General features: G+C 33.3%; 4 protein-coding genes, 1 long non-coding RNA gene and 2 pseudogenes across 9 annotated transcripts; 3 read left to right on the top strand and 4 right to left on the bottom strand.

Moving 5' to 3' along the window:
* Positions 1-12,395: 12,395 nt before the first annotated feature.
* On the bottom strand, positions 12,396-14,442 carry LOC123918016 (annotated as a pseudogene).
* Positions 14,443-23,395: 8,953 nt separating this feature from the next.
* On the top strand, positions 23,396-26,744 carry LOC123918015. 4 transcript variants are annotated; one of them, XR_006812669.1, is made up of 5 exons: positions 23,396-23,631; positions 23,738-23,822; positions 25,428-25,483; positions 26,099-26,185; positions 26,324-26,744. It is a non-coding gene; the product is annotated as an uncharacterized LOC123918015 (long non-coding RNA). The 4 variants fall into 4 exon arrangements; XR_006812665.1 differs by having other exon boundaries at positions 23,738-23,846; XR_006812668.1 differs by lacking the exon at positions 26,099-26,185 and having other exon boundaries at positions 23,738-23,846; positions 25,428-25,522; positions 26,326-26,744.
* Positions 26,745-34,823: 8,079 nt separating this feature from the next.
* LOC123918014 (heavy metal-associated isoprenylated plant protein 7-like) lies at positions 34,824-36,803 on the top strand. Its single transcript, XM_045969942.1, has 4 exons — positions 34,824-34,895; positions 35,017-35,415; positions 35,543-35,630; positions 36,198-36,803. The coding sequence occupies exons 1-4, from the start codon at positions 34,887-34,889 to the stop codon at positions 36,647-36,649; spliced, it is 948 nt and encodes a 315-aa protein (XP_045825898.1). The 5' UTR covers positions 34,824-34,886; the 3' UTR covers positions 36,650-36,803.
* Positions 36,804-39,394: 2,591 nt separating this feature from the next.
* Positions 39,395-42,191, bottom strand: LOC123918013 (palmitoyl-acyl carrier protein thioesterase, chloroplastic-like). Its single transcript, XM_045969941.1, has 6 exons — positions 41,472-42,191; positions 41,227-41,360; positions 41,020-41,133; positions 40,744-40,921; positions 39,947-40,015; positions 39,395-39,828 (listed from the first exon to the last, which is right to left on the bottom strand). The coding sequence occupies exons 1-6, from the start codon at positions 41,850-41,852 to the stop codon at positions 39,577-39,579; spliced, it is 1,128 nt and encodes a 375-aa protein (XP_045825897.1). The 5' UTR covers positions 41,853-42,191; the 3' UTR covers positions 39,395-39,576.
* A 2,408-nt stretch (positions 42,192-44,599) lies between these two features.
* LOC123918012 (HVA22-like protein e) lies at positions 44,600-46,067 on the top strand. Its single transcript, XM_045969940.1, has 5 exons — positions 44,600-44,858; positions 44,992-45,018; positions 45,121-45,243; positions 45,464-45,716; positions 45,838-46,067. The coding sequence occupies exons 1-5, from the start codon at positions 44,812-44,814 to the stop codon at positions 45,856-45,858; spliced, it is 471 nt and encodes a 156-aa protein (XP_045825896.1). The 5' UTR covers positions 44,600-44,811; the 3' UTR covers positions 45,859-46,067.
* Positions 46,068-46,473: 406 nt separating this feature from the next.
* On the bottom strand, positions 46,474-56,540 carry LOC123918011 (SWI/SNF complex subunit SWI3A). Of its 2 annotated transcripts, none has more exons than XM_045969938.1 (7): positions 56,338-56,540; positions 55,716-56,254; positions 54,179-54,691; positions 53,677-53,837; positions 53,506-53,555; positions 46,966-47,126; positions 46,474-46,848 (listed from the first exon to the last, which is right to left on the bottom strand). In XM_045969938.1, exons 1-7 carry the CDS (start codon positions 56,420-56,422, stop codon positions 46,669-46,671), a joined length of 1,689 nt encoding a protein of 562 aa, XP_045825894.1. In that variant the 5' UTR covers positions 56,423-56,540; the 3' UTR covers positions 46,474-46,668. The 2 variants fall into 2 exon arrangements, with proteins under 2 accessions (XP_045825894.1, XP_045825895.1); XM_045969939.1 differs by having other exon boundaries at positions 54,179-54,688; positions 56,338-56,500.
* A 4,401-nt stretch (positions 56,541-60,941) lies between these two features.
* The window catches only part of LOC123918010, a 9,831-nt pseudogene continuing 6,631 nt past the window's right edge, over positions 60,942-64,141 (bottom strand).

The following is a 64,141-nucleotide window of genomic DNA, read 5'->3' as shown; positions in this document are numbered from 1 at the left end:
AAAAAATAATTTAAAATTGCTCAAATTATTTATTTTTTCTAGCTATATCTCTATAGTGCGTCATTATATCCTTTATAAACAAGGAAAACAAGTTTTCCCTCCCAAGCTTACATTATGGCGCCTAATCTTCTACCCTTTGTTTTTTGAAGCATTCTGCACATATTTTAATTAATTAATTGTCAATGTTAACACCTTGAAAAACGTTTCAAATTTCTATTCCAATACAATTAACTCCTGCTCATATATTTTTCTTCATATCCCATGCACATTCATATTCCCACTTTTGTAGTACTACTTATTCATTTTTCCAATTCCAACTAGGATTATTAAGACTAGGATAATTAAAAATGGACAGATTATACCTTAATTTTAGTCTAGTCTTCCAATGATTCAACCTTTTTGTACTTTATGTTTTTATTGAGTTACAATTCATTGCACGACCAAACAAAGACTAATTTAGGAAGAAAAAAATATTAATCACGAATGACCAAACAGATTAATAGTAGTTTTAGTAAAGAGATTGATAATTGAGTTAAAATAAAGGAATTCAAGTGAAACTATACACAGGGAATCAAATATTGTCAAATATTGCAAGTGAAACTATGACCCTATAGGACTCTCTATACTAAATTACTTTTACTTTTGTTCTTGTTCGTAATTATTTTACATTTGCTTATTTAGTTACCGTAAACAACTCAATTGTTTGTCGGTCTAAATAATAAACATAAATAATCTTAACCAAATTTGATATTTATTAATTAATTTCTGTGAATACAATAAATCTTTAATAATACTTCTGCGATAAAACACACATGCTCTAAGTGTCTTTTTAACACAACAACAAGACAACGTTTTGAAAAATACTGGCGGTCTTCATATTGTGCCTTGACTATGGGGTGAGAAAGTATCACCCTTCTAACTCCAGGGTGATCTAGATAACATTTGAAGGTTGAAGAAGAATAATTTTTGGATGAATTTTGGCTCCTTTCCATGTTAATCTTAGTAAATCCAGCGTTTTTAGTTAAATATATCTTCTTTTTTCTTTCTTTTTATTTGTTTCTAAAAAAAAGTTTATTATCTGTTCATAAATTTTAGCTCGACAGATAAAAATATCAAAATTGTTAGATCAAATGATATGACCGAAGTTAAAATTATGGTCCATTTACTTTCTGTATGTGAGAATGCCACATTTGTGCCCAAAAAATATCATATATATACCAAATCATCTCAAGTTACAAGGTCAACAATTGTCACATAAGCATAATCACCAATAAATTTAGACTAGGACTTTTTTATATCTTTACAATGTTGTCAATGAAAATCGAACCTAAGACCTTATGAATACTATTCAAACTCCTCACCACTAGATCAGACTATGACTTTTTAAAACTTTTGAAATTTTACATGGATATAAATTGATTTTTTTTTATAGTGGACCGTCTCATGATCATTTTTAGGCTTCATCTAAAGTTGTTCCAGCAAGGCTCAAGAACTGAAATACATATGAAACCAAGCATGACCCAATTTTGGAGATATAAGCGTAGGTAATGACTAACTATGTAGGTAACCACATGGCAAAGCATGACCTAATAAAGTGGATCTTCCCTCTAATCTCTATCTCTCAAATACTTTCCCAGCGCTCAAGATATAAATAGGGAGAGTGAATTGAAAAAATTAACTAAATCCTACGTACGTAGATTATAATTTTAATTTGTAATGATGAGTTAAATCTAATAACTCTTAAGTATGTGGTTATAGATTGGTTACATACGAAATTATATATAGTTGACTTGAGTCTACGCAAACCAAATTGTAAATGATCCATAATTGAGTGAGATTGAAATTAAACTGTTATCCTCTTTATTCCTTGATCATTGATTGTGTGTGTAAGAAATTTGTACGATTGATAGGATTAAAATGTTGAATTGGTAAGACATTAAGTTCAAGTAATTAATAAATTTTTCTTAGGACGAATTGTTTGGGAAGGCTTGAGTTCAAATTCTGGATTATTAACTTCCTTAAAAACCACATGGTTAATAAAAAAATGTTGAATTGGTAATCTCTTATTTGAATTTTAAAATTTTAATTTGCATGGTCTATGTTGTATGTATTGTTGTTGTGAATTTGGTTTTTATGGTTATTTATGCTAATCTTAAATTGTGGATCAATTTAATTATACCCACCATATCCTAATTTTAGAATTAATGAGGATTATAGTTGGGTTGAGTATCTGCATCAATGAGGTAATAGACACATCTCATTTACGTGTCAACGATAGCTGGATCTTGATTTGGACACTACAAGCCCCGCCTAAGGTCTGTCGACGGTGCGTTCCGACCCGAACTAGGCTGCGGGATAAAGGTGTTGACTGTCCACAAAGTTGTGCTTTATGCAACAATGCCGATGAGGATAACTTGCATATCTTTTTCAAATGTCCAAGTAACCAAAATGTGTGGAGCATGACTAGTTTTTCCAATGTTATTACTAATGTTGTCCATAATTTTGACATTTTCATCTAGCCACTTTCTACATTCGGCAGCAGCTATCTAAGGAGAATAAAGCGATCTTCGCTTGCATTCTTTGGAGTCTCTGGAAGCAACGAAATAATCAAATATGAAATAATGTGACTGATGCTCAAAACTTTGTTTTTTCCCATGCTATTAACATGTTGCAGGAATGGCAAGCTGTTCGTACTGCTACTGCAAAACCAAGTTCAAGTCAGCAAACTGTTGTGCGGAATTCATGGTGTAAACCGGCGGCTGGAAGATTTAAATGCAATACAGACGCATCCTTTCCACCCGGCTCTAATAGAGTAGGTATTGGTGTTTGTATTAGAGATGATCAAGGTGCATTTATCATAGCCAAGACTGAATGGTTCACTCCGCAATGTGAGGTGCAAATAGGCGAAGCACTTGGCCTTCTCTCGGCGCTCGATTGGGTCAATGAACTTAATTTAGGTCCGGTGGAGTTTGAGTTAGACTCTAAGAGAGTAGTTGATAGCTTCTATTCTTCGCATCGTAACTATACGGAGCTAGGTGCTATCTTGGATCGTTGTAGAGTTATTATGTTCTCAAATTATTATAGAAACTTTAGTGTTGAGTTTATGCGGAGACAAGCAAATGAGGTTGCCCATAATCTAGCTAAGACGGTCACATTGTCAGCTAATTTCGAGATTTTGATTGATATACCAAATTGTAGTGAACACATTTTAGTTAATGATCTAGCTAAGACGGTCACATTGTCAGCTAATTTCGAGATTTTGATTGATATACCAAATTGTAGTGAACACATTTTAGTTAATGAAATGCTATAAGCATCCTTTTGTAAAAAAAAAAATAGTTGGGTTGAGTTTGTGTACATATGTTCAAGCTTTTTTGTTATACAGCCCAATTCGACCAAACTAATTTATCATTATCCTATGTTTCTAGTTTGCTTCATCTAGAAAGTAGAAACTCGATTTCATTGAACCAAGAGGAAATTATACGTGTTTGTCATCACCATATATAACATTAAATATAATGAATAAATGGTCACACATGTATATGGGAGAAAAAGGAAATTCCGAAATATACACATTTAAAATTGTTGTTTTCGAGGTTTAAAAATCATTAAAAATAATTTTCAGTCACCGAAGAGATTACTGGATTGAGTCGCGGGTAAATACGCTTTCTTTAAGATGTTTCGCGGCACTGCCCAAAATTGTGCAAGGCAGACGATCAACCACGAAGTCTCCAGGATAAAACAGCCCAGTTCTCTACTGATACCGATAAATACTGCACTGTAAATATCGGGCAAGAATTACACCCTCAATTATGGTACTAAAACCATTGCGCAATGATTTTAAGTCCATTCTACTATGGTACCGAGACCATTCTTATATGGTAACTAAGACCATTCAAATCATAGGGAATATGGCGCTATGACCATTCTTAAATTTGAAGGAACTATGATACTAGATCATCCTTAGATAAATGATACTAATGTTAATATTAGTATCTCGCATCACATAATCATATGTACTTTAAAATTTAAACAGAGAGCTTAATATAAATCTTTACAATTTGAAAAACCAAGTAAAAAAATCAAGTAATGTGTCTAGTTTATTCATTCTAATTTTAATTGACACAATTCTATAACAAATCTGATTCAGTGTATTTTTTATTTAAATATGTTTTGTGTTAATCAAAACATCCCCACCACAACTATTTCTACTACTACAACAATTATAATATCAATAACATGTTTGTAATAGCAAAAACCTCATACCTGAAACATAATTTGGTATTTACTAAACAAATTAATAGCCAAAGGGACAAACCTTATTGTACTGCAGGAGCCATATGATTTTCTTAATTGATTTTTGCCACGTGCAGCCACTCATAATGAAACAGCCTTGGTGCAACATAAACCATGATTGTGGTTTTCTAATTCATATTTATCAGGACTTATCTTGAAGCACCTGATAGCTTTATGCTATTGCCTATACGTGACCCTTTGGAACAAGCTTTATGCTATTGCCTTTGTACCCACTTACATGACCCTTTGGAACAGTTAATTTTTTCTGGCGGCAGCTATCCCTCTTCTTATCAGCTAGGGTTATTTTCTTATAAGTAAAAAACTTTAGTTGATGAACTGATAAAAAAAAATAGATAGAGACCGGTTTTTATAATATCCTATTAACTCCTTTCCTAAATAATAGGAACTGTTTTGGGTAGTGGTGAAGTAGCAATAAATGTCACAAGAAAGGGGGGGTTTGAATTGTGACCCTTTTTAAAATTATTTTATGTGAGTTTAAAATAACTCAAGACAATATTTCTTTTAATTGGTTAGTTAATAATTAACAAAGAAATATAGTTAGCAACAATAAAATAAACAATATATAAATGAACAAAATAAATACTGAGTTAGTTGCTGAATAAGTAAATGTTTAAGGCCCAGAGCACTCTGGTATTACTCAGTTAGTTAGTTTAGTATGTTTTAAGGATTTTAGAGTCCAAGAGAAAAACACACAAAAGTTATCCTGGTTCACCCAACTTGGGCTAGTCCAGTCCTCACAGTCCTTGTGAGATTGTTCACTATAAATGCTCAGATCAGAACCTTCTGCTTCGCATCAAAAAACTTGATCACAACTGGATCAATACAAACTGCTTTTCTTCACTCGAAAAGACTTTTACACAAATGCTTTTCTTCACTCGAAAAGACTTTCACTCAAAATGCTTTTCTTCACTCGAAAAGACTTTCTCACAAACACTCAATCTAACATAAAAGAAAGACTTGAGAGGGTTACAATATTTGTGGAGAATATGGGTTAAATCAACTCAAGTGAGAGATTGATAATAGCAAGCTTTGTCTATTTGTTTTTCACAAATTTATGATTGATATCTTTGATGCTTTGCTTTGCTTTTGAAGAGTTTATTACTTGTTGATTTTTGCTTCAACTAAGTATATGATTTGATTCTTTTTGCAAACTCTTAATATTCTCTTCATGTAGCTCCATTGTATTTATAGGCAAATATAACCTTGGAGGAGCGTATGAGAGAGGGATTTGAATTTCAAATCCAACTTGACATGTCACAATGTTGTGCTGTCAATTTGCTGTGAATAGTTCGTTATCGTTGCTTCAGTAACATTACCGTTATGGCAATATGCACTACACTTTTAATCCAATGACAACCACTGCATTTACGTGGCCCATATATGTCCATAAGAAGGAATCTTTCCTAATTTAGGGTTGGACAACTTGTATGCAAGTGGGAAAAAATATCATGTAATTATTGTACTTTGTTTTGGTGACTCATTGTCCTTTGTTGTTTCCTTGTCCCCTCTATGTTCCCTTGAAGAGAATGAGGCATGCTACAACTTGGCTTATGGTGTTACTTCACCTTGTTGGCCAATTTTCGTCCAAGCCATCATTGTATGATGTGGCTTTCATTTGAATTTCAAATCTTCTTCAATCATTGATGGAAGCTTCCTTTGTTTGTCCAAAGGGGCTTTTATTCACTTTAGTCTAAAAAGGCTTTATGGCCCATGATTCAATTTATGCCATGTTTGGCATATTCCTTACATATGTGTTTCCTTAAAATACTACCACTTTTGATGAGGCAAAGGAATAATATCTTTGTGAAGCACTTCATCATTTAAGCCAAGACTTTAAGATGCTTCTGTTGTTTCTACTCATTGCTTATATGTTTTGCTTGTCCTTTGGTTGTTCATCCATAACGTTACCGTTGACAGATGATATCATTATCGTTGAAACATTTCTCACAAAACACATTAGTAGATAACAAGATAATCATAATTAAAATTAATTAATATGTTTGTTATCTTTAAAACATCAAATAAGGATTTTGTCCTCAACAATCTCCCCCTTTTTGATGATGACAAACATTTAACTTAATTTTGATTTTGAGTTTTTGATAAAAAGATTTTGATAATCTTTTGCATTTGATTTGTCAATAACTCCCCCTCAATTTAAGCATTCTATTTTCAATAGCAAATTGAGTTTAAACTTTGATTAATAATATGACAAATTTTAATAAGTCATTCTTTTACCAAAGTGAATGTTTATGGTTATGATGGTTTTGCTCAAAATTTGAATGAGTTTCATATCAGAGTTTTTAAGGATTTTTTCAAAAACATTTGTATGTTTTGATTAGAGCATTACTTATCCTTTTGGTTGAATATTTTTTACCTGCCTTTAATGCAGAAACATATCATGGATCAAAAACTTAGCATGTTTCAGAGAATCAAACAATATGAAATTTATCACATATTTCAACATGAATCCTGAAACTGTCTTTTGACAGAAAAAAAAGAGATCATGATAAAATTTTGAGATATCTCTCAACTGCATAATTTCTCAAAGCATAGCTTTGTTTTCTTGTGATCAAATTAATGACTCACACACCTGCTTATAACATAACATATAAACCATTCATTTCATAGCAGTAGCAAGAGTTTTTTCATATATGGATTCAAAATAAACTTGCAGATGCATGCTATCATAGCATAACATATTGGCGCACTAGTTCAAAATACAAATGCATCACAAAACAGTTTTTAACATCACAATGCAAAATAATTAAAACAGAACAATAATAGATAGAAATCAAAAGAGGTGCGCTCCTTTTGTTGTGCTAGCATCTGCAGCTTTCTTCTTTGTTCTTTTCTCCCCCTTTGTCACATCAAAAAGTGAACTAAGGCGCAGGCCTGGATGGTGATGAGCCATCTGATGATGATGATGTGGAAGGTTGGGGCATGACATGAACAGGAATGGGATATGGATTGACTGGAGGTTTTGGAAGATTGAACCTTTCACAGAAAACATTAGAAATCCAATCCCTCATGATGGAGTTCTCAAGAGTGATATAGGTTAGATGAGAATCAAGAAGTTGAGTAGCATGGAACAATTTTTTCACATCACTCCTAGTTTTGGAGGTGATTTTCTCAACTTTGGATCTTGGTAATTTTGGTGAAGGTCTAGGTGCAGCATTTGATGGTCCAGCATTGAAGTTTGAGATGTTTGGGAGATTCAAAGTGGGTGAAAGAATGGAGATGTTTTGAGTGAAAATAGGATTCTGAGGTGGTGAAAAGTTAAAGAACTGACTGTTAAAGCTTTCATTGAACATAGGTGAAAGATTGAAGCTTGGTGGAGAAGTAAACAATGGAGCACTACTAGTGGATGAGGAGGTGAGATGGTTTAACACAGAATCAGGGTCAGGTTGGTTCACAAATTGATTAACTGCTAAATTTGGAGCAATTTGTGGCTGTGGCTCGGGTTGAGGTGCAGCTGCAATTGGTGATTCATTTTGTGGATAGGCTAGAGGGATGTTCAAGTTAATCTCAGCTCTAGGACCTAGCATTTGTGATGAGGATGGAGAAATAAAAACCTCATTTTGAGGGATTTCTGTTTCAACAGAGTGTGGCGCAAATGGTGGATTTGAAACAAGTTCATCTTCAACAGAAGGTTCAGGAAAATGTTGAGATTGTGCAGTGTCATCATACTGCTCATTTCTTTTTCTCTTGGCTCTAGTGTAAACCTTTACAGGAGCTTGGGAGGTTGGTTCATTTTTGAAGTGTTTGAGATTTTTCAGTGAAATTTTTTTGCAAAAGGTTGCAGAGGTTTCTCCTTCAAAAGGAACTTTAAAATGTTCAAAAATTTTGGTTAAGGCCATGCCATAAGAAACACAGAATTTCTTGTTGTTTTTGCTAGCTATATCTATCATGAAATTGATTATGATGAAAGGTAGATTTAGCTTTTTCATTTCAAAAAGATGATGAATGACCATAATTTCATTATCATCCAGATTTTCATACTTGCCTTGTCTAGGCATAACATTCCCTTGACTTATGATGTGAAAGACTTTAGGCAAAAAGTTTAGGTCAGAGGTTTTTCGAGAGTCTTTTGGAGATTCTAAAGTGAAAATGGGAATTCTAACTTCTTCAAAAGTGGTTCTAGCTAAGCTATACCAGTTTTTACCATAAGACCTAAAACCATCATTTGGAATTTTGAAAATGTCAGCAATAATGTCAGGGTTTAATTCAAACTCTACTCCCTTAACATTGGTTCTAATGGTGCTATTTTCACGATCACACTTAGCCTTAAAGTAAAAGGCTTGGATTAACCTAGGGTAATAGGTTTCTCTAAGAGATAGAAAAGAAGACCAACCTTGGAAGTCAGTGTAGGCCTTAATCTCGAGAGGGTGTGACTTGAGTGCTTCAAAATTGAAGAATCTTCCTGGTGCAATAGGTTTTGTTCTCCATTTTTCTTGAAAGATTGATTCTTCAGCTTCTGATGAAAACAAAGGAGTTTCATCTTTAGACAAGGCGTTAACAGATTTTTCCTTTTGTGTTCTGTTCTTTGACTTGTTTGAAGTAGTTTCAAAGACTTTCTCTTTTCCTTTCTCAGATTGTGGTTGAATAGGAATGGAAGAGTCAGACTTGGTTTCTTTACTTGAGGAGTCAGAAGAAGGGTTTGAATACGATTTTGAAGATGGAGAGATGTCAGTATCTTCCTCAGCAGTTTCATCCTCTTCTGTGGAATCACAGTTAATGTAAACTTTCTCAGCATTGCTTTGAGTTTTTTGGTTTGCAAAGTTTTCTTTCAACCTTTGGGAACGGCGAGGAGGAGCAGAAAAAGAAGGTTTTTTCTTTGATTTTGGCTTGAGATGTGGTGGAGTTTGATTTTGATTTAGTGGTGTTTGAGCTGGATTTGGTGGTGGTTGATCATAGTAAGGAGGAAACAAGGTTCTTAAGGGTTTTAAGTTTAAGGGTAACGATGAAGATGGAGTTGGTGAAGGGTTGCGGAATCATGGTGGTGAACGGTTGAATGGTGGTGCTCGTCTGGCTGTTTGTTTGGTTCTCATGATTGTGATGGAGAGGAAGATGAAGGAAGAAGAAGGATTTGGAGAAGATGATGAACTCGGTTGAAGTGAGAAGAGGAAGAGTTGATGAATGAGGAGTAATGGTGGGAGTTGGTTTAAGTAACCGAGGGAGGGAGTGATTAGATGTGATATCTTGAAAAGATATCCCTTTTCAGATATAATGATCACACTTAGTAAAGTAGGTTAGATGAAAAGTTTTAAATAAGAAACGAAATCATTAATGGGTTGTCATTTTATTAAATGATAATTTTTTAATTTACCTTAGATATTTCTGGATTACTAGCTTTTAATGGGATTTTGGATTATTTTTAATTTAACTTTTAACTCATTAAAACGATCTTCTACTAAGGGTTTAGTGAAGATATCAGCTAGTTGATTATCTGTGTCAACAAAAATTCGTTCAATTTCCTTTTTATTAACATGATCCCTAATAAAATGATGTTTTATCTCAATATGCTTGGATCTTGAATGTTGAATGGGATTTTTTGACAAATTAATTGCACTAGTATTATCACAATAAATAGGTACATTTTCGTACCTTATTGAGAAATCCTCAAGCTGATTTTTAATCCAGAGAACTTGAGAGCAACAGCTTGCAGCTGACACATATTCAGCTTCAGTGGTAGATAATGCTATCGTGTTTTGTTTTCTGCATGACCAGCTTATGAGTGCTTTTCCAAGAAATTGGCATGCACCACTTGTACTTTTTCTTTCAATTCTGTCTCCAGCGTAGTCAGCGTCACAATAAGCTATTAAATCAAAAATAGAATCTTTGCTATACCAAAGACCAAGATTAGTAGTACCGACAAGATATCTGAAAATTCTTTTAACAGCAGTTAGGTGTGATTCTCTAGGAGAAGTTTGAAAACGTGCACATAATCCTACTGCAAAAACTATGTCTGGTCTACTTGCAGTTAAGTACAATAGAGATCCAATCATACCTCTATATTCCTTTTCAGGAACAATTTTTCCTTCCTCATCTTTATCCAAAATTGTAGATGGATGCATGGGAGTTGCCATAATTTTGGCTTCATTCATTTTATATTTTTTGAGAAGATCTTTAATATATTTTTCTTGACAAATAAAGATTCCATTTATTTCTTGTTTAATTTGTAAACCAAGAAAATATCTCAGTTCTCCCATCATGCTCATCTCAAATTCATTTTGCATGAGATGGGAAAAATCTTCACATAATTTTTCATTTGTTGACCCAAAAATAATATCATCAACATAGACTTGAACAATTAATAAATCCAATTTATCAATTTTTGTAAAAAGAGTTGTGTCAATTTTTCCTCTAGAAAAATTGTTCTTGATTAAGAATGCACTTAATCTGTCATACCAAGCTCTTGGAGCTTGTTTTAGACCATACAAAGCTTTTGAAAGTTTGAACACATGATCTTTTTTCTTTTCATTTTGAAAACCAGGAACATACACCTCTTCATTTAGAAAACCATTTAAAAAAGCACTTTTAACATCCATTTGAAATAATTTAATATTTTTATGTGATGCATATGCTAAAAGAATTCTTATTGCTTCTAACCTGGCAACTGGAGCAAAAGTTTCATCGTAATCAATACCTTCTTGCTGGTTATACCCTTGAGCAACAAGTCTTGCCTTGTTTCTAATAACCTTACCTTCTTCATCTAGCTTGTTTCGAAAAACCCATCTTGTTCCTATGATTGAATGATCTGTAGGAGATGGAACAAGTAACCATACTTGATTTTTCTCAAACTGAAGAAGTTCTTCTCTCATTACTTCTACCCATGATTTATCAATAATGGCTTCACCAATGGATTTTGGCTCTATCTGGGAGATCATTGCCATGTTGTTATCATTGTCTTTGAATGATAGTCTTGTTCTTATTCCATCAGTGGAACTTCCAATGATTTGATCTTGAGGATGATTCCCAACAATTCTCAATGTTTTTGGAGGAAGAAGAGGATCATCTTCTTTCTTTTGATTTGGAACATCCTGAGAAGTTAGTCTTTCTTGCTCATCATCAATTGATGGCATTATAAGATCATCAAATTCATCAAAGATAATATTCATGCTTATTTCCATGGTTTGAGTTTTCAAGTTATAAATTCTATATCCTTTAGAATTAGTAGCATAACCTAAGAAAATAGCTTTATCTGATTTTGAATCAAATTTACCAAGATTATCTTTTGTGTTTAAGATATAACAAAAACATCCAAAAATATGAAAATATGATATGTTTGGTTTTCTATTTTTCCAAAGTTCATATGGAGTTTTGTCTAGAATTTTTCTTATTGAAACTCTATTTAAAATATAGCAAGAAGTACTTATGGCTTCAGCCCAAAAATATTTTTCAACATTTGATTCATTTAACATTGTTCTTGCCATTTCTTGTAAAGTTCTATTTTTCCTTTCAACAACTCCATTTTGCTGAGGAGTTCTTGCACAAGAAAAATTATGAGAAATACCATTTTCATCAAAGAATGATTTGAAAGATGAATTTTCAAATTCTCCTCCATGATCACTTCTGACAGAGATGATATTTGAGCTTTGTTCATTTTGAACAAGTTTACAAAAGTTTTTGAAAGCATCACAAGATTCATCTTTATTTTTCAAAAACAAAACCCATGTGTATCTGGAGAAATCATCAACTATAACAAAACCATATTGTTTTCCACCAAGACTAGTGGTGTTGACAGGACCAAATAAATCAATGTGAAGTAGTTCTAGAGGTTTTTTAGTTGAAATAAAATCTTTTGGATAAAAACTACTTTTGACTTGTTTTCCTCTTACACAAGCTTCACAGATTTTATCTTTGTCAAACTTGATTTTTGGAAGACCTCTTACTAGATCAAGTTGAGATAATTTTGAAATTGTTTTCATGCTTATATGACCAGCTCTTTTGTGCCAAATCCATTTATCTTTTTCGATAGACATAAAACATGATTCAGCTGGAATGTCATCTAAGTATAAAACATACAAATTTTTCTTTCTTGATCCGGAAAAGAAAACTTTTCCTGATGAAGTTTGTTTGACTTCACAAATATTTGGTTTAAAAATAACTTCAAAACCACTATCACATAATTGACTGATACTAAGTAAATTATGTTTTAGACCTTCTACATATTGAACATCTTCAATTTTTGCAGAATCATTATTACCTATAATACATTTTCCTTTTATTTGTGCAGTATTATTATTACCAAACGTAACTGACCCTCCTTCCTTTTTGATGAAGGAGAGAAAACACCTTCTATCTCCTGTCATGTGTTTTGAACAACCACTGTCCAAAAACCAAGGCTTTTTCTTTGCACCTTGATAGTATCCCTGCATTTTGAAATTTTTGTTTAGGTGCCCATAATGACTTGGGTCCTTGAGGGTTAGTTTTCACAATTTGTTTATTCTTAAAATAACATTCTTTTTCAAGATGCCCAAAATTTTTGCAAAAAGAACAATGTTTATTTTTTCTCTCTAAGTGACGATAACGTTTTGGTTCATAGTAAAAACTTTCATAACTTTCTTTTTGATAGCAAATTGATTCATGATGACCATTTTTGTTACAAAATGAACATCTCAACTTAAGTTCTCTATTTGCTGGTAAAAGAACATTTTCAAAAATTTTGTTTTTAACTTCATTAAAACCTAAGCCATTTTTGTTAAGAGCTTGAGATTGTGATCCCATAATGTTTTGAAAAGTTTCAGTTGATTTTATGAATCCAGTGAGATCATTTCTTAGTTCCATTATTTCATTTTTCAACACAACATTTTCATCTATTTTCTTAGATAAAACATTAGAGCAAACATGTTTTTCTTTTGACTCAATTAAGTCTTTGTTAATTTTTTCAAAATTAAGAATAACAGTTTGAAGTTTTTTCTTTTCTTCTTTTAGTTCAGAAACTTCTTTTTGTAAAGAAAAACATTGTTTGGATAAGAATTCAGAATCATGTAATAGACTATCAAAATTAGTTTCTAATTCTTCATAAGGATGAGTTTTATCAAAGAGAAATACCTCATCATTTTCTGAATCTGCCATTAGACAGATGTTGGCTTCTTCTTCTTCTTTATTTGTTTCAAATTCATCATCATCATCCCAGGTAGCTAACATGGATTTTTTCTTGAAGGGAAAATTTCTGGGTGATTTGTTTAAGGGACATTCTGATTTGTAATGTCCAAGTTTGTTGCAACCAAAGCAGGTCACTTGACTTTTGTCAAAGTCATTTTTCTGCATATCTTTTCCTGAAGAAAAGTTTCTTCTAATTTGATCTCTTCTTCTTAACATACGTTGGATTTTGCCAGAAATGAGAGCTAGTTCTCATTCTGCCTCTTCTTGGGTAGATTCTAATTCCTTAGAGTCATCTTCTAAAAAACTTATATCTTTTTGAGAAGCTTTTAAAGCAATGGTTTTTTCCTTTTTTAAAGGTTTATCTCCTTGAAGAATAACTTCATGAGCTTTTAAAGTACCAATAAGATCTTCTATGGGAAGTGTTTTCAAATCTTTAGTTTGAGTAATGGCAGTAACCATTGGTCTCCAAGTGACTGGAAGACATCTCAAAAGTTTTCTAATTCTATCATTAGTTGAAAAAGTTTTTCCAAGAGATCTTAATTCATTTATGATAGTAGTAAATCTTGAAAACATTTCATCAATAGTTTCGTTTTCAATCATTTCAAAAGTTTCAAATTTATTAGTTCCTATGTCTATTCTTGTTTCTTTTACATGACTAGTTCCTTCATGGTGAACTTGTAAAGTGTCCCAAACCTTTTTAGCAGTATCACATTCATCTACTCTTTCACTTTCTTCCATGCTTAGAGCACAAGATAGAAATAAATGAGGTTTAGAGTTTAGGAGTACCTTTTGTTGTTCTGCAGTTGTCCATGCATCTTCAGGTTTGTCTGAAATGACTCCCTCAGCAGAAGTTACAGTAGGAACATAATCTCCTTCTGTGACTATGCGCCACATTCCTACTTCTTGAGATTTTAAAAACAATTGCATTTTGTTTTTCCAAAAATAGTAATTCTTTCCAGTGAACAAAGGTGGTCTTGAAGCAGACCCTCCTTCTGGAATGTATCTTTCTTTTGACATTTTTCTTCCTGAGTCTTTTTCCTCTAACACTTGTTAAGTGTATAAACCTGTAGAGACAGGCTCTGATGCCAATTGAAGTAGCAATAAATGTCACAAGAAAGGGGGGTTTGAATTGTGACCCTTTTTAAAATTATTTTATGTGAGTTTAAAATAACTCAAGACAATATTTCTTTTAATTGGTTAGTTAACAATTAACAAAGAAATATAGTTAGCAACAATAAAATAAACAATATATAAATGAACAAAATAAATACTGAGTTAGTTGCTGAATAAGTAAATGTTTAAGGCCCAGAGCACTCTGGTATTACTCAGTTAGTTAGTTTAGTATGTTTTAAGGATTTTAGAGTCCAAGAGAAAAACACACAAAAGTTATCCTGGTTCACCCAACTTGGGCTAGTCCAGTCCTCACAGTCCTTGTGAGATTGTCCACTATAAATGCTCAGATCAGAACCTTCTGCTTCGCATCAAAAAACTTGATCACAACTGGATCAATACAAACTGATTTTCTTCACTCGAAAAGACTTTTACACAAATGCTTTTCTTCACTCGAAAAGACTTTCACTCAAAATGCTTTTCTTCACTCGAAAAGACTTTCTCACAAACACTCAATCTAACATAAAAGAAAGACTTGAGAGGGTTACAATATTTGTGGGGAATATGGGTTAAATCAACTCAAGTGAGAGATTGATAATAGCAAGCTTTGTCTATTTGTTTTTCACAAATTTATGATTGATATCTTTGATGCTTTGCTTTGCTTTTGAAGAGTTTATTACTTGTTGATTTTTGCTTCAACTAAGTATATGATTTGATTCTTTTTGCAAACTCTTAATCTTCTCTTCATGTAGCTCCATTGTATTTATAGGCAAATATAACCTTGGAGGAGCGTATGAGAGAGGGATTTGAATTTCAAATCAAACTTGACATGTCACAATGTTGTGCTGTCAATTTGCTGTGAATAGTGCGTTATCGTTGCTTCAGTAACATTACCGTTATGGCAATATGCACTACACTTTTAATCCAATGACAACCACTGCATTTACGTGGCCCATATATGTCCATAAGAAGGAATCTTTCCTAATTTAGGGTTGGACAACTTGTATGCAAGTGGGAAAAAATATCATGTAATTATTGTACTTTGTTTTGGTGACTCATTGTCCTTTGTTGTTTCCTTGTCCCCTCTATGTTCCCTTGAAGAGAATGAGGCATGCTACAACTTGGCTTATGGTGTTACTTCACCTTGTTGGCCAATTTTCGTCCAAGCCATCATTGTATGATGTGGCTTTCATTTGAATTTCAAATCTTCTTCAATCATTGATGGAAGCTTCCTTTGTTTGTCCAAAGGGGCTTTTATTCACTTTAGTCCAAAAAGGCTTTATGGCCCATGATTCAATTTATGCCATGTTTGGCATATTCCTTACATATGTGTTTCCTTAAAATACTACCACTTTTGATGAGGCAAAGGAATAATATCTTTGTGAAGCACTTCATCATTTAAGCCAAGACTTTAAGATGCTTCTGTTGTTTCTACTCATTGCTTATATGTTTTGTTTGTCCTTTGGTTGTTCATCCATAACGTTACCGTTGACAGATGATATCATTATCGTTGAAACATTTCTCACAAAACACATTAGTAGATAACAAGATAATCATAATTAAAATTAATTAATATGTTTGTTATCTTTAAAACATCAAATAAGGATTTTGTCCTCAACAAGTGGCTCCAGAGATCTATAAAATAGGAAAACCAAATACATGTGTTTTTTTTCAACACATGCTCTAAAATAGAAAATAAAATATTTATTTTAATTATACACATTAGAGTGTTCTACTACCCGATGTGGGACTTGATATTTTATTTTCAATTCACACAATATTGTGTTCTTTGTTCCAACAATCCCCCACTTGAATTTAAAAGAAAATTCTTAAATAGCGTAGAACGCTTCTATAAGATTGTGCATAAGCAAAGGTGACGCTTGTCTTGAACCTTCACATAGCAAGTAAGAGCCCGATTTAACAAGAGTGACGCTTGTCTTGAACTCTATCTCAGATTTTTCTCAAACCCGCACACAACCTCTCTTAAGGTGTATCTTAAAAGCCCGTGCTTTAATGGCCCTGCACGTGTATCCCAGTTTCATGAACGCTCTAGGAATTCGCCTCAAAACTCCATAGGAACCGGCCTCAGTTCCACATTCATATAGGTGAGTCTATCTGGAGTACTCCTGAAGCTTGGTACTCCACTCATACTAGAGTATAGATCTCATTAAGAGTTTCTATTATCTCATCCTTTCACATCCGCTTCAGGATTCATGCTTCTTCACTTGCATGATCATTTCCTACCACTCACAACTTGTTGTTTACCCATTGGAACCTAATTCTTGGGATCTCCAGTCTTTTAGGTTGGGTTACCATTATGAGCAATTCATAGGCATTAGTCTCATCTTCTTTGATGTATTATGGACTTCATTTTTAGCTATTCCTTTCGTCAAAGGATCTGCTAAACTTTCATCAGTGTGTATATGACCCATTCTTACAGCTCCTCTAGAGAGTAACTTTTCTCCCTGTGCTGTGTTTTCTTCTTATTTGACGTCTCTTACCGTTATAATAACGGTTCTCAATTTATGCAATAGCCGCGGTACTATCGCAATGGATCAACACATCTGGTATAGATTATTCCATAACGGAATCTCAGCTTGCAAGTATCTCAACTATCTTGCTTCTTCATTAGCAGTCGATAATGCTATCTCTTCAGATTCCATAATGGACAGAGCAAATATATATGGTCAGTTTCTTTGATTTCCAAGATACAGTTCTCTACTATATACTAAATATAGTTACTAGTTGTTTTGGAATCATACGACAATATATTCCAATCTACATCACTGTATCCTTCAAGTACAACAAGAAATCTCTGTTAATATGATCTGAGATTCATGGTCCTTTTAAGGTATCTCATGAACCTGTCAATAGCATATCAATGCTCATTATTAGGTTTACTAATAAACCTGCACAACAATACCACGCCATATGCAATGTCGGGTCTAATACAATCAGTGACATACCAAAGGCTGTCAATGATGCTCACATACTCAATTTGTATAACACCTTCACAATGTTCTTAAATAATTTTACATTTGGATCATAAGGTGTGCAAGTACGTTTGCCACCAAAGTAATTGTACTTCTTAAAGATCTTCTCAACAAAGTGAGATTGATTTAAAGAATTCCCATTTATAATAATCTTAATAACTAAGATTACATCTACCTTTTCGAACTCTTTCTTATCAAAGTTGTTAGACAACAATGATTTCACTCCATTCACAACACGAATGTTTTCTCTAAACATGTAAATCACTTACATAGAGACATATGATAAATCAAATGTTATTTACTAGTTTCTAGTAAGTACATTTGTCACTTTCATTCACTAGATATAATTTGATATCATCAAATTGTCAAACTCTTCATGACATTTCTTATGGCTTATTATAAGACCATATAAAGTACTATATGACTTATAGACTTTAATTTTATTTTATTTTATTTTTCCTCTTGTCACCCATGAGTTACAAAATATTTAGGTTGTTCCAAATAAATTTCTTCTTCCAGTCACCGTAAAAACAAAGGAAAAATAGTTTTGACATCCCTTTGGTGTACTATTCAGTTATAAATAGCATCAAAATATTTTAGTACCATTATGGATGTTATTATTGTGACAGAGAAAAACTTTTGAAGAAATCTATCTTTTTTCTTTATCTAAAACCATTGGCTACAAGGTGGGCCTTGTATTTATCAAAATTTCTATAATGTTTTAGATTATTTTTCAAAATTCATTTACAACTCATTGGTTTGTACTCAGGAGGCAATTCTTTAAAATGTCAAGTCTTATTAGACCATTGAGAATCTATCTTATCTTTTATGGCCTCTTGCCATATATCAACCTTCAAGGAAGACAACGCTTCTTGAAAGCTAGTTATAGATTTTCTTCTAATGTATAAACCATGTAACAAGGTTCACACTCTTTAGCAACTATTGCTATCTTACCTCTTTGAGGTTCCGTAACATCTTGTTCGATGTTCTCATAACTGCTTCTGATCACTGGAATGTGATCAGCTGCAATACCCCCACTAGTGCCCCCACTATTTCTCAATTTAAAGAGAAATTTGTTTTTTTATATAAATCAACTTCATTTGATTCTATCACCATTTTAGCATATAGGTCATAAACCCTATAAGCTTTACTATCAATTATATACTAACTAAGTACATATTCATAGGCTCTACTAGTGAGTTTAACTCTTTTGGTTTCTGGAATTTAAACTTAGGCCAGATAAACCAAATTCTAAAATAAGACAAATTAGGTTGTCTTTTCTTCAAAATTTCAAAATTAGAAATTTTGTTCTTGTATTTAGACACTCTATCCAGCACAAAACAACCAATTCATAAAAATGAGTTTCAATGCCGAAATTAAGTATGATTATGACAACTAGCTCATCAAAGAATTTATACTTTCTTTTCACTTTACCATTAAGAGACAATTGTTTCATGAATAATTTCGTACTCATTAAAAATGGGAAATTATATTTTGTGCTTCTATATGAAGATTGCACTAAAGAATGGAATCAATTCATGTCCATTTATATTAGGTATTGAATCCCATAGTACAAAGTAAGACAAAAAATTTATAGAAATTCCTGTAAGGAAAAACTGTCCACCACCCACTTGATCTACCAACAAGGTTGATCTTAGTAAATTCTATAACAATTAACTCTTTTGTTATAGTCTGTGTAGCAGTACTTGATTCGGTACTGCACTTATGTGCCATATGACATAGTATATCACAATTGTATAAGATACATTGTGATCCAGAGTCATTCCATAATGGTGGATTTACTTTTTAGTGTTGTTGTTCGAGACAACAAATACTTTCTTTTTCTGTTCTTGCTAACTTCTTCGTTAATGCGAAGACATGTTATCAGACATTTGAGAGAATATTGTTTAGCCATTTATCCTTATAGCTTGTTAAAATTTTTAAAGTAAAATTGGAATATCTTTCTTCAAAATAATAGCAACTCTGTTGTTATTATAACAACATAATTTTTGTTGCCAATATTTGAAGTGATTTTCTTCAAACCGAAATGGTTTGTTCTAGCCAACAAAATCATAATCTGAGCCAGTAATTTCTTCGGTAGACATGGCAGAAAAGAAACGTCTTAAAATTGTTGTTTCCGAGGTTCAAAAATCATTAAAAAATAATTTTCAGTCACCGAAGAGATTACTGGATTGAGTCGCGGGTAAATACGTTTTCTTTAAGACGTTTCGCGGCACTGCCCAAAATTGTGCAAGGCAGACGATCAACCACGAAGTCTCCAGGATAAAACAGCCCAGTTCTCTACTGATACCGATAAATACTGCACTGTAAATATCGGGCAAGAATTACACCCTCAATTATGGTACTAAAACCATTGCGCAATGATTTTAAGTCCATTCTACTATGGTACCGAGACCATTCTTATATGGTAACTAAGACCATTCAAATCATAGGGAATATGGCGCTATGACCATTCTTAAATTTGAAGGAACTATGATACTAGATCATCCTTAGATAAATGATACTAATGTTAATATTAGTATCTCGCATCACATAATCATATGTACTTTAAAATTTAAACAGAGAGCTTAATATAAATCTTTACAATTTGAAAAACCAAGTAAAAAAATCAAGTAATGTGTCTAGTTTATTCATTCTAATTTTAATTGACACAATTCTATAACAAATCTGATTCAGTGTATTTTTTATTTAAATATGTTTTGTGTTAATCAAAACATCCCCACCACAACTATTTCTACTACTACAACAATTATAATATCAATAACATGTTTGTAATAGCAAAAACCTCATACCTGAAACATAATTTGGTATTTACTAAACAAATTAATAGCCAAAGGGACAAACCTTATTGTACTGCAGGAGCCATATGATTTTCTTAATTGATTTTTGCCACGTGCAGCCACTCATAATGAAACAGCCTTGGTGCAACATAAACCATGATTGTGGTTTTCTAATTCATATTTATCAGGACTTATCTTGAAGCACCTGATAGCTTTATGCTATTGCCTATACGTGACCCTTTGGAACAAGCTTTATGCTATTGCCTTTGTACCCACTTACATGACCCTTTGGAACAGTTAATTTTTTCTGGCGGCAGCTATCCGGGATATTTTCTTATAAGTAAAAAACTTTAGTTAATGAACTGATAAAAAAAAAATAGATAGAGACCGGTTTTTATAATATCCTATTAACTCCTTTCCTAAATAATAGGAACAGTTTTGGGTAGTGGCTCCAGAGATCTATAAAATAGGAAAACCAAATACATGTGTTTTTTTTCAACACATGCTCTAAAATAGAAAATAAAATATTTATTTTAATTATACACATTAGAGTGTTCTACTACCCGATGTGGGACTTGATATTTTATTTTCAATTCACACAATATTGTGTTCTTTGTTCCAACAAAAATCTTCGATTTGGATCCTCAGCAGCGAAAGTCTCTGCTTCTGCCCCTGTTGCATCATTTATGGCCATTGGATTATTGTAGTGGCTCAGATTATAAGACAAAAACAACACAAATTTTTTTTCAGTGACACGGAATTATTTTTCTTGGTTTTTCCTTTTCACACTGCACAAACTATCATCGTTAAGAAACACGGAACCATCATTCCTGGTCATTCCTGCTGAATCATTCCTGTGCTATTTTTACCACTTTCTTCATCTAATCAATATGGTAGATAGTTTTACTTTTGTGAAACACTGCCGATAAATTTCCTACCAATCAATTACATATTTTCTCATATTTCTTATTGTTCAAGAACCTTCAATTTTATATGTGAAAGGGGTTTTCAAATTTACTGAAAACGATCCATGATTGTGAAAGTGTGACCCAATTATGTATAAAAAACTTGATTTATCTCAATGATATATAAAATAGAAAACACAGGAATTCTTTTTCTTTTTCTTTTTTCCTTTTCTAATCTTGTAATAAAAGTTGTGGTGGGATTACGGTAAAGAAAGCTTTAGCGGTGAGAATTAAAATTTGGGACCAAAGAGAATTAGAACAGAGCATAATTTAATTGTGATACCATCAATTATTGGGGAGAAAACAATTGTTGAGCATACAAGCAATGGGTGCCAAAGAGGATTTGGATTCGGAACAGAGCAAATTTGCTGCAAGAACACATTTAATTGTGTTAAAAAATAAAGAACACGTTGTTTTGGTGATTGGAACAGAGCACGATCATAGAGCGGAGTCATGTTGGGCTTTACTTACCTGCTTTACATATTAATATGTATTAATATGGAATAGAAAACCCGATCAATTGAATGGTCAGGATCCAACAGCAGGCACCGCAGCAGAGGTTGCCGCTGCTGAGGATCCAAATCGTAAAATCTTATCCTTGGGAAACTTTTTCGTAAAGATCAACCTTTTTTATCATTTCTTGATACATCATACATATGTATATATAAAATCAAATTCTTAAAATCTTTTTATTGGAATTATAAATCATTATTTTATAGGCTAGAAATATAAAATTTTGATTAATAGCATATGCACTATAATATATAGCTAGGGGCCTTAACATTTAACAAGTGAACCAACCATCTATTTACATATGGTGATGATACACTACTAGAAAAATCTTAAATACCGATGGAATTTAGAGACAGAATTTGTTTCTTCTCTAATAGAGACAAAATTAGAGACGGAAAAAAGCTGTTAGAGACCAAAATTAAAATATATGTATTAGTCACGGATTTTAGAGACAGAAATTTCTGTCTCAACAAAGTTTTGTCTCTAAATCCGTCTCTAATTTATTATTTTTATAATTATAATTGAAAACAATAGTTGGAGACAAAAATTAGAGACAGATTTTTTCCGTGTCTAATAGTTTTCGTCTCTATATCCGTCTCTAATTAGTCAACTTGATATTAAAATAGTCAAACATTTGTCAGAGACAGAATTTATTCGTCTCTGAATTAATCTGTCTATAGAATCTGTCTCTAAACGAAATAACATTGAAAATTCATCCCGCCATAAATTTCACGCCAGTTTTTTTATTGGCTGCTCAAAATTTTAAACAAAATGATTTTTTTATATTTATAATTAGACTTTTTTAATGTTATAAAACACATTTTCCTGAGTCACAATTCCCCTTTCTCTTCACGATGACTTAACGCTCACAAACTCATTAACTCAGTCCCTTTTCTTTATCAGCTGATCTAACTCTGTCGTTGAAACTCAATATGCTAACTAGTCACGATTTCATTTTTCATCACACGTTATCACCACCGCCAGTCACGATTCTCACCACCATCGATCACAATTCAGAGGTAATGCTCTTCTCTTAAGTTTCTTGATGTTTTCTTTCTCACCCTTCTCTTAGATTTCTACAATATTTTGGGAGACATTTTTAGTGGAGGGTTTACAAAACCCTTGCAAATTGAGGGGAATAAAAGAGAAACTCTCGAATTCTTTTATTAAATTTCAGGGGTTTGTTTTAGAGTGCATTTGTACTTTAAGCTTTAAAAATAATAATTTTGTTTTAATTTTTTTTTTAAAATTCTAAAGATAATTTCCGTTTGTTTACTATCATAATATTTTTTTTTTTAAATGTGAAGCACCTAAGTTCCTTATTTTTTTAAAAATATATTCTAAAAAAACTATTAATATTAAATTTTTTGTTTTAAAATTAAAAATAAGACTTTAAAAATCTATTACAAACACTATCAAAATAATAAAATAACTTTTTTTTAAAAAATAAATAATTATTTTCTTAAAAAAATCTAAAACAAATTCTCTCTAATCTCTGCAAATACGGAGTAAAAACTAAAAACAAATTCACCAAGCGCTCTCCAAATTTTGTTTTCCCCGCTTTTCACTTTACTTTTCCCCCTCTTTGCTTTCAATTTTTTCTTCTTTCTTTTGCAGTTACTTAAACCTTTTTCTCTCAGATCATTCTTTCCCAAAATTATTAAAAAAAAAAAAAACCTTCTTTCCCAATCTCTCTTCGAACCTGAAGTATACACCTCTCCTTTCAAGATCCGATCAATCCACTGCTTTTTCGAAGCTTGATTGGAACATTAACGGCAAATACAACCGAATACGCGATGGGACATGACAACGCTGATGGTTCAGGTTTTCTCTCTTTTCTCGTTAAACAATAGATCTAGGTTTTCTGAGTTTACAGTTTTTCTATCAGTATGCCCTTTCCTCTTAATCTCTTAAACCCTAAAACATCCAGGAATGCAAGAATTGATGCCGCGTAAGCTAAGAGGAGAATAGAAAGTTCGGTCGAACACATATTTGAAGATGTTTTGGGCGTTATGGTCAGATTTCGAACGACAACAATGGTTTTCTTCTTCCTCCACTCATCTTCCTTTATATTTCTACGATTTTCATTTGGTATTTCTCAAAATCTGTAGGTTTTGCTTTTGGATTTAATATTCTTAGATCACTAGCTATCTATCAAAAGTTTAGGGATTTTTTGGTTTTACATTATGATTCTTACTGTTCTTCATGTTGTTTGCTTACTCTGCTTGTTTAAAAATTATTCAGTGTCCGTGTACTATACTCTGCTGTACTAAATAATTGTTAATAAAATAGTTGGTTTCGGGTGTGTTGCTGAAATTGGGATAGCGGTTAGTGAAGTTTCAACCTTGTTTTGATTGAAAAAAAAAGCGTTTTGATATGAAAATCTAGGTGAATTAAATTTAGAATGTGGGAAGATGGTTTATTGATTATTGGATTGGTTTTGACATATGATAACCACATGCCTTGATGAGCAACATTGTTTTGATCAAGTTTCGATAATTCATTTTCCACCGATAATATTTGATAATATGTTATGATCTCTCATGATACCTTATGATTTCCCCTGTTTTACTTTGCTTGTCTCATGATACCTTATGATATCTCTCGGCAATCATACAAATAACTTCAGAAGTTGAAGGCTCTCTTATCTGAGGTGGTTGATTGTAGTGTCTATGTGACATGTTAGCTAGACCAGTACTAGATTGCAATGATTCTAATTTTGTTATTGATTTTATTATCATGTATCTACCTTGTTTGTCTAAATTAATGTTTGAGTGGTCAATGCATTGCAAATCATTAGTTGTGAAGGATGAGATAATCTGCTTGTTTGAAAGAGCTCTAGACAATTTAGGGAGCTTGAGACAACAATATGGACTTGCCAAATCTGGAAATGGCGTAGACGGAAGATCCACTGCATGTTATGATTTCCATTTCTCCTGCTTCTAGTAAAGGAACTCAATGCCACCTTATCACCAACAAAGTGACCTATATATTATTGACTATGAGTTTGAACCTGATCTAATGTTCTAGAGTTCTCTGTACTATAAATTAGATAAAGTCACCTCCACTGTTCATAACTGACAAACATAAATAAACACTATAATGATTGTCTCTGTTGTCTTTTTTAGTATTATTTGATACAACATACCTTTGTTAACTTTAACTGATGTCATATTGAAGTTGCATTAGGCTGTCTAGTTATTATATGTATTGGAATTAATAAGATTGAACTATGAGTGAAGGGATCTGATTAATTTAATTTTCATTTAGGATTGTTATCAATTTGAATGCTAATATATGCTAGTATATGACATGTATCCTTTAGCACTGATATATATCATGTTTTGATCTTATGCTTGATACCTTATGTTTTGTGGCATTGCCTTCACTCTCTTAATAGGAACTTTGATAAGTTGTGTTCCTTTCATGTTCTAGAGATTCTATTTTGCTCATGTTGGGTTTTTACTATTATGACTTCCATAAATAAACTATTATGCTTATTGTTTCTAAGTTTTGTTTTGAAGCTGCACTGCATGTGTAGATATCCCTTTTTATCTTTTCTTTAATTATTGGTTCTGTTTTTCTTTTTCCTATTGTAAATGATGTTCCTCTTTTGACAGATTATTTGAAGGATTTATGCAAAGTGAGTGTGTGGAAGAGTGAAGCAACAAAGCAGGTATGGCCAGTAACTCTGCTTCTGGTGAACCTTGTACATGTAAGACTAGTGGAATTTGTTTGTTTGTGTCTATGACTACTTTAACTTTGTGGAAAATGTGAGTGTCAAAATTGTGTGTTTTTGTTTGCTCATTTCTATGAAGTCTGAAATCAATTTTAGTTTTAGTTTTACCTTGTAAGTGTCGTTTATCTCTCTCATTCTCAAGATAATGGGTTTTTTTTTTTATTGGTGCTTCACATGCTTAAAATCTTTGGAATGATCCTTGTATCTGTTTGCAGTGAAGAAACTGAATGTTATATTTTTCAAGGACTAGAGTGATGCACAATTTCTTGAACTGATATCCAACATCTAATAAATTCAGCATGCCAATATTGCAAATGTAGAAAACTATATATTGAATATTGTCAGGTTCCAATATTTAATTATCTGTGCTTCTTTTTGGTCAATAATTGGTATCCCAAAACTGGTTTTATACCACAAGTGCCTAACATCTAATTGATCGATAGTAGACAATGATTTGATTCTAACCTCCACATCATGTCATTTGGTAAGTATCCTATCATTTGATTATATTATTTTAATAAACCTAAACACTTTTTCAAATTTATAATCTAGACTTCCCAAAGAGTTCCATGACCAAGTGAAGGATACAAGAAGGAAAATTTGTTCTAGACCAACTTAAAAGTTATGCCATTAAAACTTGTAAGCTTCTTTCAAATTCTATATTTTTAATTCACATAATGTTAGTTAGTTCCTACACTTATATAATTTGACAACAATGTAGTTAATTCATGCACATATTATGCTAATTGCTAATATTTGATTTTGAATTGGTTTCAGAGAGTTGCATAAACTTTGGTAGAGCTAGAGGAAGAGCTAAGAGTTGCTTCTCTACATGATGAGAGGAGATGGATCTGCATAAACTAAATTGTTTGAGAGAAACTCTCAAAGAGGTGAGGATAGCAGACAACATAGCCAACAATCTGATGATGATAGTATATACATGAAGTGGTTGGAGGCATTAACAAGGGAAACATATTTGGATTAGGATCTCAAGCAGCCACTATCAAAGAATCGTTAAAGTTCAGTGAAGTTTAGTTTTAGTTATTTTCTGTTATGCATTTTCGTTAAATCAATTATATGTATTTTTTTGTGTTGGACAACTTAAAGTTTGATATTATTATGTAGTGTCATAGTAGCGCATTTGATACTTTGTAAGAATGACATACATTTTTATGTTAATTTGCAAATTTGGTGTCGATTTATTTTTTAATATTTTCACATTCTAGAATTATATGAATTACATAGAGTAAATAAAAATTAATATTTAAAAAATTGTATAAGCATTTATAATTACTAAACAGACAAAAAATAATAATTATTAGACACGGAAAATGTGTTGTTTCTATGGAGACGGAATTCTATGTTTAGAGACGGAATTTTAGAGACATAATTATTTGAATATAGAGACGGATAATTTTGTCTCCAATAGAGACGGATTATTGTGTTTTGAATTCAATGTTTAGAGACAGATTTTTATTTGGTAGTGACGGATAAATTCCGTCTCCAATCAGAGACAGAATATAAAATCCGTCTCTGATAGTTTAGAGACGAGGAAATTAAAGACAGAATCAAATTCGTCTCTAATTCTGTCTCTAACATATTTAGTGACGGAATATTTGCATTTTAGAGACAGATTTTGCCCGTCGGTATTTAAGATTTTTCTAGTAGTGATATATACGTAACGCAATACATTTTGGAGTGTGGGTCTAATCATAAATCATGCTACTACTAATGCTAGTTGCATGCAGATATATATATATATATATATATATATATATATATAGTATTATTAATATTCTTTAATTTGTCCATGCTATATATCCTTATCTATTTCGTGTGATGATTTATGAATTATGAATATACATGAAGCCAACATGTCGCCACCATATAATATCCCATTATTCCTTTCTCATTCACGTCACATATCACTCATATGATCATATCCTCTAGTCAACTTTATTTGTCCACCATGTAGTCTTTGAAACAATTACGTATACCTTTTTTGCCATATTTAAAAACGTCATGAATTTTGGCTAATAGTCTAATTTGGCTATCCATTGTTGCCAATTCATTTGGATTTTTGTTCTTTTTCCGTTGGGACGTGTGGGTGAAGGAATATATAATACCAATAATATGAATAGTTAGTGAAGTGAACGAAGCTCTTTAAATATTTCTTGATTAATTAGCCTTGAGCAAACACTTTTTCTTGCTAAATTACACCAGAATTAACTCTTATATGATTGCATTTAGTTAGTGAAAGTTCTACACACGTATGCTCCTCTTGCCAGACTCTAGTGGTGTTCACAATCAAATGGATGTAAACAAAAACAGTAAATTGATCCAAACATTCTAATAAGTAACAACCACACACAAAACTGTTTGGTCACGAGAGGGCAACCAAAAGATAATCTATATTGAGCTTAAGAGTAACCATATAAATGAATTGGACATTACATTTTTATTCAAAACTTTAATGCATTAGGTCATAAGGAGGCAGCTAGAGAATCATCCACATTAGACTCAGAGCAACTACACAAGTGACGAAATGAGGATACCACCACATCTTAACACAAAACCTTAAGCATTAGGTTTATGACTTCATTCATTTATAAAATGATCAACCTTCACTTTTTTAAGTGATGTTGAGCTTAACCCACCTTATAGGAACTTTTGTAAAAAAAATATAGGTATTAAGAGAAAAGGAAAATGTTAAAGAAATAAATTTGTTTAAAATTGTGAGAAAATTATTAAATTGATCTTGTATTAAAATATTGAATGTTAGATTTTTTATATTTCAAAGCAAATTGATTGTATTAATAAGAAATATGAAAATGCTCCTTTTTTTTTCACCCTCTGGTTCCTAAGGGAAGAAGATCCTAGTAGTTCAGAGTTCGGGGCGAGTTCTATCATCAAGTGGTTCCAGTCTCCTCTCAAATGCAGTTGCGGGGATCGAACCGTGGTCCTCCATACCAAGTCCAACGCCAATCATTACTGAACCAACTAACATTTGATATATATATATATATATGAAAATGCTCTTTTACTATAACATGCAATGCGAAAATAGACGAAGGTGTTGGGATCATAATGACGTTATTTAAAACCATTTTTGAGAAGATTATACTCCTTTCAGCCTTATTTATAAACAAAAGTCAACAATTTTTTTTGCCTTAAATATAAGCAAAATTTACCAAATTTAACTATATTAAATGCTATTGTTCCTAAAATACCCCTCATTAATTGTCTACTTTTTAAGATGATTGCATATTCCTAAGGTAAATTTAATATATTGTAAAAGATAGTTTAGTAAATACAACAAATTTCTTAATAAGTATGAAATGTGAGAATTTGGCTTATAAAAAAGGCCGGAGTAGTATTAAACACACTTTTTATATACTATAAAAAATAAATTTGTGCATTATGATCACAGGTTCGTTAATCAAATTAGTAATACAAAGCAATTAATTAATACATAAAACACAAGTTAGATAACGATTGAGTTCTTAGGGCCCGTTTGGTGCGCAGAATAGCATAATGACAAGATAGGATATAAAACAGGATAATGATAGGATATGATAACAGCAGGATAACAGTTATACTCAGTTATCATATCATGTGTTTGGTGCACACAAGATAACAAACATGATAACTATTATATTTTGTTTTTAATAGCTCATAATAATATGATTAGATATATAACATATTTAAATGACAATGACAAAATTACTATTGTAAAACAATTGTTATTTTTTTATAATTATTTTGTAATACTTTTAATTTTATAAATAAAAAATATGAATAAGTAATCAAATAACTTTATATAATTTCAAATAAAAATTATGAGAAAATAATCAAGTTTAATTTTTTATATGAATCATGATCAAATAAATAACTCAATAATATATACATGTTAGATAAGCCAAATAAATATATGATATATCTCATACGTAAATAATAAAACTACTATTGCAAAAGAATTATATTTAATTTTTTATAAAATTTAAATTAATATCCCTATTTGTCAATTTTTTAATAATCATTTTACTTTAAAATATTGTAATTTTAGTAAAATTTTGATTTTTTAGAATATATAAATTACAAAATTACCCCTGTGAGAAAATCACATATATATTTAAAAATTAATTATTTTATTATTTATATTTTATTAATTTTATTTTATGTATTTTAAAATATATTTTATAAAATAAATCAGCAATTTTTTTTCTTATCCTATCCTGCTGGTGACCCAGCTCAAATTCAGGATAAGAATTATAACTAGAGAGACAGGATAGGATAAGCTTCAGGATTAACTTATCATATCCTACTGTATCACCAAACACTGGATTGCGGCAGGATATGATACAGTTATCCTATCCTGTCACTTATCCTGTGCACCAAACAGGCCCTTAATATTATTGTCAGCAAATTAAAATCTAACTAACAATCATATGATCATTCGGAAGGACCCCGTTGGACAGAGTTAGGTAAATCACCTAAAGCTGCTTATTTTCATAAACACCAACTTTCATCATTAATTACTGGTGATGAAACAATTAAGACATTCACCAACCCATCACACACACCCTTACAACAAATGCACTCTAACAAAAACCATAAACCTAAAGCCACTAGATTTGGTCAAATAGTGAGGTATTTGAATAGTATATATGAAGTCATAAGTTCGATCGCTAACATGTGCCCTTAGGACAGATGAGGACACATGTTAAGGCTACTTCAATTCAAATGATAATTTGATCTTGAAATAAACAATGTTTAACTTATAAAAATATGAAATGCACAAGTTCCAATGTCAAATTTCTTTTTATAGTACACTAACAAGTGTCCCAAGGATATATGTTAGCTTTTCCCAAATTAAATAAGTAAAATATTCGAAGTTTGAAACACATCTTCTTTATATATATATATATATATATATATATATATATATATATATATATATATATATATATATGTATATATATATATAGGGGGCTGCTAACTTAGACCCAGTTGGGTCTAAATTAGCAAAGTGCACCTTTTCAGTTGGACCAAAATACCCATTCTTTTTAATTAATTAACCAAATTACCATCAATGGACGCGGATCCAGTGTCGCGCGCGTACCGCAGGACCATGGTTACAGGCCGTTGATTTCCATCAGACAGCCAAGATCTGACCTCATCAAGACTGTCTGATCAATCAGACATCCCAGATCATCCGAATCCATCAGATTCCAGCGCGTGCAACACACTGGATTACACCCTGGAGAGAGAAGAATCTACTTTTTAAAAGCAGGACACGTGTCGCTGTCTGATTGGCTGGGCGTGATTTTTTTCCATTTAATACTTTGAACTCAATTATTTCGTTGTAAATTAATTTTTTATTTTTTTTTATACCAAAATTCATAATTTTTTTTCTCTACAAATAGAGACTTGGTTCGTTTGATTTGGACACAGAAAAAAAAACCCAATTTTTCACTACCTTAATCTCATTTTTCACTACCTTACATCAACTCACTGAAACCATTCTACCAGGAAAATGGTTTCAGATTACAACTCTCTGAAACCATTGTACCAGATAAATGGTTTCAGAAGCAAACACAATTAATAAATTACTCACTGAAACCATTCTACCAGTAAAATAGTTTCAGAGTACAACTATGTGCATCCATTCTACAAGCTAAATGGTTTCAGAAGCAAATAACTAATAATCAACTTACTGAAACCATTCTACCAGCAAAATGGTTTCAGATTACAACTCTCTGAAACCATTGTACCAGATAAATGGTTTCAGAAGCAAACACAATTAATAAATTACTCATTGAAACCATTCTACCAGTAAAATGGTTTCAGAATACAACTATGTGCAACCATTCTACCAGTAAAATGGTTTCAGAAGCAAACATTAGTTTTTAATTACCGTTTTATCTCATTTAATTAACTAAAAATAGTTTCAGGTCTCCAAAAATTTCATAAAATATACCAAAAGTTCCAGAATATTATCTACTATTTTCCTGGTATAATGGTTTCAGTGAGTTGGTTGAGTGGTGCGTGTTAAATTACAACACACAAGTAACGTATTTAGTAGACAAAAAAATGAGATTAAGGTAGTGAAAAATTGCATTTTTTTTCGGTGTCCAAATCAAACGAACCAAGTCTCTATTTGTAGAAAAAAAAATTATGAATTTTGGTATAAAAAAAAAAAAATAATTAATTTACAACGAAATAATTGAGTTCAAAGTATTAAATGAACAAAAATCACGTCCAGCCAACCATTGTGTGACACGTGTCCTACTTTTAAAAAGCAAATTTTTCTCTCCAGGGTGTAATCCAGTGTGGCGCACGCGCTGGAATCTGATGGATCAGGATGATCTGGGCTGTCGGATTGATCAGACAGTCTTGATGAGATCAGATATTGGCTGTCTGATGGAAATCAACGGTCTGTAACCATGGTCCTTCGGTACGCGCGCGACACTGGATCCGCGTCTATTAATGGGTATTTGGTTAATTAATTAAAAAGAATGGGTATTTTGGTCCAATTGAAAAGGTGCACCTTGCTAACTTAGACCTAACTAGGGTCTAAGTTAGAAAACCCCATATATATATATATATATATATAATGCGACGCTGTTGTATTTCTTTTCTTTATTTTAAAAAAGTTGCACAAACAACAAATAAGCACCTAAGCTCCAAAATAATTCAATGCAAATAGACCAAGTAACAAATTCCTTTTTTTATCATCAATATCCGACACATTGGACCATCTAATATGATTAAGGAGTTAGTTTTGATATCAAGTGATTTTAATTCCCGCCCAATTGCGGGAATCAAACCGTAATCTTTCCTATTAAATTCAGTGTCAATCATCACTTGAGCAACTATAGATAGATGTGAAGAGAAAGTGGGAGTAAAGTGACGAGTGAGAAGGGTGGTAATTGTAGTACCCCATCCGTTCAAATTTGATTGACACATTTGACTGTTGTGTATTATTCACACATATAACTTTGACCTTATTTTTCTACTAATAAAGAAAAATAAATATTAGCATATAAGATGTTGTTTGATTCGTCTCGATGAGTATTGTCAAAATATCAAATTTTTACTATTATACAATTAAAAATATTAATCGTCAAAGTTATATATCGACATACGTAAAACAATCAACTGTGTCAATCAAATCAGGACGGAATGAGCAACTTATTCCATTTGTTTCCGAAACTATCGAAGACAAAACTACCTAGGAAATGCCAAAGCCAGTAGTGTGACATTGGCAATTGGCAATAAATAACGTAAGTAACCTTTAAGAACACTAATCATGTGTTTGGAGGCATGCCCCTCCTCCCATGCACGTGCCATGCCACGACCACGTAATGATAATGATAGAATTAGCTGCATCTGCATCACATTTATATTTGTGATGATGGTGCATCGGTGGTCCTAAGGCATTAGAGTTCGTTTGGTTCTACGGAAAGAAAGTGAGAGAAAAAAATATTATGCAAATCAATGTATGAACTTGGACTAAAGTTAATCTAAATTCATGTATTGATTTGCATAATTTTCTTTCCATTCATTTTTTTTCTTCATAGAACCAAACGAACCATCAGAGTTTATACAATCCAATCTGTAATGTAACCACATGTATAAAATTGTTGGACCCTAGTACAATTCAAAAGACTAGAGATTCACTTAAACTTTCGACTCTAATTTTTATTTTATTTTTTAAATTAATGATGGAAAATAAAATACAGTGTTTAAAATTTGTGAATTTTTTTAGATCAACTTTTTTTTTTTTGTTAATTAACCCTCCAATTCTCAGGAGAAGGATCCCTAATAATTCGAAGTTCGACGAGGTAATTAAATCTGACAAAAAAATTGTTCCACCCAATAATCGAAAAAATTCATATAAGATATAACCACATTAAATATATTAATTGAAATTTTTATTAAATTTCATTTTATTTTTTTGAGGTAACATTATTAAATTTCAACTCGATTTAATTTTTAAAACATTCAAATAATGAGTGTAACTACCGTGTTTTTGTAGTAAAATATTATCTCTATATCAAAATATAAGAGAAAATTGGTCAAACAAAGTTAGTGTATTTAGTCTAAATATTTAACCAAATACATCAAACTTTTTTGATCAATTTTCCCTTATATTTTGGGACGGAGGAAGTATTAATAATGATTTTATTTTTTTGAGTAAATTATTAACAACTTAATATGTAAGTAATCATTTGACTAAATTACATATGAATTATTTTCTAATTAATAATTAATCTTTTCTTTTTTGTACCAATAAAAATTAAGCTATGTTTTTTAGAATGGTGGTGATTGATATAATTTTTTTCAAACTCTTATCATTCAATTATTTCATAATCTTCTCTTTTTACTTATTTTGAAATTGTTAGGAAAAGGGTTTTCTTTTATTTACAATGGAGTTGAAAATCGAACTCGGAACTTCTAACACACAAATCTATCACAACTATACAAAACTTAGTGGCTTAGGAAAAGAAATTTTCGTTGCGTGTTAAATATGAATTTGTTTTTCTTTATCAAACCTCACGTGTTAGATTAATTTAGAAGCTAATATTTTGTCGGAGAATTAGAAAGTCGCATAGAATCTAGCCGTATTTAATACGTCAACTAGAATTTATTAGATTTGATATTGCTTCTCAAATACTTTTTCGAAGATTCGAATAATAAGTTTCGCCAACGGTTTCACATCTAAAGTAATCATTTTACTAAATTGCATACTGTTAGTTTCAATTTAATTTTTTCGATTTACAATGGAGCCGAAGATCAAACTCAGGACCTCTAGCATTTTTTCACCAAGTCTTATCATTAAATTATCTTGCCATCATAACTATTTTTATTTTTTTAAGCAAAAAAACAAAATCAGAATACAAAAACATCACATAATACAAATGACATCTCAACTATATTAGCATATTTTTTATCCGTTATTTGCTTTATACTCCCTCCTGTTTTATATATAAGAAAACTTTATTTTTTAGATTCATTGTGAAATGGATGTATCTAGATTATAATCTAGTCTAGATACATGTATTTCACAATGAATCATTTTCTTATATATAATACTGAAGGAAGTGTATAAATAAACATTTAATTTTTTTTTATGCATACATTAATTGAGTTAACAGTCATATTACTGTTTCTAATTTATATTTGACTAAGTTGAACTTATCTTTATATAAAAATAATTTATTTTTTTAAATTCCATTTTCAAAGTGAGATTATAAATAGGAATAATCATATACTAAGATAGTGCACAAAAGAAAGAAAAAAAACAGCAAAAGCAGAGTGGGAGAGAGTAACACTAATGGGAGAGGTTTTCAATGATAACTCTTCTCTAACTTTCTTTCTCAAATCATTGTTTATTTTTTTATTGTTATTTGGTTCAGAATTGAGATTCTTATTATATTTTATTTTGTGTGTTTTATTTTGTTTAGGAAGAAAAGAAAACAGAGGAACCAAAAACAGAGGAACCAAAAACTGAAGAAGAAACTAAGCCAGAGGAAAAACCAGAAGAACCAAAAGATGAAGCTGCTCCACCACCACCGCCACCATCAGAGATTGTGCTGAAAGTATTCATGCATTGTGAAGGCTGTGCTCGGAAAGTTCGTCGTTCGTTGAAAGATTTTCCAGGTGTTGAAGATGTGATAACAGATTGCAAATCTCATACTGTAGTTGTGAAAGGAGAGAAAGCTGATCCATTGAAAGTTGTTGAGAGAATTCAGAAAAAGAGTCATAGAAAGGTTGAAATTCTTTCCCCAATTCCAAATCCACCTGAGGCGGAGAAGATTGTAGAGGAAGAAAAGCCTGCACCTGAACAAGACAAGAAAGAAGAGGTGATTTTGTGTTTTTTTCTTATAACTTTTTTTCTTTTTTTCTTTCTTTTTGTGTTTACTTTTCATTAAATTGATCCTTTGATTCCGTGGAAAATTAAGCTATTTTGACACTGGTTTTTGTTTGCAGGCTCAGATTGTAAGTGTTGTTCTTAAAGTTCACATGCATTGTGAAGCTTGTGCACTAGAGATGAAGAAACGTATACTGAAAATGAAGGGTATTATTGTCCAATATTAATTTTTTATTTATTTTACTTATGAAGTAAGATAGAATTGTATTTTTACTATTTGATTCTGATTGTACCATAGTCTGATTGAACGAGGTTGAATTGGTTGAATCGAGGTTGATTCAATCCGTTTTATTATTTACTTTTAAAATTTTTTTTAAGAAGTAACTGATTGAACCGATTAAATCATTTTGCATTTTGCGCGGAATATCATGCCTTGGTTTTTAAAAATTTGGTATGATTGAATTATGTTAAAGAGTTTATTCAAAGAGTATAAGTTACTGAATTTGACCAAAATTTAATTATGAATAATTGATTGAACAAATTAAATCATTTCGCGCGGAATATCATGTTTTGGTCAAATTCCACGTTTGATAATCTCGTTTAGTAGTCAGTTATTTATTATCGATGTGAGTAATGTAATAATAATCGAAGGTTTAATACCGTTATTAGTTCTTGCATATGGCGCGAATCTGTTTTAGTTTACTATAAAAAAAGTTTAAATTCCACCCTTAATATTTTATTATTCTTAACCTAAACTTGATATAATTTGGGCAGGCGTGGAATCTGTGGAGACGGATCTGAAGAATTCGGAGGTGAGCGTCAAGGGGATGTATGATCCAGCAAGGTTGGTTGAATACATGTACAAGCGATTCGGGAAGCATTCAGTGATCATGAAGGAAGAGAAAGCGGAGGAAGAAGCAAAACCCGAGGAAGAGAAAAAAGAAGAGACGGTTGAAGAAGTGAAGGCGGAGGAGGAGAAGAAAGGAGAAGAAGAGACCGAGGCCAAACCACAAGATGAAGGTGCTGCTGCTATAGAAGAAGAGACTAAGGTGGAGGATGAGCTGAAGAAAATTGAATACTACTATAATCCACCAATGGATTTGTATGCATATCCAGCAGCAGCAATGGCATATCCTGCATACCCTCCTGCTTACTATCAAGCATATCCGCCACCAGCGCCTCAGATGTTCAGCGATGAGAATCCAAACGCCTGCAGCGTCATGTGAAGTTACAAATTAATTTGAGAAAATTTAGCTAGTCCTATTTTGTTTTTGCCATCCTTTTTCAATTCCTGCTAAATAGTATACAAAAGTTAGAGTATACTTGCACATGAACCGTATAATTTTCAGTTTTCGTAAGATTTGTATACTTTCTGTTGAAGTGGGAATTGCTATTTTGTTTTTTTATTTCAAAATGATCGAGGTTCCAAAGATTTATTTTCAAGTGGTTAGCATAAACATCTCATTTTTAATACATGGAGTTGTACAATCTCGGAAATTCGCCACTAAATTTAGCCGATCATGTCACAACTCTCCCAAAACGATGTTAATAGTCAAGGAAACTTTACTATCATATGCAAGCATGCGCGCCTCCATTTCTCGGCCCGCATCCCATGTTTGGCACATGTTTCTAGCTATATGCTTTGCTAATTGCTATTTGCAACCAAATGTTGAAATATCAACTTGAAAAGTATCATGTAAGTGTTCTTGCTTTTTACATGTTATTTGGGACCATCTCTCCTCCATTATTTGGAGATGTGACCAAGATGTCACAGTTCTGCTCAGCTGGGAAACAAAACTCCATCTCTGTGGCTCTATATTAGTTGAGATCATTTTTTGTCGTGAAAAGTTCAAGTAGGTCATTATCATAACTACTAGAGGTTTAAAATGTCTGATTAACTTAATCATGTCATGACAACATGGATTAGAATATGGAGCTTTATCTCTAGTAATGACTTAAAAATTAAAAATCTTCATATGAAAAGGATTTACTAAAATCTGTACCTTATGCTAATATCATTATCAATTCAACTTAGAGAGGTCTATGTGTCTTTATTTTCTAATATTTTGGAAATGTAATGTTTATATGATCATGTTCCAATTCAAAACTATTGTACTTTTACCCCCCAAAAATATTTAAGAATTCTTCTGCGCACTGAGCCAAGGCTCATAAGTCATAACCATCCAGACAGCGCTCGTGATGTCGTCGTCGGATCAACGGCCTTTAGGGTTAATCAATGCATTAAATGTCATTGATTCCCTCTCCATTGATGGCAATCGTACGACTTCCGTTCTCTCATCAATAGTCATAGCTCCACGCTGGGAGCTATATATACACCTCCCTAGCATTGGGCTCAGCCGCTCAGGTATACACCGTATATTATTATACTCTCTAACCTATCACTTCACTCATCCACCTATTTGAGCGTCAGAGTATTTGCAGGTACCCCCACTTCACCAACAACCATACAGACGCGACGTGCTCGACGCCGACCATACATTTCTGATCAAGTAAGATCAATAACTATTTTACGAACCAACAAATATTAAAATTCATGAAAAGAATGAAAGTATTTTGGGAAGGGGAGAGAAGAAATAAATAAATGATGAATGGAACAATCATACTATATAGCATTATGTGGTTGAAATGCAGTTACTATAGAGAAACGTGTTACATAGGTATAGCATAAAGATATGATCCCTTGAAGACTTGTCTGCTTGTATTGTCCAATTTGAAGATTACATTACAGAAATGGGATGCAAAACATTAATGCAGAAAGGAGAAGGGGGCTCTCAAGTCCCAAATTAAACATCCAGATTTATGTAACAATTCAAGATATGTACAATTTATTACATGAAAGGGTACTGTAGCTCATACTTGTTGTGTCACAATGGACCCTTTCAATCTTTTCATGTTGTTACTTAGCTTGCAAATATGCAAACAACAATTTTTCAAAGCCTTTCAGTAATGTCAATTTCTCTCTTTGTCCTTTGTGTCAGATCGCTATACTTGCCTTCTTCAACATGAATGTTCTCAAAAGAAATGAAGTAATTCTTCTATTTTTGGTGACCTTTTTCAACAATGTACTGTGTTCGACTGTTCGTTAAACTTTGTTTGGCCTTCTAGAATCCGGCGTGGATCTCGTCCTTCGTTAAGATTTTGCAGTTAGGTTAAACCCTAACCGTTCTAGACCTAATATCGTACTCGGGTCCAGTTTGGATCATGTGTTCTTGGTGGTCCTAGACGTGTTCTAAAAGTCATAATTAGAGTAAGGCCAATTTGAAAGAAAGAGTGAGATGGCGGGCCTTTTAGGTTTTCTCGCGCTTGACCAAAATCTATAACGGTATAGTCTCTGAAGTACGAGCTCTGAAAAGGCGAAGTGCTTAAGAACCAAGATCATGCAAGAGTCCTATAACGGTACAAATATTCAAAATGGGTGATACATACATACATACATACATACATACATACATACATACATACATACATACATACATACATACATACATACATACATACATACATACATACATACATACATACATACATACATACATACATACATACATACATACATACATACATACATACATACATACATACATACATACATACATACATACATAGGACAAATTCTAAGCACAAAAATTTGTCGTTGGTTCGGAACAGTCCTATCAGCAAAATCATCCTCTGGTCATGGTTGATGAATTGCATAACAGTAGCTGGCAAACATTTCAACCAGTTACAGAGTTACTACATTTGTAAGGATTTTGTTTTTGAGTCTAGGTAATCATATTCAATCATAAAACATAAAAATTACGACACTTTCTGGTTTGCGATAAATTTCTCAATTACTAACAAACCATATTATTCCGTCAAAGAAAAAATTACAAGCAGAAAAAATTACAAAGGATCAATTAACTAACAAAATCAATAAGCGCGAAGATTGAAGAATCCTGGTAAGAAAAACATGAAACATAATAAGGTATATTGTATTTTTTTCTTGGTCTTAAGTTCACCAAAGAATGAGACTCTGATAACACCTGGAGTTCGGTCGAGATGTAAATAAAGTCTAATTAATGATAGATTTGGTCAAGATTAACTTAGATTCTTCAAAATAATTTGACCTTAACTGTAACTCAGAAGGTATTTATCATTGTTGACTTTGCTTTAACTTCCATTCAGATCTAGCTCGAACAACGTCTCTTTTATCGTCTTGTAGACGAAGAAGGTGTGTGTATTGAAGATCAGGTTTTCTATTGACTGAATTATTATCAGATTCACCTATCACTCTTTCTGTTGGACATGTCATGGATTCCAACATATTTGATTGTGTACATTCACGCCTAAACTCTAATGTCATGCTTGTCATGTTATAATCTTCTAGTACTTTTATTGGCACACTCTGCAACAAACAAATTAACATGCATAAATCAACATTAGTACTTTTTACTAGAAAAATTAATCATCACTAATAATTCTATGTTATATAGAGCATTGTTATGTCATCATTTGATACATACCTCTAAAATCCATCCAATGTATTTCACATTGTTCACATGCTGGTTAACATCCATGTCATTCCACCTTGGCTGTATTGCATACATAAAAAAAATATTTTCAGCACAATTATTTAAGGCAGTGTTTGGAATTACATGCAGAGAATAGAATAAAAGGACTAGTTTTATTTTTCCCTCGTTCGTTTTGTTTCGGACTCGGCTAGGTCAAATCCTTATAATGGACTCTTCTACTGAGGCGTGCGTTAGGAAACTGCACTGCCAGTACACCACAGCGGCACAGCGTAGCATGATACGCTGATACACGAACCACACCGAGAATCTATCAACGGCCTCAACAGGTTTTCACCCAATTCTCCTAAAACCCTACTTATAAAAGGACACATGTACCAAGAGAAATATATACATGATTACATTCAATTATGTTAAATCTCTCATCCACCTCACTCAAAAATTGAGTTGAACGTTAGAGTGTTTGCAGGTACAATACCATGTGTCAGGAGCTCAGCCACCATTCATAAACTCCGGCTGTCGATCTTGGTCCACCTCGGATCAGTTTTATTTTTCATGGAATTAAACTAAGTTACTTTTCTTATGTCTTGTTTTGTTCTTTTTTTTCTTTCCCCATAGGTTCCTTCCACTTCAAGTAATCATAATCAAGGTGTGTCGAACACTAAATACAGGCCCCTCTCCCAACCAGGATTCGAAGTCCGAACCTTAGTTCTCCATGTTCTAGGAATCTAGCCTCTTCCGATGTGGAATGAGTTAAAAAATGAACTGAAAACAAGTATCATAAAACTTACAGCCAAACCAGATTGTGTTGTCTCAGCAGTGTCATCAGTAAGTTTGTCAATCTTTTCGCAATCTCTTTCTTCGCTAGCTACAGCAATCCTATGAATGTAAAAAGGAGAAAGCTCTCTTCTAACTTCTTCAGGTATCTTTGATAATCTTCTGGTTTCTCTATTCATTATCACCCATGTGCTGCATCAATAGACAATGTTTTCTTTTAACATATTATTTCGAATTCTAAATCATAACATATTTTGTGTATGCATAAGAAAAATGAAATAGTATTTCACCTTGTTGCTTTAGTTATGATCTCTTTCGTACAACGATCTCTAATTATCCAATCTCTTCGCATTCCATTCTTCCCCGCTGCATCCACCCAAGTATCGATTTCAATTTCTTCTCCCCTGTCACATTTATGATTCTGTATTTCAACTCACAAGCATAGTGTGTATGATTATGCAAGGCAATGTATAGAAGCTTCTCATGCATGTATTTACCATTTGCTATATCTTTGCACTTGAACCTGAATACGAGTAACGACCCAAATGAGTTTCCTAAGGCTCATCTCGCGCGTAGCTCCAAATCCATCTCCTCCTATCCCAGAGCTGGTAACATGATTTAGAGCAGTTTCCTAAATAATAATGATTTTTCATCAAAAGTAACAAAATTGATTAGTTTTCTTAGTATATATACATGTGTGTAAATAACCTTAAAGCGGCGAAAAATTGTGAAGCTAACTAACCTGAAGAAAATTCATGAGTGTCTCCATGGTGGCAGTTCTATCTGGACCAATTTCATAGGACCTAATAACAAAAATCTGTCTAAAAACAAACCTTCCTTCAACAAATTTTCCATTTGTAACAAGAGCAACATCTGTTGACAATTTTTTTGGAGCTTCTACCACTTGTAAACCATTCACCTTTGTTCCATTAATTGTATCCACTTTCTTATAAGTACTACCATGATTACAACTTTTAATCACCAATGAAAATCTTCTTTTATTGTGATAATGAGAATAATTAAAATCCACCCCCAAAACCTTTCCATTGTTCATCACATTTTCCTTCTTTCCATTGCTCAGATTCCATTTCCCTTGTAAGCCAATTTTGTTGATTGTAGCCATTGAAATTAAGAAAAACTCAAATCACACAATGAAATTTTATAAGCCTATAGTACAATACAAAAAATATAAAAAGTGAAAAGTGAAAAAAAAAGTAATGTTACATATAAATCTATGTCATGTTGTTTTTTTTTCCTTTAATGAAGTGTGTGTATAATTTGTAGGTGTAACAACTATTGAATAATTATTTAGGTAAGAGTAGCTTAATTAAGATGGGAAAAAAAGAGGAGGAGATTTTGTGTTCATAATAATAAAAACATACATAGTAATGAGACATAGATCGTTAACTTGCACGTAAAAATAGAAAAATGTATGAGGTGTTTATTGTGTGTGATTCTAGACATATTTCTAGTTTAGAAATTTTGGCCATAAATAATGGTGTGTGCTGATATAATGTTAATTTCCTTTAGAATAGTGATAGTGGTTTGGAAATGGAGACAAAATCAAAGGTGTTTTTTACATTTTCTTCCACGTCAAGCTATATCATCGTGATTTGTGAGAGAAATAAATTAACTTAAATAATAATAAAAAAAATATATTTTTCACACAATAATAATTTCTAATCCCAAATAAATAAATAAATAAAAACTGTCAACCAATTAATATAGATCGTAAAGTAAAGAAATTGGTGTACTCCTACCTCATATGTCATATCATATATGGGTGAACTACCCCCCATATTGGGTTGACATATTTGGATATATAATTATATACTGTGTCAACATTTTTTATATTTTTTATTATTTTTCTGGATAGAAGAGAGGGGGAAGGACATAACAAAATAAATTATTATTTTAAATTTTAAATAAGTGCACCACCTTTTTCTTTCTTATGTTTAAAGATTTGTATAGAAACAGTGAAAATACTTTTTTTTTCTCTCTATTCACTATAATAATATTCAAATACAAAATATAAAGTAATAGTAACGTGAGAAATTTTTGAAGGAAAAAAGTAGAAAAACATAGTGATGAAGTTAGGCATAGTAAAAGTCCAGAGCTATACTTCTTAGCTACCAGTCAGGGGATACAATTCAAAGACAAAAATACAAAATACCAAAGAAAATTGTTCTTCTGGTCCCTGCATTGCTCCCAGGCCTTTAAATGTTTGAAATTATCCTTCAGTATTGTTTGAAAGTTACAATAAAAAACCAAAACAAAAATCCAAATTATAAGGGTTAAAATAGAAACATGTATAGAGTGAGTAGTTCAAATAATTTGAACTGAAAGGTTAAAAGAGTTAGAAGTCATGAGTTCAAGTTCGAAGTTAAAAATGATTTAACTTATTTATATCTGTATTTTTTATTAAAAAAAATTGTCTTGGATGAAGTGGCAACTTTAGATTAGTACACAGTCAGATAGTAAATACTGACCCAATTTGGATTTTTTGTCAAAAACTACCCCCAAAACAGCTTAAAATATGATGAGTAAGGTCATGGATTTTGCCATAACCACTTTCATATTTTCAGTCGCAGCATGATTTTTCAACTTACATAAATTGGTCTTTAAATGAATCTCTAAGTTATTTAGTCACCAAATTTATCAACATAGTGATGGAAATTTGTGTCTTAAAGTGTACATTAATCAATTGTAAGAAGTGTTTAAATAGTTGTTTGTTCGTGAACCATATATAACTAGCTATGACGGTTATGTTGTATATGATTGATCCTCAAATGTTAGAACTTAGAATTGATACTAAATTTTAATTTTAATTTTTTTACAGAACTAAATTGTATTATTGACGCTATCATATCACCTAGGGAAGACAATTTGACTCATACCCAGCGAGTACGTACCCGCAAAAATTATTCATAACGGGTAGGATAAAAACCCGCATTTTGAGTACGGGCATGGGTATGGGTAATTACCCGCAAAAATTAATTATATTAAATTGATATGATATTTCATAATTGATCGATTTATTTTTAGCAAAAATGCGGGTAACGGGTACGGGTATCGATACTTAAGTACTCATAACATATGGAAAGGGGTATAAAGGTTATTATTCACGCGAGTATGGGAATGAGTACGAGTATTTTTTTTAGGAAAATGCTAAACAGTGCCCCGGGGCACTGGTGGGCACTGGTTAAGCATGTTAAAATAGAAATTCTGCCTCGAAATGCGTGCATTCAATGCTTCAAAAGTACAAAAAGTTGTTTTTTCAATATAAATTTTATTTTTTATTTCTTTTTTAGGTATACTTAACAAGTGCCCCGGGAGCACTGTTTAGCATGACCTTTTTTTTTTAAAGTGCGAGTATGGGAATGGGTACTATAATACCCTACCCATACCCTACCTATTGTGATCCCTAATATCAACCGATGATATGAAATAAGTTTACTCCCAAAAACCAAACTTAAAATATGGAGTATGTATGGACCATTCAATACAATTTACTCCAACCGCCACCAATTATGGTATGCAATGCAACCCAAACAAATCCCATTTTTAACTCCAATAAAGGGGCTACTAATTTCCAAGTTGATGTAGTATGTACCTATGTACTACTACTATCAATCATCATCATCATCATCATCATCATCATCATCATCAGTAGTTTGGGATTGAGAAAACACAAATCACCACGTGTCAACAACATACTTGTGTATTGTTAAACAGTGTTCATACGTGGCTTGTGCTTTAAGGAGGGAAGCAAAGAACCAACCTATCTATGATAAAAATTGACCTTAATCATTAAACAAACTAAGATAAGATGACTTAAAATTATCAACTTGGACGGTGCTAAAATAAACATTACACGTCCAAGGCAGAATCCGATACCAACTCCTCTCTTCCCACGTGTCCCTCAAATTAACAAACATTATTATTATATTACAAAATTAACAAGGTACCGTCCTATCCTATGTTGTATAATCTCAACCTAACCGTTTTCTTTGTTTTCTTCTTCATCTTCAATTAAATCTTCTTGCTATAATCAAATCAAATACTAATTGAGACACACACAAATGACTAAGTTGTGGACTTTGATCACCCAGCTTCATTCTCTTGCTGGGTATGTATGCACTTTACAACCATGCAACCTTTTCTATCTTCAAAATTTACGTTACTATATATACTATACTATATATTAATTCAATTTTGTCTATATTATATTGATTGTTTTTCTATGTGTAATTTATTTGCAGGCCGGTTTTGACGTTATTGTACCCTTTGTAAGTTTCAACACTGCTACCTTACATCTCCAAGATACATATATATGAAACAGAAGTAATTAATTAATTTATGTTGTTTTATTATTATGATTAAAATTATAGGTATGCATCGGTGGTAGCTATAGAAAGTCCATCCAAGCTGGATGATGAACAGTGGCTAGCTTATTGGATAATCTATTCCTTTCTCACCCTTGGGGAAATGCTTGCTCAACCTGCTTTAGAGTGGTTAGAATTTTAACTCTATTTTTAATTTTCTTTGGAATGAATGAAGACCCTAATTTTGTATCGTTGTCTGGACCGGTGTCAGGTCTGGTTCCTAATCTGACTGGTTGAACTGGACAATCTGATCCGATTTTTAAAACATTGTTTTATACAATTATTGTTACCTAGTAATAGTATATAGTAGGAATAATATGTAATTGAAATATGAATTGGAAATTTGTAGGATACCAATTTGGTATGATGTGAAGCTATTGGTAGCAGCATGGTTGGTGTTGCCACAGTTTAAAGGAGCTGCTTACTTGTATGAGAGGTTTGTGAGAGATCATATAAGGAAATATGTGACGGAGAAGGAGCACCACCGGGTCCCCCACCGTCCTCCTCCTCCTGAGAAACAGCAACAGCAACAGAACAAAAAATTATCACCCAGTGGAAGCAAGAGCAAGAAAAAGTTCGTTGATTTTATCCTTCCTAAGAAAGTGAGTTCATTAATTATATTCAACTAAGATTTTCATTTTATCAAGTTGAGATTAATTAGAACATGTTTATTATATTTCTAATGCAAATTGATGTGATTAAAAATTATTGTGTGGGTAACAGGGGGATCAGGAGGCTTATTGAATTGAGAAGGACGGTGCTGAGTAGTGAATTTGGGTTTTCACCAGCTTCACTTTTTTAATTTGGAACAATGGTTTTACATAGTATTTTACTATATATGTATGTGACTTTTGAAGCTTGGAGTAATGCTATTTCCCGATCAAAAGCAACACTATATTTCGACCATGTATAAATATACATACCACTTATCAATATACATAGTATTTATACAATATTGTTGTTTAAGTAAAATTTGTCTATCTAGTATCACCTCCTCTCATTGTATTATTACGTATGTGTTGTGATTTCATTCTCGAAAGTGCACCACTATTTTCAATCTCTCTTATATTTTGTCGTTTTATGAATGAGCTTATTACAAATAAGATAGTTTATCGATGAATAAATTGGTTGATTGAATTTATATTGTATTTTTTTATGTAAGATGACGGGCAAAATTGAGAGAAAAGTTATAAGCTAATTGAAATTAGCTTATTAAAATAAATTACAAGTTAATAAAAATAAACTATAAGCTCGAGACAGGACAAAGGTTACCGGCCAAGTTTTTTTGTCATACAAACTTAATAGGTTATAAGTTCTAAATTTAGGACACTCTATATTTTAGAAAATAGGGGATTTATATAATAAAAAATAATCCAATTTGTCCAAATAAAAACTTAAAAGTAGTTTGCTCTTGGCTGTTGAACATTTAACAGTGTTCAATGATAGTGCAAATTTTACAGTACTTATCTGTGCTCTGGTGTAAAACGATAGTACAATCATAGGCAACGGCACCAAAACTATACAACAGATGCTGAGATACATACAAAATTGGCTCTAAGATTTAACGCAAGGATAATCCTTCCATTTAGCGATACCAGACTTAAATGTCCTCCGCAACACATCAATCCGTTCAGTCAAGATCGAATCTTTAAGGTCTTCCAATTCAGCATGTTCCTTTTTCATCAAAAGCTCAAGTTCATCAAAATGTTTAACCTTTTGTTGCAACTTCTCCATCTAATTAACAAATCAGCAAAGAAAAATTGATTAATCCCTGAGTGCTAAGATGAATATCTGAATCAGAAAAATTCTAATAGACAGAAATTGCGGATAAAAAATTAATGAGCTAGCTACCTGAGCTTCAATTATAGTTGCTACTAAATGTTCAATCTCTCTGTCTTCTTGGTCCGCCAACAACTTTGCTCGAGCAGCAGTAGCTCCAAGAGCGGTTCCAATGGCAGCTCTTACACGCAGTGTCAATGGTATGTCGTCTTTTGGGGATCCCGCGTCTACTTCTGCAGAGTAAGATAAGATTAGAGGTCGCAAGCAACAACATAGTTCATAAAAATCATAGCCAATGTTTCTGAACAAATATATATATATAAACATGTGATGCACAAGTATAGTTATTACAAATCATTATCACATTTAGCCTTTGAATTCTTTGTGTGTTCATTCTCTACCCTTTTCATGTCTTCAGGGTTTTATTATTTTAACTTGGTCCCTTCTCTATCTCCCCTTCCCAATAGTTTTCCACTTCATCCTTAAGGTTTCTAGTTTATTTAAAGGAACCCTTGCCTCAAAATCCCATACACATACAACAGTTTCTTTGGTTGCATTTGAATAGCATCATTATAAGGTACAAACCCAAACTTTCTAGTTTCTACTAACAAGGAAAATGAAATCCTCATTGGGTAACGTTTGATCTCCATAAGATTGTTTCCTATATATAATGTCAACTTACTTAAACCTCATTTTAGTTAGTAGTGATGATAAATCTTCTATTATAGTATTGAGAAGAGTAATATGAAAATGTTATGAAAAAAATCATCGGCAAGCATATAATGACTAAAACCTTTTTCCCACAAGGTGAGGCAGGGGACATGATGCAAACAATGCCATAATGTCCTATCATAAATCATGCTATGTTATCAATCTCGGAAAGCGGTGCGGCGTGCCCAAAAAATGGAGCGGGCAGCGGAGTGAGTCAGTGAGCGCTATTTTAACGACGCAGACAAAAATACTAAAAAATATATTATTAATTAAGGACCAAAAAAGTATGAAAAAATATCTTTTGTATAAATAGAAATGAAAAATTAAAGATAAATTTTTATTTTTGGTGTTTGAAATTGATAGGCCCCAGCTTACTGAAGAATTGCCACAACAGCAGCTGATTCACAATGTAACCAGTGGACCCAAGCCTTAGATAGTGTATTCTAGAAAAAAGGGTAAAATGGGTAATAGTGGCTAGTTAGTTACATTGAGGTGACGTGCCTAAGAGTGAGGAGAGCACTCTGTTATTCCTTTCCATGATATAAGGAGCAGGTGGGGAAATTGTAAGGGATATCTTGGATTATTGTATTATTCTAGAATGGGTAGGAGGTATTAACTTCCTATTAGGAGCTCAACTCTTGTCAGGACTAGGTATTGAGAATACCCTTTTTCTGTACTTGTTCCATCGTTTTCAGTATTAATAAAACTCTATTTACTTTCTTTGTTCTGTTTTTACTGTTATATTGCTGAATATCATATAGGTACTTATCAATTTGGTCCGACCTGACGGACGTTCAGAATACGGTGAAGGAGAATCACACGAGTCTCGTCACGATGTTGGAAAAGTGTATGGGTAAATCGGTGGTGATGGATGAAGGTAGCGCTAGCGTTGTTGTGAGAACAACACCACCAGCTGCATTGGAGAAGAAGATCGGAGCGAGTTCCGATGGTTCGCAAGTGGATGCAATGACGGAATTCCGTCAATCTGTCAAGAAGGTGGAGCTCCCTTCGTTTGACGGAGAAGACCCAGCTGGGTTGGATATCGCGAGCTGAAATGTATTTTCGCATCCAAGGAATGTCACTGGAAGTGAAGGTGAGTTTGGCCCAGATATGTATGGAAGGTTCAACAATTCATTTCTTCAATTCGTTAATTGAGGATGATGAAACATTGACTTGGGAAGCATTGATGGAGAGATACGGCGGGCACGGTGAAGGGGATGTATACGAACAGTTAACGGAGTTGAAGCAAGAAGGTACTGCTGAAGAGTACATCACTGAGTTCGAATATTTGATAGCCCAGATCCCAAAACTCCCAGAAAAGCAATTTTGTGGGTATTTTCTTGATGGGTTAAAAACTGAGATTAGAGGGAAGGTGAGGAGTTTGGCAGCCATGGGAGAAATGAGTAGAACAAAGCTTCTGCAAGTTACTCGAGCTGTGGAGAGAGAAGTGAAAGGAAGTAATGGGTCAAACTTGAACGGTGGGCCTAGATCTGGATATGGGCCAGTTCGGAATAGACATCAGGGAGGAGGTAAGGGAGGATCTGATTGGGTATTAGTTAAGGGCAGAGATAATGGGCTGAATGGAGGTCAAAGAGTGGAATTAGTGGGTCAAAGACTGAAAATCAGGCCCAAGGAGATAGGAAAAGAAGTGGGCCACGTGATAGGGGGTTCACACACTTATCTTACAATGAATTGATGGAGAGGAAACAAGATGTCCTGATAGACAACTGTCCACCCAATGCACAAATGTCCTGATAGACAACTTAGAATTTTGGTAGTAGATGATGAAGGAGAAGAGGAAGACGAGGCAAATTTGTTGGCTGTGGAGGTAGAGGAGAGTGATGAAGAAGAAAAGGGAGAGATGAGTGTGCTCAATTTGCATAACATTGAGTATGAGACTCCCCAAACTGTGAAATTCCAAGGAACCATACAAGGTATACAAGGGGTAGAGGTGTTGATATTGGTGGATAGTGGTGCAACATATAACTTTATTGCTCAAAAATTGGTACACCAAATGGACTGGCCCATTGAGCCCACATCCCAAATGAAAGTCAAATTAGGGGATGGGTGTCAAGTCCTAACACAGGGGGTATGTAAAGAAATGGAAGTGTGCATTGAAGATTATAAGTAGATTATAAGTTAAGGCCAGATATGTATGATGTATCTATTTGAGTTAGGAGGTATTGATGTGGTTTTAGGAATGGAGTGGCTTAAAACCTTGGGGGATACCATTACTAATTGGAAGCAACAAACTATTAGTTTCTGGATGAATAAAAAATGGGTGACTCTTAGAGGAGAAGGGGGGTGCAGGAAGTCAGGAGTTGCTTTACAAAGCATTTTGAGTAAGCCCAAGCCCACTATACAGAATGTGCTATGGGGGCTGGAGAAAACAGGGCCCAATAGTGTTAATAATGTTGAATTGTCTGGAGAACAACAAAAAGAGTTGGAACACCTATTATTGAGCAGGAGAGAGGATTCTCTCCATTAACATGAGTGTAAATTTTATTTTCAACCCTTGATTTGAAAAGAGAGAGAAAGAAGAAAAGGAAAAAAGGTGAATTCAAAGGTGATGATTGGCAAACTTGAGGAACATGAGGAAAAACAAATTGAGAGAATCCACTCTCTATTGAGCAGATACGAACAAGTATTCCAATCACCTTCAGGGTTACCTCCAAAACGTAACAAAGAACATGTGATTAATCTCGTTGAAGGGCAAGGAGCAATTAACGTGAGGCCTTATCGTTACCCTCACCACCACAAGGACGAAATTGAGAAGCAGATCAAAGAAATGCTTTCCACAGGAGTGATACGCCACAGCATGAGCTCTTTCTCTAGTCCGGTGATTCTAGTCAAGAAGAAGGACAATACGTGGCGGATGTGTATTGATTACACAGCCCTTAATAAGGTAACCATCCCTGATAAATTCTCTATCCCTGTTATTGAGGAATTATTGGATGAATTACATGGAGCCCTTTTTTTTCAAAATTAGATTTGAAATCCGGTTACCACCAAGTTAGGGTGAGAGATTCTGACATTCATAAGACTGCATTTAGGACACACGAGGGACACTATGAGTTCTTAGTGATGCCTTTCGGATTCACGAATGCCCCCTCTACAATCCAAAGTCTAATGAATGATATTTTTCGTCCCTTGTTAAGAAAACATGTGTTGGTTTTTTTTTTTATGATATACTCATTTATAGTAGAGATTGGGAAACTCATTTGATGCATTTGAAGGAGGTTTTGAACTTGTTGTCTGCTCACAGTTTAGTAGCTAATAGAAAAAAATTGCTATTTTGCTCAAAAAACTGTTAATGGTAATGGAGTAGCTGTAGATCCTGTGAAGGTTGTTAGTGTGACACAGTGACCACAACCTAAAAATGTGAAAGGTGTGAGGGGTTTTTTAGGATTAACAGGTTATTACAGGAAGTTTATAAAAGATTATGGGAAAATTGCTAGAACTCTAACTGAGCTTACCAAGAAAGATAATTTTAAATGGGGAATGGAAGCTCAACATTCTTTTGATGAGTTGAAGAAGAAGCTTACAACAGCTCCTGTTTTGGCTCTGCCTGATTTTTCTAAGAGTTTTATGATTGAATGTGACGCTTCAGGAGGTGGTATAGGGGCCATATTGATGCAAGACAAGAGGCCCATAGCTTATTTTAGTAAGGCTCTTGGTGTTAGGAATTTGACTAAGTCTGCCTATGAGAAAGAGTTAATGGCAGTGGTCTTAGCAATTCAGCACTGGAGATGATAGGGCTCAGATCACAAAAGTAGAGAAAATGGATATGAAAAGGGAAATAGCAATTGTATTAATGAAACAAGGAAACAATTACAATGTGTAGCAATGGTGAAATAAGAAAATAAAAAGGTAACAAACTGATAGTAGTAGCTATCAGTCCCAAAAGCTAAAAAGCTTCCCAAATCACCAAGATGGTGATCCCATAATTCTAACCGAAAAACTAGGCTAACTTATTCTTTTCTCTTGCTACTCTTTATATAGTTACTATTACTTGCCACCTCATCATTCTTTCCTTTCTCACGCTTACGTTGGGCTTAGGATCATAATCAAGGCCCACTACACAATTCAAGTCTCTATCAGCTTAAAAGTCAATTGTTGAGAGCTCAAGACAAAATGAGGGTTCAGACTAACAAGAAAAGAACTGATAGGAGTTTTGTATGTGGAGAATGGGTATTTGTCAAGCTTCGAGCCCATAGACAGCAGTCTGTGGTAACAAGAATTAATGCAAAACTGGCAGCCAGGTATTATGGACCCTATCCCATTATAGAAAAGATTGGAGCAGTGGCTTACAAGTTGAAATTACCTGAAGGATCTAGAGTTCATCCAGTATTCCACGTTTCATTGTTAAAAAAGGCAGTAGGCAATTACCACGAAGAGGAGTTACCAGATTTACTAGAGGAGTCAGTGGAGATGTATGAACCTGTGACAGTGTTGGCAACTAGAAATGTGAAGCAACAGGATGAAGAAGTCAAACAGGTCTTGACTCATTGGAAAGGAAAATCTGCAGAAGAGGCTACTTGGGAAGATGAAATTATGATCAGGAGCCAATTCCCGAAATTTGACCTTGAGGACCGACAAGGTCAATATAGAAGGAGGTATTGATAGGCCCCAGCTTACTGAAGAATTGCCACAACAGCAGCTGATTCACAATGTAACCAGTGGACCCAAGCCTTGGATAGTGTATTCTAGAAGAAAGGGTAAAATGGGTAATAGTGGCTAGTTAGTTACATTGAGGTGACGTGCCTAAGAGTGAGGAGAGCACTCTGTTATTCCTTTCCATGATATAAGGAGCAGGTGGGGAAATTGTAAGGGCTATCTTGGATTATTGTATTATTCTAGAATGGATAGGAGGTATTAACTTCCTATTAGGAGCTCAGCTCTTGTCAGGACTAGGGATTGAGAATACCCTTTTTCTGTACTTGTTCCATCGTTTTCAGTATTAATAAAACTCTCTATTTACTTTCTTTGTTCTGTTTTCACTGTTATATTGCTGAATATCATATTGGTACGTATCAGAAATTAGTTCATGCCATTATTTACTTAAATTAATATGGGCCTAGCCCAATCGTCTAATACCCTAGTTAGGTCACTAGACCCGTTCCTATTATGAAACATCCTTTATCTACCAAGAGAAATTCATTGTACCCTAGTTTCTCCTCTCTCTCAGTAGCCACCGCCACCTTCGCTGTGCAATGCATCTTCATCCTTCTTCTTCATCTTCACTATGCTTCTTTAATTTCTTCTCCGACGACTACACGGAGAGATGGGAGAGGCAGAGAAAATTGCGAGAAAGAGAAAATGGCCAGAGAAAACCGCTGTTTCCCTAAATCCATACGATGTGCAACTCCAGATCCGACCCGATCCGTTATATCGCCCGTGAAACAGGCTGCGTCACCTGCTTCCTCCATTCGCGACGCTTAATCTCGTCTGGGAGTAGCCGCTCCGGCCGCTTTTGATAACAGAGAAATCATGTCTTGATAGATCATTTAATTCAAATCTCACTTGAAAGTTTGGCCATAATTTTCTTTGATCTGCCTTTACCGCTAATTAATAAATATTGAACTGTCCTCACATAGTCTACCATTTACTTACTACTGGTACCTCTACAAAGCTTCTCCACCTATACTCAAACCACATGAGGTGGGACTCTACTATGTTTTTCACAATGAGAATCGCCCTTATGTTCGTTCTCTTCAAAGATTTGATTCATGCAACACAGTTTTTAATTTTTTTATGGAATGCACCATTATTTTGTTTTTCAGTAACTTGTATACGAGGGAGTCGGGCATTTTTGTTTCATGAATCTATAAAAAGAATTGTTAAGTTTTGAGGGACTTAACTATCAGAATATCATCTTCATGCACATAAAAATAAAAATACCTGATTGAGTGGACCTCTCCGCCGTCTCTAAATCTTCACCATTGAGGGCTCTGACACAGATAATAACAAGGATTTTATAAAAGGAAGACCAAATTTGAGAGTAACATACCATCTAGCAAAATTTGAAAGATAAACAAAGTAAACAACTGATAGATTTAAGATATAGATCACCTCGCTGAACAACTGGTAAGCGAGCTTGCACTAGAAGCATTATCCTCTTCAACATCAAATATATCCCTTGGGAACAAATTCTCGTCACAAAGTGCTGTTATAGCAGCATCAGCAGCAGCAGCTGTGATATGAGGGTCAACCACTGTAGAGAGCAGTCCCACCTGATTCAAAACGCCATTAACTCATGATCATACGTAGCAAGGTGAACATAAAATAACTGTTCTCGCATGCACACCCCCTATATTCCCAAAGATTAGAAAAGTGAAAAAGGAATGCAATCAACCCAATGCAGATATTAATCAATGCACGAGGTTAGAATGATATCAATATTCACATGTTCCTTTCCCAGGCCAACATATACCAAAGCTGCGGTAAACAAACAAAGCCAACACATAGGTACATGTACAAGTCTTGCACAAATTCTATGTATGACACACTATAGATAAAATCCACAGAAACAAGGAAAATGCAACCAGATATGAAATTCAATATTATCTCTTACCTGCTTCATTAGTGAACTGCTGGAATCTGAAAGTGGAGCAACGCGCTGCCTTTTTGAAGGACTTTCATCCACAGCATCTCCATTCTTCTCATTTTCATTTTTAGGGTCTGAAGATTGATCCTGTATCGTTGAAGTTTCCTGTGTTGTTGGAGTTTCTTGGTGATCGGATGAAGACAACTGAACTTCTTTTCCGTTGTTCATGATTCCAGTAACACTATAACTGTTACCATTTCTGCGAGCAGAACCTAACATGAGCTCCCCAAATGGCAGCTCAATAAGTTTTGAGATACATTCAAGCTTAGTCTTGGTTTGAACACTTTGAACAACAAGTTCCCAGTCATCCCCATGCTTCAAAACAGATTCTAATAGAAGAAGAGTTTCTCCCTCGGTCCAGATAGCACTGTGGTTGGCACTAATTTCACTTGACTCATTTAATATGAAATCCTCCATGGACCTTTTCTCCCCATAATTCCCGTTTTTGAAACATTTCGTGCAAATAATGAAATTACCCTGCTGTGTTTTGAAAAGAATAGAATAAATAACAACACTGTTAATTTCAGAAAGGTATCCAAAATTGCAAATAGAATCAGATAAACTAATGACGTGGAAAAAGAAACTGAAAAGCAGAAAGAAAAGAAAAAACACTAGTTGGACAGCTGAACCTATCAATGGCATTTTACTATTTGCAAACAAAATGAGGAGGGGGTGAAAATGGTTTTCAAATTGACAGCCCAAAGAAAAAACAACTTAACATTGTACTTTTTATTTCTTGTTTGGTTCGAAAGAGGAGAAGATTTAATTGCGGGGAACTTGGGAAGGACTAATCTACTTTGTTACACTCTTATAACCTTTCATGTTACATTTTATGTAAGGATATCTAAATAAATATATTTAAAATATATTAAATCCATCTTCTATCCCCTAAAAGTCATCCTATTAATTGGAAAGGAGTTAAACATTGATATCCTTCATTCCGCTCCCCTTCCCTCCAAATTATTTAACCAAACAAGAAAGATTCAAATAATCCCCTCTCCCTTCCATTTTTCCCAACCAAACAACATGTTAAGTTCACATGATTTAAAAGGTTTCGTTTACAACCATTACCACAACTTAAACCCAGAACCTCTTTTCTTTACCAAAACCCATACCGAACCTAAATCGCTATAGCCAAAGTCCAAGTGACCAATTACCACCTCAGATTCTCTACTCCCTTCGGTCCCTATTATAAGATAAAAAATTACATTTTAGGTTAATAACTGATGTATCTGGTCTATATTATAGACCAGAGTTATTCAACTATAATCGGGACCATAGGTTGTAATTGATATCCTAATCCATTGATTCATAACATTGTGACGACATTCGGTCTAATATAAGCCCTCCTAGTAATAAAAACACTTTGGTTGTTGTTTAAAACATTGATTGAAAACTTCAACTGACAACCAAATCCTTCTATTAAACACTAATCGTGAACAATAAAACTAAAAGAGAAATACCACAATACATAAAAACATATAAAATCAAAGAAAAATTCAACCTTGGTACTTCTGTAGTGTCCAGAACCACATTTATCACCACAATTCCCGCAACTAAACTCCTTCCGTGGAATCAAATCACCGTAAACATCCGAATACGACGCCAGTGGCGGCATTTTGATACCAATCCCACTAACATTACTACCACCATCAGTACCAGTCTTAGGCAACGAAATAGGTTTCAAAGAATTAGGCGTAGCAACAACACGAATCCCATTAGGAGCACCTTCCTCTATCTTCACCTTGCAAATTTCCTCCTCGTGTTCCTTCTCCGCTTCCCCACCAGAACGCGCACCGTAGTTAATCAAACCCCAATGCTCCAAAAAAAGGAAAACCTTATACAAAAACGAGACGTCACCAACTAGTGATTTTCGTACCTCGGTGAACGTGAGTCTTCTAGAAGGTTCTTCACGATACTTGTTGATGATGAAGTCTCTGTATTCTTTGTATATCTTTGGAGTTCTCGAAATTGAAGTTCCATCGAAGTATTCTTTGAATGATGTTTTCTCTGTTTCGTGGATTTCGTCCCATGCGAACCATTCTGTCAAAACGACGCCGGTTAGAGTGAAATTTCAACAGTTAGGGTTTTAGAGAGAGAGAGAGAGAGAGAGAGAGAGTGCTTACTGGAAGAGCTTGGAATGGTGTAGAGTTCGAGTTCTGAATCGTCGATCCGACCCGGGTTTGAATTGGGTTCTTTTGAAACTTCCATACTAAAATGCGTCGGAGTCGGAGGAAAATTATGTTGATCTATTTCCGGTGGGTATCGCCAGATCGGCGCTGTTATAAAACTAACGACTTGCCAACAAAAATATTTAGATATATTAAAAAAAAAATTAATTCATATGCACCGACGATGGTGTAAAATAATTTTACATTGTCAAGCAATATCAATCATGTTTTTCGTCACATCATCCCACTTCACCTCATTTTCTTGATATGACATGACAAAATAATGGTTGTTTATCGGATGATTGTGTAAAATTATTTTACACCGTCGGTGCATATCAATTAAACTCTTAAAATAAATAAACAAAAAAAAATTAATACTCCAAATTTCCGGAAAAAAAAATTAATATTAAGAAAAAAATCTTGGAAATTAATATTAAAATATTTTTAGTGTTAAAAATATTTTTTTATAGAAAGAAATAAAAATAAGACAAATATGTTTCGTGAGCATGGTTAAGTTGATAGGAACATTATATTTTATATATAGATCGGGGTTTGTACTACAACTTATTTACGTGAAATTATATTCACTAGGTTATTTAACAAAACAAAGAGAAAAAAGAATATGTACCGACAGTGTAAAATAATTTTACACTGTCAACCAATACGAACTATATTTTCCGTCACATCACCCCACTGAACCTCACTTTCTTAATATGGTGCGGAAGAATGCTTCATTCTTATTGATTATCGATGTAAAATTAATTTACATTGACGATGCGTAGTCTTTACACTAAAAAAAATAGGTAAATAAGACAACCCAATATATTAGGTGATCAACAAGTGCTTCATATACCAAGTCAGTTTGAAAAAATTGGAGTTCAATTTTTAGTGGGTATAATTATTTATGGTTAATGAGCTTGCCTGATTAATCATTCGGAAGAATTTAAGTTCTAATACAAATTCTTATACTGACGACCAACATTTTTTTTATTTTAATTCAACTCACATATATTATTGTTATTTTAGTTCAAGTCACATGTATTTTTGGAATTTTTGTATTCGTGTTTTTAATATTATATAAAAATATTTTTCACAAAAACTTAAATTTAAAGATGAATTAAATCTGAATTTTGAAGCGTAAAAAATTTAAGTTTCTTTAATGAATTTTTTTTTTCATGTTTGCAATTTTATAAGAATTTTTGCTGCAAAACAATAAGTTTTTTAACAAATGATAAATTAAATCATGTTTAATTTGCCCCTTATTAAGAAAAATAAACTAATAGTTTGCTGAAAAAAAAATCAAGTGTTGGGTACAAAAATGGAGTGACAATAATTTTACAGTTTGTTGAAAAAAAAAGAGTCATCCTAATAGTAGTCGACTTTTTCCATGTCCATGTGTTTATTATGCAAATCAGAAACTAAAACTTAATAAGGGAGAAATATAGAGTTATCTAATTTGTGAAAGGGTTTGTCAAATTAATACACAATGGACATGGCACGGTGAAGTATTAGTAATGTCAAGTGTGTCTCAAAGAGAATATCTTAGTGTAGATATTAGGGTTATTCACCTGTCGGTTACAGTCGGGTTCGGTTTCAAAATCAGCCATCTAAAGAAAACAGACGAGCTTAAAAACACATCTATTTTCGACCGTCCAAGCTAACGGTTTAGTCAAGTACGGGTATGACGAATTGACGGTTTAGACGGGTGGGTAGTTCAGTTTTCCGCTACTATGTAGATCTTTGTTTTGTCCATGTAAGGTGTCACCGTATTTATCCAAGCAAAAAAATGCAAGTGAAAAAAGATGGTGGAGTTCTTATGGTGAACTGATGAAACTAAGTTTGAGTTTTGAGAGAGAAATATGAACCAAAAGTAAAAACAACTAGTTCGGGTTAGTTTTTTTTTTTTTGAAGCGTAGTTTGGGTTAGTTGTTTTGTGAAAACTGAAAAGTGGTATTGTGTTTACTGGTTAGAGAAAAAAGAAGTAAAAAGAGTGTTGTCACGTGGTGCATAAACAATGCTAAATATTATTTAAATGGTTTACAGTTGTGTCTCACCAATGAATGATAGACACACAATTCTTTTATTATACAGTTATATAGTTATTTTTCAACACATGTTTCTTCTACTACAAAGCTCTACTATACTCTCTCACATATTACATTCAAAATTGATCACCGACTGCCGTAAAATTTCAGAACTGCCTTCGACCACAGCCAACCGCTCACAACCACATTTTTTAATCCGTCGAACCCGTCATCCGTTAAACCCCGCCGATGCACTTGATTTCAACACGGTTAAGTCAGATTTCGGTCCGTTTGGCTATTGTTGCTCACCCCTAGTAGATATGGATGATCAACATGAAGACATGCCGCATAATACTGAACAATATTATTTTAAGATGGCATATATGTATAATACTTTATGAGTTTAATTGTTGTACATTGTCGATGTAAAGATTCTTTACACATACATCCAATAATGCGTTGTCATATCATTTAATGAATGTGACACATCATATGTTTTTAAATACCATACATGATGTGTCAGTATATTATTGGATGCATGTGTAAAATAACTTTACACTGACGGTGCATATAAATTAAATTCATACTTTATGCAGTGACAAGGAAAAAAAATGTCAACGGTGTTAAAATTGTTTAATCTGAAGGCAAAAAATGGGTGGACTGACAAAAGTTTTAATGAATTGTTTGAAATATTGAAAAAAATGCTTCAAGAAGGTAACACAATTAGGGGTGTACGCGAGTTGGATTGGGCCAAATTTGGCCTAATCTGTTACCCAACTCATTTAATATTCATTGGGTTGGGTTCATCATCATACCCGCACTTTCACCATAAAATCTGAACCGAACCAACCCGGTTATTAACGGATTGGGTTAGGTTGGACTCGCGGTTGTTCATAAAATTTGAAATAATTTTTTGATAGAATAAAATACATTTTTTTTAATTTCTAAAATACCTATAATACAATTTAACACAATTATGACACATTTCTAACAATTAAATTGAATAAAATACTTTCATTTAACTTCAAATAAAAATTCATTTTTAATCATAACAATTAATAAACTAAATAAGAGTAGCAAATTTCCAAAAAAAACATATTTCCATGATCGGGTTGGGTACACGGGTTGACAGGTTCAATAAACTAAATAAGACGTTGTTTGTTACTACTAGTACCTGGTTGGTTACCTAAACTAGGGGAATGGATTCTCTCCAGTGGATTTTCCACCGGATTCCCTCAGGTGGTGATCTCAACCATTAAGTTTCATCTATCTCTTCAACTTTTTTCTTTTTCAATTTTTTTGAATGGTTGTGATGTCACTGGATCGGATGATCCAGTGATTGTAAACAATCCATTCCCCCTAAACTAGTGTCTATTATTACTAGTACCTGCTTCAAAGTAATGTATTCTTGATGTGGGACACACAAAGGCATTCACACTTCAAAAGTAATTATATTTTACCAGTCAAGCAAAATAGATTCTTTTAAAATTTTAAAAATCATTCTCAAGCACAAATCAGTTTCTTTCAACATTATTTTTACAGAAGTTTAAAACCAACAAACCTTAACATGTACCAAAATTACAAACCCTATATAGCCTTATTTGTTGCGCAAGGTCAAGAATAGCATATTTCGGAAACTGCGTACCGAAATTGCCTTGCTTCGTAACGTAGGATCCAAAAACACCTTACTTCTGTGCAAGTGTTACCAATGCGAGCAAGTTCGGTCTGTCATGTTAGTTCGGTAGTGACGATACGAAATTATAAAAATTCGTATTACAGATTCCCAATTGGTTTCAAGGGCAAAATTGTCAAGATGGAGGCCTGAAGGTAATATAGAGGGGCCTAAAAAGTAATTTTCTTTGGGTTTTGGTCAAATCCAACCCAATCCGGCCCGTATACACCACCAGATACCGAAACTAGTTTTTTTTTTTTACAATTAGCCGAAAATCGAACCAATGACCTATAACGTACTACCCAAATCTCTCTCCATTAGATAAACTCAGGTACAAAAACTAGTTAATTTTTAAACTCATGTGACATTTGTGAAAACTCATGTGCATTAATTAATTTTTAATGTTCATCATTCATGTATAGCTTTGCGATCAATACAACTCAGGTTCTTCAACGGGTCCAAATTTCCTTATAATTTCAACCCCGATGCCGATCATTTGTTGGCTTTGACATGCATAATTGTAAATTTTGTTCACGTGTAATCAATTCGAAATTAGATTGCAATACAGTGTGTTGTTTTTAACAGAAAAGGTGAGGCGATGAAATGGTGAGAGTTTAATTTTATAAATTGTGGAAACATTTTGATTTGACTCATATCGTTTTTTGTCTTGAAACGAAGCTATGTGCGACAATTGAATGTAATTTAAAAAATGTTAAAATGCCAACATTAGCACTCCCTCTCTTTTGTTTTGTTATTTACATGTAGCAGCTATAGATTGAACATGGAGAATATCTTTCACTATCACCATCATTTTCTTCCAGTATTGCAGTTACTAATTTAAGCATCAACATTGGTCATGATAATCAGCAAAGGTCATTCATCCTTGGACAATGATAGGAAATTTTGTTCTAACAATAATTATTTGATGTTATGACAAATAACTAATAAAAGTTTCGTATCTAATAGGTTGGAGTAGTTCTTATCCTTGGTTAGTGTATAAATAATCCCAGTGTATTAAAAATGAGACCCTGGTTCTCAAACTCAGCCTAAAAAATGAAGAGCTGCTAAGACAAAGGTAGACCAAGATCCCCATCTACCTTGCCTTCTTGACATCTACGTAGCTGACGTCTTAAATGCAGAACCTGAAATGCAAAATTTCATAATAAGGTCAGTTGACGAATGAAGATGGAGTAAAATAAGCAATAGTTAAGTGCTCCTATGCAAGACCAAGAAAGCACTTATCGTGGACCAGTTAATAACGCGCACTATAACAGTCATATGCCAATCTAACAGTGTGCTTGGATGTGTTGGAATCACACTCCAAAGCACATTAGCCAAAGACACTGTATCTTGTAAAATATGGATGAACATGATTTTGACTTCTTAAACTTGAGACAGAAACATTATGTCCCAAGGGCTACACTATAAAAGTTTTGAAGCATACCTCAGCATCATGATTAAATAATGGGAACGATTATCGCTAGAGTTTTTATTTTATTTTAGAAAACAACAAATGAATGATAAGTACCTCTTCTTGAAGCAAAGTAGGAAGATTTTCAATTGAAACCAGTCCATGAATTTCCTTCAAAAGCTTCTCATCTGTGATACCGTCCCATGTTGTAGACGGTAAGGACAATAGAAGCACTGTTAAGGTGTCTCCACACCATCTGTTAAGATGGTGTGTATCCGCTGCAAGAATGTGACAAAAACGAGACCACATGTTTGAAAAGTCCGGTACTCCGCACCTGTTTCAATATCTCTTCCTGCATAACAAATCAATTAATACGCAAGACTATTAAAAGTAAAATGAACTAACTAACAGCAGTTGATTTGCATGTTTTGATTCATGTTTAGATCTTCGAGAATCAAAAGCTACTAGGACGGACTAGCTTCTCTTTGAATCAATTGATCTCCGTCCAACCGTGTAACCAAACATGCTTAACAATGCTAGAGAGAATTATTGAGATGAAATGTATTAAACCTTGAGAAAAGCTTGTGTTTTCTCCTCTTCACTTAAGCTTGGACCACCATCCTTTTGCCTCCTGATCTCCGCAACCCATTTGATAAATTCTTCAAAGTTAGATGGTAGTGATGTGACTATAACTGAAAGAACCTTACACATGTCTTTCACATCATCTGATTTTAATAGAGAAGGAACATCGTTGATTAGGAATTTTGCAATACTTTTCCAACTTTCGTGTTTACAACTCTGCAAGATCAGCAAAAGTAGGTGACGCATCCAAACCCACACCAATATCAATGTCATTTACAGGAGTTCAGGTTCCCTCCATTTAGCTTATTCTCCATTTAACCCATTAATTGCACGGATGTGTGAAATGTGTAATAAAAACAATCTAAGGGCTGAAATCAAAACTAAAAAAATACAGTATTTGTATAATAAAAAAATTCCTGTAATTCCCTTTCAGCGATGCAGAACTCCATCTTCCTTTAATCTCTGCCGCCATCCGCCGCAGCACCGCAGCACCAGAAATCGCACTTTATCTTTCTCCGCCGTTCCATCTCGACGCGTCATCTTCCACGGCGTTTTTCCATTCTCGATCTCTTCTCCTTCTCGCACTGCAACTCATTCTTCTCTTTGATTCATTCTGTAATTTGAGTCATTGCTAAGTTTCATAATACTAATTGAATTTTGTTAAGGTAGTTGGCTTGTACTTGGTGGTTTGATTCAACTGTTTTTTTCAAATTTATTTTAATTTTGTTGTGGTTTTCCATCATAGGGGCGGCACTGAGATGGACCAAAAGGGACGGCATCCGATGGCAGCGGAGGTGAGAAGAAGAGGGAGTTCTGTATATGCATTTTTATTTTTATCAAACAAACACTAATTTGTCAGCCATTAGATTTTCTTTTTGACACATGTCACACATCCATACAATTAATAGGCTAAATGGAAAATACACTAAATGGAGGGAACCTGAACTCCATTTACAGTATGCTTTGCTAAGCGTCAAATTCTGACTCACTATTTAAACTATAAAGGAATGAAAAATACCAGAGTATAAAGCATGTTAGGTTCCCTGTGAGGCCTTGATATAAGCATGAACCTGAAGAGGATAAAGTCAGATTGCATATATATATATATATATATATATATATAGGGGTTTGCTAATTTAGACCCACCAAAAAACATGAAGGTCTAAATTAGCAAGGTGCACCTTTTCACTTTGGACAAAAAACCCTTGACATTTAGTTATTTACACTAGAAAATTGAGGGTTAGTTAGGTAAAATTTTATTAAATATTGTGCACCCATTTGCTAATTTATACCCATTTTTATAAAACAATTTATGTTTTATTTTTATAAAACAATTTACACCCTCTTCTGGCTCATAGTTCGTCCCAACGTTGTCAAAGTTCATGTCACAGACGCAACCCTCACACAATTCAACTACACAAACAGCAACAACAACCTTAACTACAATCTCTCTTTAAACATCACAATTGGTAACCCAAACAAAAAACTAGGAATTTACTACGATTACATCGAAGCTAGAGCATTATACCATGATGTTAGAGTTGACTCTGTTTTGCTTGACCCTTTTTATCAAGGACATAAAAGTACTAACTTGTTGAATCCTTCCTTTAAGGGTCAGAAAGTGATTGTTCTTGGTGCTGATCAGAGTTTGGATTTGAGTAAAGTGAAGGATGCATGTGTTTATGAGATTGTTGTGAAGATGTTGTTTGTGAATTTTAAGCAAGGATAAAACATGTTTTGCTGTTTTTTTATAAAACTCCAAAATTGCCCTTTACTTTAAACTTATTTGAAATATTGGAAGAAGGGTATTTTTAGTCATAAAAGAAAAGGTGCACCTTGCTAATTTAGTCATAAAAGAAAATATACAAACTTTACACTAAAAAGATGGTCAGACATAAAATTTGCTCATCACTTAAATTGGCCAGGTCCTTTCATAGATATTTAAATTCTTCTGCAAAAATAATTCATTGTATTCACTAGCTGGACAGATGAGTGATCACACTAGAATGACAGGATATGCAATGATTGTATATGAGGAGATATTGATGTGACACGAACCCTGGGAGGAAG

Source organism: Trifolium pratense, linkage group LG3, assembly GCF_020283565.1.
Source record: "Trifolium pratense cultivar HEN17-A07 linkage group LG3, ARS_RC_1.1, whole genome shotgun sequence".
NCBI classification, from domain to species: Eukaryota; Viridiplantae; Streptophyta; class Magnoliopsida; order Fabales; family Fabaceae; genus Trifolium; species Trifolium pratense.
This window is presented reverse-complemented; position numbering and strand designations above follow the sequence as displayed.

Bases quoted from the DNA above. Each gene is read 5' to 3' on its own strand.
- LOC123918014 (XM_045969942.1), top strand. The intron at 35,416-35,542 runs GTGATTTTGTGT...TTTTGTTTGCAG, and splicing joins AACAAGACAAGAAAGAAGAG to GCTCAGATTGTAAGTGTTGT. The intron at 35,631-36,197 runs GTATTATTGTCC...TAATTTGGGCAG, and splicing joins ACGTATACTGAAAATGAAGG to GCGTGGAATCTGTGGAGACG.
- LOC123918013 (XM_045969941.1), bottom strand. From the start codon at position 41,852: ATGGCTACAATCAACAAAATTGGCTTACAAGGGAAATGGAATCTGAGC. The intron at 41,134-41,226 runs GTAAATACATGC...TAAATGTGACAG, and splicing joins GTGCAAAGATATAGCAAATG to GGGAGAAGAAATTGAAATCG. The intron at 40,922-41,019 runs GTGAAATACTAT...CTATTGATGCAG, and splicing joins ATCATAACTAAAGCAACAAG to CACATGGGTGATAATGAATA.
- LOC123918012 (XM_045969940.1), top strand. From the start codon at position 44,812: ATGACTAAGTTGTGGACTTTGATCACCCAGCTTCATTCTCTTGCTGG. The intron at 44,859-44,991 runs GTATGTATGCAC...ATTTATTTGCAG, and splicing joins CAGCTTCATTCTCTTGCTGG to GCCGGTTTTGACGTTATTGT. The intron at 45,019-45,120 runs GTAAGTTTCAAC...TTAAAATTATAG, and splicing joins TTGACGTTATTGTACCCTTT to GTATGCATCGGTGGTAGCTA.
- LOC123918011 (XM_045969938.1), bottom strand. From the start codon at position 56,422: ATGGAAGTTTCAAAAGAACCCAATTCAAACCCGGGTCGGATCGACGAT. The intron at 53,838-54,178 runs GTAAGAGATAAT...GTTTTGAATCAG, and splicing joins GCAGTTCACTAATGAAGCAG to GTGGGACTGCTCTCTACAGT. The intron at 53,556-53,676 runs GTGATCTATATC...TATCTGTGTCAG, and splicing joins CTTACCAGTTGTTCAGCGAG to AGCCCTCAATGGTGAAGATT.